This window comes from Nicotiana tabacum, chromosome 15, assembly GCF_000715075.1.
Source record: "Nicotiana tabacum cultivar K326 chromosome 15, ASM71507v2, whole genome shotgun sequence".
In the NCBI taxonomy this organism is placed as follows: Eukaryota; Viridiplantae; Streptophyta; class Magnoliopsida; order Solanales; family Solanaceae; genus Nicotiana; species Nicotiana tabacum.
Genome location: NC_134094.1, coordinates 41,578,634 through 41,650,722, shown reverse-complemented (window position 1 = coordinate 41,650,722; position 72,089 = coordinate 41,578,634).

Below are 72,089 nucleotides of genomic sequence, written 5' to 3'. Positions count from 1 at the left end.
TTATACAATATTCCCATGGAACATGCTCCCACGACCTTTCGCACCAGACAACGAGTCTACACATCCATGCCACCGGCCACACAAATGTTGTAAAGCAATCAAGAATCTGCAATTAGTACGCAAAGCCTCCCATACAAGATACCGATCTCAGATGATGCCAAAGACAATACCATCTGACTCTAACCATCTGAGTCCTTTCTCGCTCATCCGAGCTTGTGATATTCCTGCCAACACCAAATAGCAACCTTGATCCTCGACTTCCGATTCCCATGCTACCTTCTGCAACTAATCATGCCAATACACAAATGTACAAGAATTTCATAATAACTCCTGAACCACTAATAGGGTACACACTTCATCATATAGAACCATTCACTTAACTCATTTCAGGAGAACCATAGCAACACGCGATTGAATTCCCATAACCGTAGAAAATACAAACCTCAAGTAGTGGTCTAAACCACCATAACTCTACCGGAAATCCCTTTACACCACAAAGCCATACGAATCGAACACCTCTCAAATCAACCACGTTGTGGTGGCGCTCAAGTCCAAGTGTACAACCACAAACCACATGTATAACTTCACGTTGGAGAAACTGGTCACTGCCATAACCGTGCTGATTCAACCATTACCAATCGAGCCACTTCTTCTACTTTACTCGGAACTTGCCCTAGAAATAATAATAGCTCCATTCAAAACATCATGAACCCAAATCTGCACTTATTCAAAGTGACCTTGTTTCACGAAACCATGCTGTCTCAAAACCCACGAACTATCACATACTTTCCTTGTGCGCATACTCGCATCTTCAACGGGTACACTCATTCTGATAATTTCCCTATGATTCTGAAGTTATTCTCTCCCATTCTTCCACTGCTACACCGCATGCTAAACATAACATAGAACTCCATGCCCCTTTTTCATAATCCACTGCAAAAGCTCAATGCTTAACCATACTACGGACTCGAAATCCTTAGGCACCACACTTTAACTTTTGAATCCACTAGGACCATTGTTGAGAGTCACCCACTCTGACTTGGTCTCGAATATAATCAAACTCCAAGGCTCCACTAGCACATGAACGCCCTCTCAAGAAGCACCCGACTAAATCATTTTCCTTGTAAATCACCTCTACACGAGGCATAAATCCGGAATCTTCCCAAAGCCTGAACATGAGTTAATAAGGCCAACTATAGCACACATTCCTCAATCCTTTGCTCAAATTACCGCTGATGTTCTCTTTCTTTAGTCGTAATAACCCATCAATATGCTGATAACCAGAAACTTCACAAGTAGACAATCATGCAATCCCATCGTAGGTGGTGGGGGCTCTCCCACTTAGCTTGAAGCTACCATTGCCTAATTTTGGAATCCACCAAAACTCCTTATCCCCCATTGACATGATCTTGCACAATCAACCCGCCAATTTGCCTCAAAATCTTCCTGTTAACCATTTCAGGAACACTCTGAATAACTAGCCACGTTTTCATATTCAACCTCTCACCGGATAGCTAGTAGAATTCTTCGTAGAAGCTTCGTCAGCCACAAGATCGCTGACCTGCTCACAAGAGATAACCCGCCTGTGGAAATTACATGCCGACATCTTCCAACGTCGCTGCACTGGGTACACTTACTATATAGTCAGTAACCCATCCTCAGCCCGTGCTCATTTAGTTGTTGCACAAGTCCGTTCACTCCTTATGGACATCAACTAAAGGTGCAACAATACGTTCCAATCTAAAGTCATGTTGTATCCTTATTCGTATCAAGCAACTCCTTTTTGTCGTATCCCATCTCCCACCGCATAATAGCCAATATTCCACATTAAGTCCGTAAACCTAGTCACTGTCCACCATGAATCCCGAATCACTCTAAACTTTCCCAACGCGTGTAGTCATCCTTCCATAGAACCCATATGATACTCTACCACTCTTCCACTTTGGTCAAACTCACTCTTTTCAGCAACCATTCGACTCATGTTCCTTACTCTTGGCCTTCTAAAAGTTTAACCACCGCAAGATACCTCCCACACGTCCTTCCTCATCCTTCGCTTCCCAGTTGTTGCCTTAAGTCAAAATCCATCTTTGTAGCATTTGAACCAATAGATCGCTACTAACTTTAAATCTTTCCAAAGATCATCTTTCTCGAGCCGTCAACCTTAGAAATACCCATTTGATCCTGAAGTTGCTGCACTCCGCTAACTCTGGCGACTGTTTCCCTGGCACCATCTCACAATACTCTGCCCCGAAGGCAATTGGTGAAGACCATAACACTGACGAACTTAACACATTCACTCAAGGGCGACAATACCACATCACAGATGCAAATTCCACCACGCTTGAAAATACCAAGTCTCGTTACTCCGTCAACCCAAACTTGAACATTTATAGTCCCATTGTCTTTCCTTCACCGAAAATAAAATGTTGAATCTCTAAATCATGCACTGAGTAAAACCTCTTTCTAAGTCATTCCCTGCTTCGACGCATAGTCCAGCATCCTACCATTATATAACACGGTACGATAGCAATGCACGAACCACCATAACAATCAATGCCAAATCTCAAAACCTTAGGTAGTACTGATACTGAGCTGAAATGGTAGAATGACTTTCCGCAAAGCGACATCAATAGCCCAATCGAATACGCAGGGAGAAACATCCTGCACCACATCTGTAGTACCATTAAAATTCCTCGATTCCCGATAGATAACAAATGCTTCACGTCGCATAAGGTTGAATAGGAAGGAAATGAAGGCATAAACCTAAGAGGAACCAAATCGCACGATGAGGAATCAAGAAAGGGAGTGCTCCTAACAACCCTGTAGCCTCTCGGAGATAAGTACAGACGTCTCCGTACCGATCCGCAAGACTCTACTAGACTTGCTCATGACTCGTGAGACCTAAGTGAACCTAGTGCTCTGATACCATGTTGTCACGACCCAAAATCCATTAAGGTCGTGATGGCGCCGGACACCATTGTCAGGCAAGCCAACAAAAATTACTTAATTTAGTTCTCATCTTAATATTTTAGAAATCATATTTTTCTTCAATTAAACAGTAAAAGATGGAATCAACAGTGTAAATAATAATATTTTACAACAATTTCAATACAGTGCAACCCATAATCGCCCCAAAACCCGGTGTCACAAGTGCATGAGCCTCAACTAGGAATGTAAAATAAAATACAACATCTGTTCGGAATACAAATTCGGACAAGAGAAATATTAATACTTTGAAGAAGACTCTGCTGGCTGCGGACTCGTAACGTGGAATGCAGCTCACCTTAGTCCCCGCAGTAACCGCACCTCTGCGCCCACAAGGCCACTAGACATATATGCGCTTGCACAACAATGTGCAGCAAGTGTAGTATGAGTACGTAAATCAACACGTACCAAGTAAGTATCCCGCCTAACCTCGAAGAAGTTGTGACGAGGGGTCGACTTCGACACTTAATATGGGTTATAAATAAAATGTCAATGATATAATTAAGCATGGATTATATAATACGGTTTCAAGATCAATATTTTTAAGTAAGTAAGCAGTTCTTTTATAATTAAGAAATCTCCAAATTTATTTTCCATTATATAACAATTTATCTCAGGCCAAGGAGGAAATATCATTTATTGTAAATTCCAAAGCAATCAATTAAATCATGCGCAAATCAAGCCCAGGTCATACGGCCCGCTGCAACATAAATATTTAAACTGTGCACTGCCAAGAGTCGAACGACGCGAACCATAGATGCATCTATTTAATCTACCGAGGCGTTCGGCCCGCTCCACAAAAGACAAACACATTCAACAGTCAATCAAGAATTCTTTAAGGAGCAACTATCCAAGAAATTGTCAATTCTCATTTAACGGTCATGAAGAACGAAGTTTAACCTTTTAAAAATGCTTTTACAAAGTTCAATATGATTTAAGCAATTTAAATTAACAATAAGGTTGCAAACATCGCAATTATAGCATGATTTGGGTTCTAGACTACCCGGACTTAGCATAATAGTAGCTACGAATGGACTCTCATCACCTCGTGCATACGTAGCCCCCACAAATAGAAGCACATATCGTATTATTTCACCTATGGTGTTATTTCCCTCTTACAAGGTTAGAAAGGAAACTTACCTCGCTCAGAAGTTCCATCAACGACTCCCAAACCCTTTCAATAACTCAAATTGATGCCCAACGCTCCAAAACTAGTCAATAAATGAGCAAATCCATAAATATACACTCTAATACTTATTATAATCCAATTTATAACAATTCCTAACTCCGCTTGAAAAGTCGATAAAAATCACCCTCGGGCCCACGTTCCGGATTCCGAATATTTTTGAAGATAAACTTTACTTATGACACCACGAACTCAAATATATAATTTATTTTCCATTCTTTGCCCAAATTCGTGGTCAAATTCCAAAATACCAATTTCTAGGTTTTTCTTCAAAATCCCAAATTTCTACTAATTTTCATGTTTAAATCCTTATATAAACCATATATTTAACTCACAATATGTGGGAATCACTTACCTTGACATAGATGACGAAAATTCCCCTTCCAAGAGCTCCAAAAATCGCCCATCCAAAAGAAAAATGGAGGAAAAATGCCAAATCCTATCTTTTAAAAAAACTCATTGCCCAAGCGATTTTCTCACCTGCGGTGCCTTGGCCGCATCTGCGGTCCCGCTTCTGCGGACCTCCCATCGCTTCTGCGATCCAGGGCTTCCAGCCCATTTCCGCATTTGCGGTCTCCTATGCGTAGATGCGCATTCACATCTGCGGATATGCTTCCGCACCTGCGCCCCCAGGCTCTTCGCTCAATCTCGCACCTGCGACGCACCTTCGCATCTGCGACCTCGTAGGTGCGGACAATCTTTCGCATCTGCGGTCTCTGCCCAGCTTCACCCAAACCGCACCTGCGACCTTTTCCTCGCTTTTGCGGTCACGCACCTACGGTCAAACTTGCGCATGTTTGATTACACTAGAACTAGTGCACCTCAGCCATTCCTTAAGTCCAAAACTAGCTCCGTTAACCATCCGGGACCCACCTGAGGCCCCTGGAACCTTAACCAAATATACCAGCATGTCCTAAAAATACATTACGAACTTAGTCGAGGCCTCAAATCATGCCAAACAATATCAAAACTATGAATCACCCTCCAATTAACTTAATGAACTTTGAAATTCCAAACTTCTCCAATCGATGCCAAAACCTATCAAATCACGTCCGATTGACCTCAAATTTTGCACACAAGTCATAATTGACATTATGGACCTACTCCAACTTTTGGAATTGGAATCTGATCCCGATATCAAAAATTCCACTCCCGGTCAAACTTCTCAAAATTAACCAAATTTCCAACTTTCGCCAAATGACCTCAAAATGACCTACGGACCTCCAAATCCACTTCCGAACGTGCTCCCAATACCAGAATCACCATACGAAGCTATTCCCATACTCAGAATACCAAACGGACATCGATAACATTGAAATACACCTCAACCCAAACTTATGCAATTCTTCCAAATTGCCAACCTCCACAATAGGCGCTGAAATGCTCCCGGGTCATCCGAAACCCGATTCGGATATACGCCCAAATCCAAAATCATCATATGAACCTGTTAGAACCTTCAAATCCCGATTCCGAGGTCGTTTACTTAAAAATCACACTTTAGTCAATTCCTCCAACTTAAAACATCCGAAATTAGAATGTTCTTTCTAAATCAACTCCGAACTTCCTGAAATCCAATTCTGACTACGCGCACAAGTCATAATACCTAAAGTGAAGCTACTCAAGGCCTCAAACCGCCGAACGACGCGCTGGATCTCAAAACGACCGATTGGGTTATTACAACTGTAGTGTGTGTGTGTTAAAAAACTACACCTGAAGTGTGTGTGTGTTAAATAAAACTACACCTGAAGTGTGTGTGTGTTATATATAATAAAAAACATGCTGAAGTAATTTTATTATATATATGTCTGTTTTGTGAGTGTGTGTTAAAGATATGTATTTCACTTACAGTTTTTTCTCACTGAAGTGATTGCATACATTTTTAGAATGCAACCAAACCTGTAAGCCGCCAACAAAAATGAGTGGTTTATACTTCAAGCAATATATAAGCGAGTATTTTTCAATCCAAGAGCTTAATTTTTTTATTTCAATAAAAACAATTACATTTCACATGTATCAATCGATAATGAAAGTCTAAGTTCAGAATATCTATCTTCCTTTAGAATGAATTGTTTTTCCAAGGATTACTGAACGTTGGAGTATTTTTCAGCATGTTTCTTGGAATATGGATGAGATATTGGAGAAGAAAAGCAAGTTGTTCTAGTATGCCCAATTTGTTTACAGCGGCTGCATTTCGTAGACTTCAATCATACTGATTCATTCGCAGGGATATACCTCTTCTTTTGTCTTCTTCCTTGTAGAATCTCTACATCGGGAGGTTTTGTGAATTCAGATTCTATATTTTGTGGTACACCCATGAATTTTGATATCCCACAGTATTGACATGTCATTCATATGTTTTGAACCATGTTTCCCTTGAATACCATTTTGAGCAGTAATCAGATTTTTGCAAATATCTCTTATTGATAGCACCAATTGCGTGTGGACAGGGAAATTCATCAAGTTGGAATTCCAAGCAGTCACAAGTTCTATTCTTTAAGTCCACAATGAATTATATTCCTTCATTATTTATTCTAAACAATATTGAATCAAGGTTGAACACCTAAGAAGGAATAAAAAAGTAAAAAAAACTATATTAGTGTATTATTGCTTCAAAAGAAAAAGTATGAAGTTTTTTATTTGTAAAGCAGTAAATAACTGCAAACATAAAAAGCTGAAGTGATTATGCATTCGTTAGTTACTTCAGAGAAAACATGCTGAAGTAAATTCTGAAGCTAATAAATATACTTACAAACATTTTGCAAGCCAAGTCTATCTTCTTATTCATCTCTTCTTCCGCCCACATTGATACTTTGTGAAAAGTTTCATGTGTTTTTTTTCTCTGCTCTGTCGCGACCCAAAATCCACCTAGTCATGATGGCACCTAACCCAACCTGCCAGATAAGCCAATTAACAACTATCCAATTTAATTAATATTTAACTGACTCTAATACATACCCCAAGGACTGGTAGTACAAATCATGAGCTTCTAAGATTAGAATTTACAAAACTAGTGTGAAATAAAAAACAATACGTCATATGTCTGAAATATACATGAACATATTAAAAATTGTAAAGCTACCATGAACAAGAGGCAGCAATGGATGGAACGCAGGTACATCTTTAAATCCAGCTCCCTTCGATCACAGTAGCATCGGCATCTAATATCTGCACGCAAGGTGCAAAAGTGTAGTATGCGTACAACTGACCCCATGTACTCAATAAGTAACAAAACCTAACCTTAGGTTGAAAGTAGTGACGAGCTGGAACAAATGTCAAGGTCCAACACCAATAGTCAACAACAGTTCATAATAAAATAATAGAAGTAATAAAAGAAGTAGCTCAGAGATAAAATGCTCAGCGCGTTCACAGTTCCAGTAAAATGTCATGCTTTTCAAATATATCAGTGATAACCCAAATACTTTACCAAAATCACCAATTTATGAGTAAGTTTGAAAACTGTGATTTTTCCCAAAACGTTCGATAGGTGATTGTTTCATTTTTAAATAACATGAGGAAAATACATCTCTATACCTACATGTCAATATGTAGGAGAAGTCATGAATGATGCAATATCGTATAACATGAGGAAAAATGCATCTCTATGCCTGTATGTCAAGTGTGCATGTCAATGCGATGCAACTCAGTAATAAAACCATATGCATACTTTCAGAGTATCATTTTACTCAGTCCTCCCAGTCACTCAGTCCTCACAGTCACTCAATCCTCCCAATCGCTCGGCACTCACACTCAGCACTTGCACTCAGTAAGTACCTGCGCTCACTGGGGGTGTGTACAAATTTCGGAAGGGCTCCTTCAGCCCAAGCGCTATAATCCTCATGGACAACTCACGTGCTATAGTATCAATATCCGAATCCACACGGACAACTCACGTACTGCACGGACAACTCATGTGCTATAGTATCAATATCTGGATCCGCACTAGCAATTCACATGCTGCACAGACAACTCACGTGCTATAGTATCAATATCTCAAAATCAAGCCCTCGGCCACACTTAGTCATCAATCTCTCCAGTCTCTCCGGCTCACAACTTCATAATACTAGCCCAAAATGATGATATGAAGTATCAATAAATAACAACAGACTGAGATATGATATGCAATGAATGAACATGACTAAGTATGAAATTGCAACGTAAGCAAATAACTCAACATCAGTAATGACCTTAGTGGGTCCCAACAGGATAAGCATATAGTCTAGACATGGTTTCTAACATGAATCACAGCTCGATAACTCTAGTATGTAGAGATTTCATGATTACAGATAAGTTCAGGTAACTACACAGTACCACAGAAATAACCGAGTCACAGTTCACACGGTGCACGCCCACACGCCCGTCACCTAGCATGTGCGTCACCTCAACACCAAACCCATAACAGGTATAATCAGGGTTCATACCCTCAACTCCAAGTTTAGAAGAGTCACTTACCTCGAACAAGACGAATCTAATGTCGAGCAAGCTAAACAATACTCAACCAAGGTTCATGACCATAACCACGGAGAAGCAAGTGACACAATGCCACCCAAACCCGGAAGAACATAACCAATGCGCAATCAATCATGCAACACCCAAATACCCATCTCGCTCAAATTCTTCTATAAGGCCTCAATAGAACCACACCATGTGTGCATATAACTAACGAATCACAACCCCTCGTAGTAAAGAAGGGTAACTCATGGAACATATCAGAAAATGAATAAGATCAACACTAATCGAATGGCACATCCCTCTGACCCGGTGTAGAATACACATCCTCATTGGGCCTACCAATGGACCCCAAATCAACTCTGGTCACCCACAAAAAGATGCATACTCCTCCTAAGGACCACAATGACCTAACCGTAACATATACTATCATCTGTCTAGCTTTGGCCACATTTTCACAGTTCACATTCACGAAACAATATGCTTCTGAGAACTCCCAGTCTCCCAAATTCATAAAACACACGAATCACCATATCTACTCCCAACACTACCGCCCGAATGTCTAACACATCTCTCATACACGATCGTCTCGTGAGGAATACATCAATAATTCTTCCGTGCCACATAGCAATAATTTGAATATCGGCAGTCTATCAATCAGGCGAATACCACGATACCAACGAAACATCCGTAGGTCCAAAACACAATCTGCCCTTTTTGAATGTACACTCTTCTCGGGTAATACCACTAGTGCCAATATTTGAAATTGTTTGTTCTCCATAAACTCATTAGCTCCCTTTCGAAACTGAATCATATACTTGCACATGCAAATCCCAATCTCACTCCACTCACCGCCTCTATTAGACCATCCTATGAGAACACAAGATCCTTATTAACACTTTGAGTCACAAGCAAAAATACATACCCGGTTAGTTAGAAACCTTCCATTTGCTCCCATACATGAGGAAATCATAATACACAACATGTTCCCCACACCGGTAGAAAATATCAGGTTCAAACCATGGTAGAAACCATCAAGAACACTTTGAAATTTATTTGCACATAATCAAGCTATCAGACCTAAATTCCTCTAACTCGACCAAGCCATGCATGTCGTCAAACCCAAGAATATTGCTGCCAAATCATCTGTAGAATCTCACCACATCATAATTACCCAAAAGAGCCGAGCATGCCATTACCATGTTGGTCTAGCCTACTACCCAGTTGTCCTATTTTCTCCGAGTTTCTTCTGAATAACCCTCAAGTTGACACTTTTCCTTGTCAGAACACTATGATCCTTACCCAAAGCTCACTACAAGATATCCTAACATAAAACCACACCGCCCGAAGGTCCATAAGTCACTGTATTCTTCTTAAGCACCATAAAGTACCACAACCGAGACACCCACTCTGAAGGACCTTATGTGAATTTAAAATTGTTGTTCTTTCCTTTCTTATATAGAAATGTAGAATCCATAGTCATACAGAATTACCGCAATTCCCAACACCATCCAATGTAAATAACCAATTCTAGCGATATACGAATTCGAAAATTTTTCAATTGCCATATATACATTTTGAATCCATTAGAACCCTCTCGAGAGTCATCCACTCTACCCAAATCTAAATTGTACCGCCCAAACGGGATGAAAGACACGTGCCCATTAGCACAACAACGCTCAAAGAAGTAATCCTGCTTTAACACCACCAATCTAATTCATACACCGTGCGCACTACATCCTTCAAATAACAACTTAATCATTCCATGATTTTCATATTTTCATAAAGTGTAATGTAACCCGCATTCAGGAATTTCCTTGCTCGAGTCATTCCCGATCTCAACCTCTGCAGTTATAACTGATCCACAAGTATGTCTCAAACCAAAACTAAAATTTAACATATAACCATGAAATTAAATCGTCAGCAGCAGGCTCCCCCACTTGGCTCAAAGTCATAGAACAAAATGTTCCATAACTCATAATACCCATACTCTATTACTGCTATAATACCGCAGTCAGTTCAACGAAAATTATTCTTTAGATCATGCAACACACCCATGAAATACCTCAATCATCTGCTACTCTCGCGTTTAGTCTCTTGACAATCAAGTCAACTTTATCAACCGGATTCAAATTTGAATCTCAACACATACACCCCGCTGGTAGATAAGAAACTCTCCACTCAATATTATAAGGAACACACCTACGTAGATTACTTCGCAGGAGATAACTCACATTTTTAGCTTCAAATTGGCATCTTGCTATGCCCTTTCGCAGCCACAATTACTATGCAATCACTTAATCTTTCTGAGTTTGAACTCATCAACACAACATGAAAATCTAATTCGCTCCACAATTAAACTACAGGACACATCCTTCTACACACTCACAACTCGAGACTGTACGTCACATCACAAAAAAAAAATCAAGCACCTAATGGCCCTCTTTACATTCCAAGGAAACATTTCTCATCAGATCCAAACCATCTTAACACATCCCGCAGTCACATCATACTTATAGTATAGCCATTCGGTCGCTCATCAAGAAACAAGTCCCACTTGTGGGGAAATTATCGGACATATAAGTCCAAATGTACAAGTTCTCACAACCGAAACTGCCGAGTCTAAGTTGCGGTCTAAACATGGCCTCAGGTCCTCTAGTCTGGCCCATCACCATAAGATAGAATACACATCTCGCACCTCATCCCTGAAATCACAGGCCGACGATGTATGGCTGATACCGAGCGCTCACATGCGCATACAAATGCGTGGAAGGAATTCAAATAGTTACACTCCAAGCTGAACCAATGTCGCACGATAAAGAATAAAAGATGGGAAATTTATCCTAAATGCCTTGTAGCCTCTCGAAGATAGGTATATATGTCATCATACCGATCCGCAAGACTCTACTAGACACTTTCTCATGACTTGTAGAACCTATGAACCTAGAGCTCTAATACCAACTTGTCACGATCCAAAATCTACCTAGTCTTGATGGCACCTAACCCAACCCGTCAGGTAAGCTAATTAACAACTATCCAATTCAATTAATATTTAACTGACTCTAATACACTCCCCAAGGACTGGTAGTGCAAATCATGATCTTCTAAGATTAGAATTTACAAAACTAGTGTGAAATAAAAAAAAATACGTTATATGTCTGAAATATACAAGAACAGATTAAAAATTTTAAAGCTACCATGAATAAGAGGCATCAATGGCTGGAATGGAGGTACATCTTCAAATCCAGCTCTCGTCGATCACAACAGCATCAGCATCCAATATCTGCACTCAAGGTGCAGAAGTGTAGTATGAGTACAACTGACCCCATGTACTCAATAACTAACAAACCTAACCTTATGTTGAAAGTAGTGATGAGCTGGAACAAAGGTTAGGGTCCAACACCAAGAGCCAACAACAATTCATAATAACATAATAGAAGTAATAAAAGAAGTAGCTCAAAGATAAAATGCTCAGCTCGCTCACAGTTCAAGAAAAAAGTCCTACATTTCAAATATATCAGTGAAAACCGAAATCCTTTACCGAAATCACCAATTTATGAGTAAGTTTGAAAAATGTGATTTTTCCCAAAACATTCAACAGGTAATTGTTTCATTTTTAAATAACATGAGGAAAATACATCTCTATTCAAACATGTCAATATGTAGGAGAAGTCATAAATGACGCAATATCGTACAACATGAGGAAAAATGCATCTTTATGCCTGTATGTCAAGTGTGCATGTCAATGTGATGCAACTCAGTAATAAAACCATATGCATATTCTCAGAGTATCATTTCACTCAGTCCTCCCACTCACTCAGCCCTTACACTCACTCAATCCTCTAAATCGCTCGACACTCGCACTCAGTAAGTACCTGCACTCACTGGGGTGTATACAAACTCTGGAGGGGCTCCTTTAGCCCAAGTGCTATAATCCGCACGGACAACTCACGTGATGCACGGACAACTCACGTGCTATAGTATCAATATCTGGATCCGCACGGACAACTCATGTGCTGCACAGACAACTCATGTGCTATAGTATCAATATCTGGATCCGCACGGACAACTCAGGTGTTGCACGGACAACTCACGTGCTATAGTATCAATAACTCAAAATCAGGCCCTCGGCCTCACTCAGTCATCAATCTCTCCAGTCTCTCGGGCTCACAATGTGATGAAACTAGCCCAAAATGATGATATGAAGTATCAATAAATAATAACAATGACTGAGATATGATATGCAATGAATGAATATGACTGAGTATGAAATTGCAATGTAAGCAAATAGCTGAACAGCAGTAATGACCTCAGTGGGTCCCAACAGGATAATCATATAGCTTAGACATGGTTTCTAACATGAATCATAGCTCGATAACTCTAGTACGTAGAGATTTCATTATTAAAGATAAGTTCAGGTAACTACACAGTACCGCAGAAATAACCGAGTCACAGTTCACACGATGCACGCCCACACGCCTGTCACCTAGCATGTGTGTCACCTCAAAACCAAGCTCATAACACATATAATCAGGGTTCATACCCTCAACTCAAAGTTTAGAATAGTTACTTACCTCGAACAAGATGAATCCAATGCCGAGCAAGCTAAACAATACTCCGGAAATTCCATTCTGCACGTATCAACCTCCGAACGCCTTCATATCTCCTCCGTTCCACACCAAATGATTCGAAACTAGTCAAAAAATGTGCAAATTAATCAAAATATACTCCAATGCTTGCAATTTAACAATTTATAAAAATTCCTAACTCCGTTCGAAAAATTGACAGTGGGGCCCACGTCTCGAAATCCGACGAAACTCACAAAATTCGACAACCCATCCAATTACGAGCTCAACCATACTAATTTCACTCAAATTCGTCTCCGAATCGGTATTCAAAACTCCAAAATTCATTTTATTAAATTATAGAAATTTCCTTCGATTTCTCTTGAAGATTCGATAATCATACACCAAAAATGAAGATTAATTAATGAAATATAATCACAAGGGAGTCCGGAATACTTACCCCATGTTGTGTGGAAAAATTCCTCTCCAAAGTCGCCCAAACCGAGCTCCAAAATCCGAAAAATGGCTAAAAATAGCGAAACCCCGAACTTAAAGCTTCTGCCCATCATCTTCCGCATTTGCGGTCGCATAGTCACATTTGCGGCCTCCGCTTCTACGGAAGAAACTCGCATCTGCGAGTGAGCCTTGGCCAGTAGTGGTCGCTTTTGCGACTTTCCAACCACATTTGCGGTCGCTTCTATGACCAGCTTTACGCTTCTGCGAGCCACACCTGCGGTTCCTCATGAGCAAGTGCGAAGACACTAGCAACAGAAAAATTCCAGTATTTCCTTAAGTCCGAATTTGATCCGTTAATCATCTGAAACTCACCCGAGGCCCCCGGGACCTTAACCAAATATACCAACAAGTCCTAAAATATTATAGGAACTTAGTCGAGACCTAGAATCACATCAAACAATGCTAAAACCACGAATCATACCCCCATTTAAGCTTAATGAAACTAAGAAATTTCAACTTCTGCATTCGATGTCGAAACCTATCAAATCAAGTCCGATTGACCTCAAATTTTGCACGAAAGTCATAAATAACATGACGGACCTATAAAAATTTTCAGAACTGGATTCCGACTCTGATATCAAAAAGTCAACTCCCCGGTCAAACTTCCAAACTTAAATTTCCATTTTAGCCAAATCAAGCCTAATTTAACTACAGACATCCAAATAATTTTTCGGAGACGCTCCTAAGTCAAAAATCATCATACGGAGCTATTGGAATCATCAAAACTCTATTCCGGGGTCATTTACACATAGTCAACATCCGGTCAACTATTTCAACTTAAGCGTTAAATCTTGGAACTAAGTGTTCCAATTCATTCTGAACCCTCTCCGACGAGTCACATAATTATAATTGAACATAGGATAAGCAGTAAATGGGGGAACGAGGGTGTAATATTAAAAACGATCGGACGTTTTGTTACACGTTCGTAAAACCACTCTCCTAACTTTTCTTGGATGAAATCTAACATTCTTAAAACAGGCATCTCTCTTGCTTTTAGTAAACACGGAATTCATTGATTCTACCATGTTTGTTGTTAGCATATCATACTGTCGTCATGGGAAACATGATCGAACCCATCTCTCTGGCGGATCTTCCATTCTGTAATTGTATGTTTTCTTGTCAACACTTTTGATCTGGGACATTAACTGATTAAAATCTTCACGTTTGTATGACCTTGCACTGCTTTGGAAAATATTTATTACAGTTCTTTTTGCATGTATTTGCTTCAAATTCTTCTCAAAGTGATAGAGGCATATACCATTTGCAATCGATTGGTTTCAATCTGATAAAAAAACCAGTTCACGGCGGACTTCAATTGCTTTTCTCATTTCCCCGAAGAACAAAATGTATGCATCATTATTTTCTGAATCTGCTACACCAAAAGATAGAGGAAAGATTTGATTGTTTGCATCCTTTGATACAGTAACAAAAAGAATATCACGATATTTTGACTTTAAAAACGTTGCATTAACTACAATCACTAGTCTAGAGTAACGCCAACCAGCTATTGATACTGCAGGAACAAACAACATGTAAGCAAACCTATACAGGTGAAACACGAAAAAACAAATCATAAGGTGTGAAGTTTTCGAATAGGAACATTTAAAACTTTCAGAATGATGGTTACTATTTTTTTCTTACCGATTCTGCTCATCTCTTTATATGCTAGTGTACGTCCCTGGGTTTCTATGCACCATCATATATAGGTATGAAGGAAAAATATGGTAGTTCTCTTCTGGTGTTTCTCTTATACAAGCAATAGATTTTTGAATAGCGCACCATGCTTTGTGATTCTACAAAGACTGGTGTAACCTCAATCTTTTTATCACGAACATTTTCTAAAATTTTCTCACTTATAAAATTTGATGTAGCATGCTTCTGATCTGATTTTCTTGCATCAACCGAGCATTCATGGTTGTTATGAAATTTTATCACCCTAAAAAGTGTGGAATTGTTTTTTCTGGTAGCACGTACATTCCAACCACATTTTTCCACGATGCATTTTAGCTCGTTTCTCTTTGAACATGATCTAACAACAGTGAATTCAACTTTTTGGTTTATCTCTAAGCTGTAGAAAACTTTAGTCATGCTCTTCTTGTTCTCAAAAATTGATCCTACTTTTATTTCCTCAGGCAATGCATCATGCCTAAGTATTTTACATGGTGGAGATTCTTTCAGCTTTCTCCTCACTCTTTTTCTTGATTTCTTAGAAGCAGTAGAAGTTTCAGCAATTTCTTCAATTGTATATGATGCTATCAGTATAATTTCTATAATTTTTTCATCTTGGTTGTTGCTTATCATTGCAGGAGATAACAAAAAACTTTGTTGGATTGTGTGTTGGTTGTCTATTTGCATTATTAGTTGTCTTTCTTCTTGTTGGGCCTCACCAAACTGGTATGAATTTGTTGTAGCGGTAGATAATTCTTGCAGCGTTCCATATTCTGAGTCAACTGTAATGTTAGAAGGTTATCGCTCGTTGTCTTCTTCCATTATTGGTTGTTCTACTTCATGTTGATAATCAACAAGTTGTTCTGAATCTATTATATGTGCAAGAGATGGTTTGAATGTTGCAGATTCTGAAGCAGCTATACTGTTAGAAAGTAGTTGTATTTTTTCGACGACAAAATGGCAATTCTTGAATGTTGAATCAATTGTTAGCAAATGTATACAGGTTCTGAGTTCTTCATCTGAAGTTACAAGCATCCCCTTTCTTGTATTTAGTTTGATATCAAACCATATTTTTAGTGAATATTTGGTTGAATCAAAATCTGTAACTTGACTAATTATCTTCAAGAAAGTATTGATAAATAATTTTTTATTAACCAGAACAAGTTTTGTATCATGATTCAAGTATTTGTAATCAAAAGTCCATCTCCCATTGAAAGTAATAACAAGGCAAATCGAAATCATCCTGCAGAATGGAAACTTCAGCATGTTTAGTGTGAAGTGTTAGGAAAATGAACAAAAATATTTAGAAAAAATTCATTAGAAAATTACATACTGCAGGACAAAAACTTAAGCATGTTTAGGCTAAAGTTTTAGCAAACAAACTAAGAAACTGCAGCTTGTTTAGACTGAAGTTTCGGATAAAACTCATGACAAAACTGTAGACCGCAGGACAAAACTTCAGCATGTTTTAGTATGAAGTTTTAGCAAATGAACTAAATAACTTCAGCATGCATTAAAAAAAATTCTTTAGAAAATTACATACTACAGGACAAAAACTTAAGCATGTTTAGTCTGACGTTTTAACAAATGAACTAAAAAACTTCAGCTTGTGTGACTGAAGTTTCGAAAAACACTCATGACAAAACTGTTGACTGCGTGTAACGACACGATTTGTCACTTTGAGCATTTACATATCGTTCAGTAATTTGAAGTCTTGATAAGCTTCGTAATATGTATTATGACTTGTGTGAATTGCCGGCGTTGGTTTACGGATGATTCAAGATTAAATTGAAAGAACAATCCTTGTTTAGAAGCTTAAATGAAAAGAGTTGACCAAAGTTTTACTTTTGTGCAAACAACTCCGGAATGGAGTTTTAATGGTTCTAATAGCTTCGTATGGTGAATTTGGACTTAGGAGTGTGTCCGGATATTTATTTGGAAGTCCGTAGTTGATTTTGGCTTGAAATGATGAAAGTTGGAAATGAAAGGTTTGGAAGTTTGACCGGGAGTTGACATTATTGAAATCAGGGTCGGAAACAAGTTCTGGAAATTTTGATAGGTCCGTTATGTCATGTATGACTTGTGTGCAAAATTTGAGGTCAATCAGACTTGATTTGATAGGTTTCGGCATCGAATGTAGAATTTGGAATTCATTAGTTTTCATTAAGCTTGAATTGTGGTGCGATTTGTGTTTTAGTGTTGTTTAATGTAATTTTAGGTATCGACTAAGTTCGTGTCATGTTATGGGACTTGTTAGTATACTTGGTTGGGGTCCCATGGGGCTCGGATAACTTTTTGGAAGAGTTTGGTGTTTTGAGCACAAGCATGTAATGATCCAAAGGGCCATTTTTAGTTCTAGAGATCGAAATTTGATTTTGAGACTTCCAGGAGTTTGATAATGAATTATAGGAATGATCTGGAATGTTTGGTCTAATTTCATCAAGTCGCGATTGGGTTTTTAGCGTGAAACATGAGTAAATTATTTAACGAGCGAAATTAGTATCGCATTGAGCAAATGAGCTCCGAATTGAGTTTCGATTGAACGACTAGGTTCATATTATTATTTGTGACTTATTCTAACAGGAATCTTTTAATTCCGAGTTCGTATGACAGAGTTAAAGCCTTTTTAGTGAAATAATAAATTGCTGGTGCAAGCAGGTTATGGTGCGGACCTTTAGTGACAGAAAATGGACTTTTAGTGATGGAAAATTGACCTTTAGTGACGGGAAATGTGTTTTTATTGAGCAGTTTGGTTTTTAGCTCATTTCAACATTTTTGGGCTAAAGAACACGTCTCGGGGCTATTGTTCAGAGAAATTTAATGGAAAAGCTTGAGGTAAGTCACTTGTGATCATTGTTAGTCAATAATATTGAATTATCATTGAATATTCCGACTAGATTACGTGTTTTTGAGGTGTAATTCAAGAATTTTGGCCTAGGGATTTGAAAATAAGATTTGAGGATTTGAAGGTCGAGTTGATGTCGGAATTTGGTAAATTTGGTATGGTTGGACTCGTGGTTTAATGGGCGTTCATATTTAGTAACTTTTGTCGAGTTCCGAGACGTGGGCCCAACTGGCGATTCTTGAGTTTAATTTCGGATTTTGTTGAAAAATTAGTATTTTCATATGGAATTAATTCCTATAAATTATGTTGACTGTATCGAATTAATTGTAACTAGATTCGAGGCGTTCGGAGGCTGATTTGCAAGGCAAAGGCATATTGGAATAAAGAATTACACGGTTTGAGGTAAGTAACACTTCTAAATTTGGTTTTAAGGGCATAAATCCCCGAATTACGTATTATGTGAATTGTATGGAGGTGATGCACATGCTAGGTGACAGGCGTGTGGGCGCGCAACATAGAAATTGTGACTTAATTGATTCTATGGATTTGCATAATCAAATAATCATGTCATTATCCACATCTCCTCCACGTGTTAGAGGAAATTGAGCTGAGACTCATCTAAAAGATAATGTTTAGGCTACGTGCCGATATTTTGGGATCCACAGAGGTCTTATTGCTATTGAATTACTTGTTTGAATTGTAATTTTATACTCAGTCACATCTATCATTTGCATATCATATCTCAGTCTGTGTTTTCATTCATTGATACATCATACCATCATGTCGGGTAGATTTTCATGTCATTGAGAGCCCGAGAGACTAGACATTTTGAGTGATATTTATGAGATCAGGCTGCACGCCGCAACATGTTTTATTTATTTATGCCAGGATCTGGCTATTATAGCGCTTGGGCTGAAAGAGCCCCTCCGGAGTCTGCACCCCTGATGGTAGGCTATAATCTCATATTTTAGTCACTTATCACACTCTAATTTACTGTACTTTAATTGAGTTAGAGCTTTAATCGCTAGTGTTTTGCACTAATTATGTGTTTTATGCCTTGTAGGAGTGATTCCGATCTATGTAGATGTTATAGGATGAATTAAAGCTATTCTGGAGCTTTGAAGTCTGAGTAAAAGCCCAAGGAATGAGTTGGGATTGAGTTCGGGGATCAACGGATGATAGTGGAACGAAACAAAGAATCAAGCAGGCATGGTGCGCAATGTCCAGTAAAATGCACATACCTTTTTGCTCGGAACTCCGTTTGGGCTCCACAATTTAAAAGGGTTACAAATTTCATGTTTTATGTTTTCCCAAATTCCCAACAGAACGCCACCCGCGTGCGCGGCCATGCACTAGGCACACATTGGGCATGCATATGAGGCAGAACAGGGTGAAAAGTGCGCGGCCAAGTGCGCGAGCACACTTCCAGGTACGCGGCCGTGCACGTACTGTCCGGGAAAAGTGTCCTATTTCGCGTATGAGAAGGTGTATTTGTTTGAGCCCTACCCTACTTGGTATATATACAGGGAAAATGATATTTTGAGGACCTTTGACATAATTTAGACCTAAGGAAGCTAAGGAGAAGAGGGAGAAGCAAGCGCACAAGGATTTCACCATTCATCCTCACTCAAGACAAGGGTTTGGATGTTTTATATTTTCCTTTGACTTAAACTTAATTTTGATGAATTTCTCCATATCCATGGAATAATTCTTCCTTAGGGATTTATGTATTTGGTGTTTTGAGAATTGTTTGTGGATATTAACTCTAGATTTATGTATTGAATCGTTTTGGGTGTTTTTATTATTGCATATATATTCACTTGTTTATGTAATCCAAAGAGGCATAATTTGTGATGTTTTACATTATCTTATTGGTTGAATTCATTGATTCTTGTTAGTGATCTAAAGTGGCTAGTTGAATTTATGTTTAGACCTAGTTAGGAGGATAATCGAAAGAGGTTCTCCTAAAGACTAATCCACTACGAATTTTTACATATCTTTACTGAGCTTAACTTAGTTTATATTGTGAGGTTGAGACTTAATCGAGAGAGGAGTTTCTACTAAACGTTGAACGAATAACTGAGTGAATTCGAGAGACTCACTTGAACCTTAGAAGTGAATCTATTAGAGTTAATTCCCAAACAAGTATCTTACACCTATCCAATCAACCCCTATTTTCTCTCCTTGATATCTTCTTGCTTACTCTTGTTGCAGTTGTCATTAGCCAATAGTTAGGCTTTTGGTTAATGTTAGTTTTAATTCACATAAATCTAAATTGTTGATCATCTTGAATAGCAATAAAGCTGTAAACTACAAAAACATTATTTAACTCCAATCCATGTGGATACGATATTTTATATACTATATTCGACTAGCGAGCATAATTTTGTGTTGTGTTCTTAGTTCGTCAAATTTTGGCGTCGTTGCCGGGGATTTGAAATCTATAGTGTTTGAAATGGTTTGTAGTGCTAATTAAGAAATTTTATTTTTTATTTTTCCGTTTTTACGGTTGGTGTTCTTTGACTGTGCGAAGGTTACGTGTTATATTGGTGCATGACTCGATCTTCTGGGAAGGAATTGCTACCATACGAGCCGGAAGTTGAAAAACAACTACGACAGTTAAGGAAGGAAAGAAAGATCACCAAGATGTTAGAAAAGGTAGGGCAATCCTCAACCAAAGATATGGCTGGAAACGGTGAAGATAATGTTGATTTGGCTACGAGAGAGGCAGCCCAACTTAGAGAAAAAGATGCACGAGATGCTGAAGAAGCAACACATGGAGATGCATAAATTGCTTATGAGGAGGAGAGGGCTCGAAGAATAGCTCGAAATCAGCCCGTGGGTGCAGACCAATTCAGAAACATAGCTCCCGGCCTAGGGAGACCACTTGGTGATTATGCTAGACCAGTCTACAACCAAGGCTTATCAAGTGTGAGACCACCTCCAGTGGCAGCTAATAATTTTGAGCTGAAGCAAGGGTTGCTCCAAACGCTTCAAAATAGCTGCGTCTTCAGAGGAAAGATGAACGAAGATCCAAACAATCATCTGATGGACTTTGAGGAGATAATGAACACCTTTCAATACAATGGTGTGTCACAAGATGCAGTTTACCTAAGGGCATTCCCCTTCACACTTAAAGATGATGCAAAGCACTCACGGATCGATTAGAACATAGGAGGAGATGACCAAAATATTTCTTGCTAAATATTTCTCCTCAGCTAAAACGGGCAAGTTTAGAAGAGAAATACATAACTTTTGTCAAGATGGGACTGAAACGGTGTTTGAAGCTTGAGAGAGGTTTAAGGAGATAGTGCGAAAGTGTCAACATAGCGAAATTGAACTCAGGATGCAACTCTAGGACTTTTGGGATGGATTGACACCAGCTTCATGTAGAACATTGAGCAACGCAGCTGGAGGTCCGTTGATGAAGAAGACACCAGAGGAGATAGTCACTATTCTTGATGAATTGTCTAAAGATGCAAATCTGTGGCCCTCTGAAGTTGCTAACACATCAATACGGAAAGAAGAAGAATGACTGGTGTTCACCAAGTTGACGCAAACACATCTATGTAGGTACAGCTTGACGCCATGGAAAAGGAAATAAGGAAGCTAACTTTAGATTCAATACACAGTGAGCCCCATGCAGCATGTGACATATGTGGAAGAGGACACCCTACTCATGAGTGTCAAGCCTCGATCGAGGAAATTAATGTTGTTGGTAATTACAACTTCAATGCAATGGGTCAGAAGCACCACGGTTTTTCATGGAGTTCACCTGGGGGTACAGCAAATGCATGGCAACAAAATAACTCTAGATTTCAAGGAGCTCCTAGTTTTGTAAATCAGTCGAGGCCGCAATTTCAGCCTCAACAGCTAATTCAGTCTAGGTTATAAGATCTTATGAAGTCATTTATTCTCAAGACTAATGAAATATTAGATGCTCATTGGGCAGCTATCAAGGAACTTGGGACAGGTTTGCGTAACTTCGAGAGACAAGTATGACAAATTGCAACTATAATATCTGAGAGAATCCCAGTTACTTTGCCAGCTGATACTGAAAAGAATCCCAAAGAAACGGTAAATGTTGTGACCTTGAGAAGTGGACAAGTGTTGAAAGATCCCACTCCAATTCACAAAGAAGCTGTGCCTGAAAAGGAAAGTGGGAAGGAGCTAAAAATTGAAGATGATAAAAAGACTGAGCAAAATAAAAGCAAGAAGGGAGTAGAGAAAAAGAAGAAGGAGGAAACATCAAGAAGGGAGGAATCTGATGATGTGAGCAAGCACATGCCTGCTCTACCTTTTCCCCAAAAGCTTTATATAGAAAAGCTGGACAAGCAGTTTGAGAAATTTTTAGATATGCTGAGACAGGTTAATGTAAACCTTCCATTCACTGAAGTTCTCTCACAAATACCAGCTTATGCAAAGTTCTTGAAGAGAAAGATATAAGAGACCAAGGTGGTTAAGCTCACAAAGTATTGCAGTGCAATCTTGCAAAACAAACTCCCACAAAAGTGTGGAGATCCAGGGAGTTTTACAATACCTTGCTCTTTAGGCGCTCTTAACTTTGATAAATCTTTATGTGATTCTGGTGCCTCAATTAATCTAATGCCTTTGTCTATTTACAGGAAGTAGGAGAATGAAATTGAAGAGATAAGGTCAACACCAATATCCTTGCAGCTGGCCGACCAAACAATGATAATACCCAAGGGTATAGTAGAAGATGTCTTAGTGCGGGTATATAAGTTCGTGTTTCTTGTAGATTTCATAGTGGTGAATATGAAGGAGAATAAAGAGATACCCCTAATCCTAGAAAGACCATTTTTAGCAATGGGTAGAGCTATACTGGATATACATGATATAAAACTCATGCTTAGAGTGGGTGAGGAGACGGTGACGTTTGAGATGAATGTAGCATTTGGAGTGAAAAAGGAGAAGCCAGCTGCATGTGTTGAGTGGATGGTGAAGAGTTTGAAAGAGAAGGTTGTTGTTATTGACAAAGATAAGTGTGCGGTGTACCCCAAGAAGGCTGAGAAGACACTGTCTGCATAGATGTGTGCACTAGTTCGGGCGCGTGGAATGGAGCCCGACTTCGACTCAGACCCCAACTAGAGATTCAGGGAAGTGTTCTCTCCCTTATGCTTTTTAATTGTGTGTCATGGGGACATACCACAACTTAAAGTATGGTGTGGGGGATATGTTTGTATGTATGTCGTATGTATATTAAGTTGGTTAGTTTTTTTGGTTAGTAGTAATTTGATAGAGAAATATTGAAAACAAATCCATAAGAATCTTAAAATTTTTTATTTTTCCCGGCGATGGATATCATTCTACGGGTTTCTTGAGGGATTAAAGTTGAAAGGAAAATAACAAAAAGATTTTCTTTTGTAGGTAGTGTAATAATTCCCCCTTGGTTTTTCTTTGTGCCGCGGTTCTTTTCCAAGGGTTTTTGTTTAAACTAGGTGTAGTTAGTTTTTATTTTTGTTAGGAGTAGGAAACCCTGTGCTATGGTTTGAAATGGAAGCAATATCTCTTGACTTTGTTATGCCTTGAGAATAGTGAGTGCTTTAGTTGTGATGCTTAGGCTCAGTTTTTGACTCTTGTCTAAGTACCTTAAACAGTATAATCTTAACTTTGCTTAACTGCTTTGACTAGAGTGTCTTGATGAATCCAATCTTGAGTGAGTTATGTGCCATGTGTGTGAGAGGTTTGGTGTATTCTGTGCATTGCATTTGATGTCTAGAACTTGCCCCGTGTGTTTGCAAAGCGAAATAGTAGTTTTATTCAGTCTTGGAAGTGATATAGGCGTTTCTTTATTGAGCCAGCTATATAGTTTACCCACCAAATTGTTATGTATCGTAGTTAAACCTGTTGAGCTTGTAATCCTTCTTCTTTGGCAACCACTTTACAAGCCTTACCTATTTGTTTGAATTGACCATCTATTTCAACCTTTTACCTTTCATGAGCACTTGAAATTGTATGAAATTTGTAAAAGTTGAAGTGTGGGGTGGTTAGTTTAACTTTTGAGTGGAACTAATGATATAAGGAAAAAGGTGCACTGCTTTGAAAAAGTAAGAGCCACTTGAATTGAAAAAGAAAGAAAAACAATAGTTGTATTATTGTGAAAGTGGTAACTCTTGATGTAATTGTGCTTAAAGAAGTTAGGGAGTTAATGTGTATTTATGTGAAGGTGGAGTATGGTTTGACATAAGTGTGGGGTTTGAATGTTAAAGTGTATGTATTTAAGTAATTAGGGAGGTGTAGTCACTCTTATATCTAAATATATCCTACCCGTCCCGAAGCCTACACTACAACCAATTAAAGTCCTACTTGATCCTTGACTGAATGAGCTCCAATTAGTAGAGTAGTACACTACGGGCAAGCCTATGGTTCGTCTTTTGTGGCATATGAATGTTGTTTCTGAGAGTGAGTGAATTTCTTTTATCTTGAGTTCCTAATTGTTTTTAAGTTTATGGTGTGTGGAACTACTCTCGATGTTTGTGTGAGGGCACTTAATTCATGAAGGAAAGGTAATTCTTGACCTCTATGTTGGAGTAAGTGAGCGAGTTATAAATAATGCGTGGTCCTTGCTAGTCAAATGTTGAGGCTAAGATGTTACACTATTGTGCTTAGTCTATTTTAAATATTCTTGGTGTGATGAGTTAGGAGTGTTGTTTAAAAGGGTCGTGTCATTATGAAGTGTAGGTTGATTGCTCGAGGATGAGCAGTGAGTTAAGTGTGGGGTGTTGATGGTAGGCTATAAGTTCATATTTTAGTCTCTTATCGCACTCTAATTTACTGCACTTTAATTGAGTTGGAGCTTTAATCGCTAGTGTTTTGCACTAATTGTGTATTTTATGCCTTGTAGGAGTGATTCTGATCTATGTAGATGTTATGGAATGAATTAAAGCTATTCTAGAGCTTTGAAGTCTGAGAAAAAGCCCAAGGATTGATTTCGGGGATCAACGGATGATAGTGGAATGAAACAAAGAATCGAGCAGGTATATTGCATAGTGTCCAGTAAAATGCACATAACTCTTCGGTCGAAATTCCGTTTGGGCTCCACAATTTAAAAGGGCTAGAACTTTCATGTTTTACGTTTTTCCAAATTCACAACATAACGCCACCCGCGTGCGCGACCGCGCACTGGGCACACATTAGGCATACATATGAGGCAGAACAGGGTGAAAAGTGTGCGGCCAAGTGCGCGAGCACACTTCCAGGTGCGTGGCCGCGTACGTACTGTCCGGGAAAAGTGTCCTATTTTGCGTATGAGAAGGTGTATTTGTTTGGGCCCTACCCTACTTGGTATATATAAATGGAAAAACATTATTTTGAGGATTTTTGACATAATATAGACCTAAGGAAGCTAAGGAGAAGAGAGAGATGCAAGAGCACAAGGATTTCACCATTCATCCTCACTCAAGACAAGGGATTGGATGTTTTATGTTTTCCTTTGACTTAAACTTAATTGGGATGAATTTCTTCATATCCATGGAGTAATTCTTCCTTAGGGATTGATGGATTTGGTTTTTTGAGAATTGTTTGTGGATATTAACTCTAGATTTATGTATTGAAGTGGTTTGGGTGTTTTTATTCTTGCATATATATTCACCTGTTTATGTAATGGAAAGAGGCATAATTTGTGATGTTTTGCATTATCTTATTGGTTTATGTCACGCCCCAAAATCGAGGAGCGCGACCAGCGCTCAACCGAGTGAACTCAGCTGAGCAAGCCTGTTAGATTTCATTAACCGCTTCCATTTCATTTCCATTAACAGCATCATTCAATATTTCCAAAATAGTACGAGTTTATAGATTTAATGAAAAACATGTTGCCAAATACCAACAGTTCTATTCCAATGCCCAACATCAAATACCACCCACAACCTGTCTATGGAGCCTCTAAGTACAACTGAAGAGTGATATAGAAATGCCGGCAACAAGGCCCCGGCTATACCTCAACCACAAAGTACATGAGAAACAAAAGATACATGACCCCGAAATGAAGTGGGGCTCACCAAATCGGCTGAAAGGAGTGTACTGCTATCACTGATCAATGCCACCTGCTGTAGAACCACCTGCATCCATTAAAGATGCAGCGCCCCCGGTAAAAGGGACGTTAGTACTGTCGAATAGCACTAGTATGTATAACTAGAAATCCTCTTTCAAAATAGAATGCCCATATGATCTATACGTGGAACACATAATATAATGTAATTGAAACAACCTGTACAAACAAGGACAACAAAAGGGGCACCTATTGTCTGCATTAATAATGTGTCTCATTAGACCGTCCTTAGTGTTCATATATCATATTATACACTTATGTGTTTCATAGACCGTCCATAGTGTTTATTCATACCGTACATATATACCTCTTATACACAATGCACTTATGCGTTTCATAGACAGTCCACAGTATTTCATATCACAATGGATTTCATAACACAATGTACCTATGCATTCATAGACCGTCCACATGATTTCATATCGCAATGTACCTGAGCGTTCATAGACCATCCACAGGATTTCATAACACAATGTACCTATGCATTTCATAGACCGTCCACATGATTTCATAACACAATGTACTTCATAACACAATGTACCTATGCGTTTCATAACACAATATACCTATGTGTTTCATAGACCGTCCATAGGGTTTCATAACATAATATACCTATGCGTTTCATAACACAATATACCTATGCATTTCATAGACCGTCCATAGGGTTTCATAACACAATATACCTATGCATTTCATAACACAATATACCTATGTGTTTCATAGACCGTCCATAGGTTTTCATAACACAATATACATATGCGTTTCATAGACCGTCCATAGGGTTTCATAACACAATATACCTATGCGTTTCATAACACATTTTACCTATGCGTTTCATAGACCGTACAATATACCTATGCGTTTCATAGACCGTCCATAGGGTTTCATAACACAATATACCTATGTGTTTCATAGACCGTCCATAGGGTTTCATAACACATTGGAAACAAAAGTACAAATACGTACATCTCATAACCTTTCACACCACATATCACCTAATCCGTACTTTCAACCACTTACAACATTATTATTTCATTGGCTCTCTTGGCCATACATATGATTCTTTATTCATGGCGCAATGGCCATATTTCATATTCCACACTTTCATTTCTTCCCTTTCATAGATCATCATCATAATTATCAACAAGTAGAATATTCCAGAAATTCACAACTTTAAATTCATTAGTAATAAGGCTTTAAACACAATCGATTTCTTTCCAATGAATGGAGTAAAATGATTGGCAATCGAAGTACAAGTTAAAATCATACACAATTTCCACTCACGAATATGTAAGAACACAAAACACATTGAAAATTACTTACAAAGTATAGCATTAGCTAAAACAGCCACATATGGGCATCACTTGAGTTCATAAACTTTTAGCCGATTATATTGTCGAAGTCAATTTTGGAATAGTTGAGTCAAAGCTCATTTCATAATCTTTCTCACATTATTTCATTTTATTGGCACCATTGGTCACAAGTATAACTTTCACTATTGGCACGCTGGCCACACTTTATATTCCCAATTTACTGATTTCACTTCCAACCATCTTTATAGGTTATCAACAATAAGACATTCCCAATCAAGACTTTAGGTACACATATGAGCAATTAAGAGTCTTAAGAATATTGAGATTTTCTCACACAATTTGGCATACTAACTTTCATTTGAAATACTATTTAAGCCATCACATTTTAATACGCAACCCATACTTTGAAACTAACGGAAACATTATGGAATTCAATTCTAGGAGAGAAAGTTTAGCCAACATACCTCAATTGAGATTCCTTAAACTCTAAAATATTCCAAAATTCTTAGCAACTTCAATCTATTATAAAAATATAACAAATTGAACCACAATTAGGAAGATGATCATGTTTCTAGTTCATTTGTGCATTTTATCAAACACAGGGTGTGCATAAGGTTTCAAGGTCCCTTTTATGGAGGATTCCATTATCCCATAACCCAATCTTTACCATGCTTAGTTCAACAATCTTCCTACACCCCTTGATATCACATGCATGTAAAATAATCAACTCTCATGCCCAAACATTATCTTGCTAATTACCCATGTTCAGATGATTTCGAAACTAGGGTTTAGGGTGTAGAATCTTACCTCTAGGATGAAGACCTAGTGAGCTTGCTTTCTTAATCTTCCAAAACTTGAGCAAGAATTGAAGAACAAATATTGGAGAACACCTTCTCACTCTAGGGCACCCTCTCTCACTCTAAAATGTCAGATAATAGCTCAAAAATGACCCAAAGAGTATATTTAACGAAATAGGGTCGGGTTTTAAAAACCCAAAAATGGAGCTACGGAACAAGGTATGCGATCGCATAACCGATATGCGGACCACATATCGGTCGCATAGTTGGTTACAAAATAGCCAAAAGAACTGTCTTTGTATATGGTCACTATGCGGTCCGCATAACCATTATGTGGTCGCATAATGCACCGCATAATTGTTATGCGGTCGCATAGTCGACCGCATAATTGCTTCCAATTGGACCAATTAACTGCCTCACTCTGCGGCCATTATGCGGTCCGCAGAGTGATTCCGCGGTCGCATAATGGACCGCAGAAATGCACTTTTTCGCCAAAAATTCTTCTTTACTTTCCGGTACATTGTTCAACCCAAAAAGTCCGAGCCACGGCAAATTTTCTACAATACTCAAACACGTAAACATAGTCCGACACCACGAAATATTATTTTCTTTACAAAATTTACCGGGCTTACCACTTAAGTACTTCGAAATTTTCTGGGGTGTTACAGTTGAATTCATTGATTCTTGTTAGTAATCGAAAGAGGCTAGTTGAATTAATGTTTAGACCTGGTTAGGAGGATAATCGAAAGAGGTTCTCCTAAAGACTAATCCACTACGAATTCTTGCATATCTTCACTGAGCTTAACTTAGTTTATATTGTGAGGTTGAGACTTAATCGAGAGAGGATTTTCTACTAAACGTTGAACTAATAACTGAGTAAATTCGAGAGACTCACTTGAACCTTAGAAGTGAATCAACTAGAGTTAATTCCCAAACAAGTATCTTTCGCCTATCCAATCAGCCCCTATTTTCTCCACTTGATATCTTCTTGCTTACTCTTGTTGCAATTGTCATTAGCCAATAGTTAGACTTTTACTTAATGTTAGTTTTAATTCACATAAATCTAAATCGGGAGACTGAAGATTTTGAGTGATATTTATGGGACCGGGCTTCACGCCGCAACATATTTTATTTATTTATTCCTGGATCTGGCTATTATAGCGCTTGGGCTGAAGGAGCCCCTACGGAGTCTGTACCCCCACAGTGAGCGTAGATGATTTTATATAGAGGTATGGATCTTCCCTGGACATGGATCTTATCTTAATCATTTATATTTGGGGATGGATCTTCCCCTGGGCATGGATCTTGCCCGAATCATTTATATTGAGGGATATATCTTCCCTGGACATGGATCTTGTCCGAATTATTTATATTTGGGGATGGATCTTCCCCTGGGCATGGATCTTTCCCGAATAATTTATATTGAGGGATGGATCTTGTCTGAATCATTTATATTTGGGGACGGATCTTCCCCTGGGTTGGATTAGCCTTATATAGTACTGAGTGACTAGCTGTCAGTTGATGTATATATATGGGATGGATCTTCCCTGGGCTGGATTGGCCGTATATAGTACTGAGTGATTGAGTATTTTGAGATTTTGAGTACACGAGGTTTCCACTGAAGTGCATCACATACAACATGTATATTGGCATGTAGATATAGAGATGTCATATTCCTCATATCATTCAGAATCGATCTATTTTACTTGTACTGAGTTTAACTATTGAACTTGAAAGCATGCCTACATTTCTGTATTGTTATTTTTATACTGGACTGTACCTGTTGAGCTCGTCACTACTTTTAGCCCAAAGGCTAATCTTGTTACTTAGTGAGTACATGGGGTCGGTTGTACTCATACTACACTTCTGCACCTTGCGTGCAGATTTTTGTTGCTGATGTAGCTGCGTACGGTGAGGGCTGGATCTGAAGATGTACCTGCATTCCAGTCATTGCTGCCTCTTGTTCATGGTAGTATTAGAAAGTTTAATCTGTTCATGTATATTTCAGACAGATGACGTATTTTTATTTCACACCAGCTTTGTCAATTCTAATCTTAGAAGCTCATGATTTGTACTACCAGTATTTGGGGAGTGTATTAAAGTCAGTTAAATATTAATTGAATCGGATTGTTGTTATTTGGCTTACCTAGTGTTGATACCCAGTTTTGCCCTCATATTTTCTCAAATAGTATATATACTTTCAAAATACCATTTCGCATCATTATTTAGTTTACAAAATCTATATAAGCATCTTCTATAATTTTTCGTAATTTTTAGAGCTTTAAAATTGATATTTATACATTTAAATTACTTGAATATTTATTAATTACTCCTTCAAATCATTTTGTGATGACTTAATCATCTAAAATTATTATTTGTATCCATAATACATTGTTTCAAATATTTTTACTTCATTTTTTACACTAGTATTTTACGCTATTTGCACAACCATGCAATAATAGCCTATATTTTACAACTTTATTGCATTTTTCATTTTATTCAAGGTCAAAATAAGTTTCTACATTTTTTTATAATCTTCTACTATCGTTTTAAAGTATTAAGTTGCATAGATAGCATTTTTGCTAACTATTTTTATTAAATTATTTCCCCTTAATTTCTTATTTAAAAACTGGCCCAATTTTAGGCTAATTTTCGGACCAATTTTTGGCCCAAACACTTAGCCCTCACTCTCCTCTTCAGCATCCCAATCCAAACGACCCCTTAACCTCAACCCAGGCGGAACCCGTTTGAAATAACCTGCCCCATCTCCCTTGCGATCATGGTCGTTTATCTCAAATGATCAACGGCCCATAACACACCAACCCGTTGCTTTATATTCCCCCTTAACCAAAACCCTAGCCCATTTCTTACCAACCCGCCGCCCTGAAATCCCTAGAATCCCCCCTCTTCTCTGAAGTACCCTAATCGCCGCCTTTTCCAAACCCTCTCCTAATCCCGTTAACAATGGGATTCACCCATTATTTGCTTACCATATTGGTGTTCCTTCGCTACTAGTTGTTTCTTCATGGTATTACATAGTACTTGCTCTATTTTGGCAAGTACAAATCTTCGAATCAAGGGAATCATTGGTAATCATAAGGATCCAGATGATATTTCGTTATATACATTTATAGCAAGGCTATATGGGTCCGATTCACCAAGATCCTCGGCCAACCTTTGATTTCTGTCAACTAGGGTTTGCTGGGTTTTCTACTAATCCGATTCAAAATTGTTTTCGCATGTTACGCTTTCCTTATTTATGTGATTTGATTGATGTTAACCTTTTCTGAATTTGGTTAACTTTACTACTATATAAATCCCTCCCCTTTCCCCTTTGAAAAAGACTTTTAATCACGAGATTCACTAAAAACTAAATGTTGTCACTCTATTATTCTCTCATTCTCTTGTTCTATACTTTGGCTCTTGGCCGGCTAAAAGCCAAGGCCACCAGAATACCATTTTTCAACTTTTCTTGGTGCAAGCACTGCCCGGGGTTCATTTGAAGGCTTTGGGAACTATGACGCACTAAGATTCTGGGTTCTACTGCTCTTTGCTGACGCTCAGAGTATTGTGGAGTTTGTTCTTTCTTGTTTGTCTATTTGTCAAGTGATAACTGGTAAGTTCTTTAGCTTTTTGCAATTTTATTCTCCTGTGTTCATGATTTGCATATTCATACCTCTAAAATTTCATGACCTACTGTGTTTCTAGACCATCTCTATGTGCAACCTTGTTGGCATTGAACTTGTTTTGTGATCTGAACTTCTTTAGCATTTGATTTTACTTAAATGTGCCAGTTCTGAGATATGTCTATGCTTAACTTGAATAATTTGGACTCTCTTAAGTTCGTTTAGCCTAATGTGTTGATACCTGAATGTTTACATTTGCTGCTTGGCATGAGTTTGCTTCCCTGCTTTGTTCTGGGTTCTTGTAATGACTGACTCGTATCTATAATGTGTCCTAATCTATGTTAAGACCTTCACTCTAGCTATGACCTGCTCCCATGCTATTTTGTCACTCATTATATCTTTGATTTGCCTAATCTTGTATCCTCTGGTAATTATTGGGACCTTTAGAGTAGCCATCTTAACGTGTGTTTCCTTATAATGTTTGATATTGTTTTGTCTTAGTGATATAACTTGGCATGTCTACTTTCTAGTGTTGTGATGGATATTCAATATAATTTGGACCCCTAGGCTTTAAATACTTTAAGTTAGTGCTCTACTTTAGACTCGTTTGGCATTGTGCACCTTTGTATGTTAATCTTGCAGTCTCAGAAAACCTGATTCCCCTGCTTCTTACAAAATATTTTCCGCCCAATATGCTAAGTGTTTGAACTTGTGATATCAACATGTCCTTTGAGTTTTTGTTGATTCTCTTTGCCTGTATGTTCTTTGGTTAACCACCCCTGCTATGTATGCTTCTAAAATATAAGTGCACCTCTTCAAATTCTATCACTTCATCACTGTTCTCTCACTCTCATTTGTTACCTACACTATTCTGAATCTATCACTCTTGGTCGGCTAAAAGCCAAGGCCCCCAAAATTCTCTCTATTGACCTCCCTAGTGTGAGCACTGCTCGGGGTCCATTAGAGACCATTGTGAACTTTGACACACTAGGATTTGGGGTTCTTTGATCACTCTCTTTGCTGCTGGAGCTTGAGCTGTCTCTGGCATTTTGCTTTTCTTCCTCACATTATTTGTATAATCTACAAACTGGGTTGTGTAAGTGATTTCTGTGTAATTCAATATTTGGGTCATATGGTCAATTTGTGTCTTTTTGGTTTGGCTTGAGTTCCTCTATGACTTTTGGGTTGTGCTGATGGGCATAATCCGGTATTTGGATCTGGGCATGCTATTTGCGAAGAAGGAGTTTTTTGAAGGCCCAGGCAATACTGGGTATCTCCTTTGGTCCTGCTGTAGGCCTACTATAATTTCTTGTGTAATATTTGTACTTATATTCCTCATCTGGTCTGTAATAATTTTGTAATAAACAATTGGGGTGTTAGTGGAATTGGGGAAACGGTATATTCCAATGTTTGCATGAAAGGGTAGAAAACATGCCTATAGGATTCGTATCATTTACTTGTTATTTTATCCAACCTGCCATATATGCTATTTGAATTTCCATGTACACTAGTAGAAATCATGCCTTTAGGGGAATCACACACTCACACAACTTGTTTACTATCAAAGCATGAGCTTAAGTACTCTATTTATTCCTATGTCTACTGCTATGTGTCACTAGACAGCATGCCTATAAGAAACAAATGCTAATAACCATCCTTCAATTTGCATAACGGCAGCATGTTCATTAGATACCATGCCTATAGGATTATACTAGCTTATGCTCTACTGGTCCTCATCTAGATATCATGTCCATAGGTTCTTAATTGATTCATCAGCTACTATTATATCTATTGCTCGCCTACAAAACATGCCTATAGGACGAAGTGTTACAAAATAAGTTTTCAACTGCCAACTATTAGAACCTAGCTATAAAATACTGCTACTTGCTTAGAAAGCATGCCAATAGGATCAAACACGAGTAATTGTGAGTATTCCCAGTGGTTTTCATTCCCCCTATTGCGTAAATCACTTAGAGACCATGTCTATAGGTTTTAATAACTTATAATATGTAATCTCAATAAACAACATAACAGTACCAGATACTCTTAAACTGAGTAGTTGTTTAGAAACCATGTCTATAGATCATAATGACTTCAATTTGCCTCAATTTTGAAACTATCCAGTGCCTAACGTAAAATTCTATTTGCGTGCATTTGTTGTCTAAATGTGGAGGCTAACTTGAGCCGTTAACTGTCCTTAAGTGAAGTCCTATTTATTTTTAATGTCGCTTAGTTTTATCATTTTGAGCAGCCTAAGTAAAGTCTAGAACCACCCAAATAGAGGTTCAATGCCTCCTGGACCATAGGCATGGGACGGGTAGTGCACGCATAGGACGCGACCTGGAAATTAATTAGAATGCTCTAAGTAAACAACTTCAACATAGTAATCGGGTACCAGGAGATGATAGTATGTGCCCGCTGAATAATATGAGCAACTTCTATCTAAAATGAGTTGCGAAGTATTATTTATGTTGCACGGAGTGATCCTTTAGGCTAAAAAACTTAGGACCCCCCTTTTCTCTTTATACACTTAGTCATCTAATATAGACCGTTATAGTTGTATGTTGTAGTCCTTAAGATTTGTACCAATTCTCATTGTGTTATAATGAAACTCTTTGACCTTTTATTCTCTTTGTTTATTTAATCATCTTGCCTAATTATAATCCATATAGTCTTAAGTTTGGCTGGGACCCACAGTTGTGGACCTCGAAGAGTGCTTAACACCTTCTCTTTGAGGTAATGCCCCTTACCCGATCTTTGGTGTTGCGGACTAGTCAAACAGAGTTATCTGTATAATAGGTGCCCTACCACACCTTAAAAATTATTTGGTGGCGACTCTTCTATTTTAACACCCATTTAAAAGAGTTGTCACACGTCGAAGCCTGCTTTCGCGAGAAAATGGGGCGCGACAGCATGGCGACTCTGCTGGGGATTTACACTTAGGCTCTTACCATAATGAACTTGGCTTATGTGGATAACTTTCTTTGTTACATGCACATCATTTCCCCTACTCACCCTTATTTGTTTAAATCCGCTACGACATGCACATCCCTTCCCCTACTCACCTTTATTGGTTTAAATCTGCTATGACTGGCACATCCCTTCCCCCTATTCACCTTTACTTGCTATGACCGCTCTTTTATCTTGTCAAAATTGCTTTATCATGCCTACTTCCTTACCTGCTTTAATACATTCCCGCATATATTTTTATGAACTAAACTAACTCCTTCCTTTATATTCTTTCCATGTTTACCTTTGCTATATTATTTACTGCTTTTACATATCATGCAAATACTTGACAACGTGTTATTATTTCTGCATAAAGCATGCTCCACATCATACTCCACTCGTGCCAACTATCATCATAGCGGCACTTGATGAGTGTCCTCACTCTTTCGAAAATTACACTTTTAAATCGGAAAGGCTTACTTGCGGTAGACAAGCCGATCAGCGGTGCAGTCGATGGTCCCGTGCCTTTCCCTCTCAAGTTGTCCACTTGGGAGTACCAGTCTAGACCATTCTAGAAACCCTACTCCAACTTGAAATGTACATGCATCATGCTAAACCTAGTACGGGTTGAAGTGTTATTAACGTAACAACCTGCTAAGATGAACCTCGCCCAAAGTTCGGCGGGATTTCCATAATCCCAATGGACGCTATCATACTATGTGCATTACTTGGAGAAAATATGCCAACTTGTTGATCATTATTGCGTAAACATTTTTGGCATTAATGAAATGACACAAATGTTAGCATCAATTTTCTCCAAGTCTACGTGTCACTTAGGCCTACCTCGGGCACAATGAGGTCCCCAAATTAGGACGCGAATTATTGCATGACTTTGTGAAACATGTTTTAATATCGCAAAAACTCTTTTAATAATCCTTACTAACTTGGTTACCTTTTGCTTTTTCTTTCTTTTGATTATTCCCGTTCCCAAAGGTTGGTTCGTGAATACTGGCATCTTCTCAAGAACTGGACCGCTGCACCATCCCAGGTCCGTCGAGTTCCGGGGTAGCCTGGCAAATTAGCATGAATTACTTTAAAAAATAGTTTTGTGCATTTGAAACATTTTTCAGTATTCTATTTTGAAATAATTGCTCGAGCCATCGAGCCACACTTGTTGACGTTTTAAAGACTTTTTAATGCATTACTGCTTTTCGTATTTATTATTATATTTACATTTTTCTTTTCAGCATTATTATTACATATCCCGATGAACCTACGACTGTGACATGTAATGAGACAACGCAATATGAGGATAGTGATTCAGTCAATCATTACTGAAAACGTTGCCAATTTAAACAGCAATTTGATGAAAGCCATGTTTGAAACGTTCAAGATCAAGCATAGGAACTCCACGGCATACAGACCGCAAATGAACGGAGCCATAGAAGCCGCCAACAAGAACATCAAGAAGATATTGAGGAAAAAGGTAAATAATTACACGAGAAGTTGTTGTTTGCTCTGCTCGGGTATCGTACCATGATTCACACATCAACTGGGGCAACTCCTTACCTATTAGTTTATGGTACTAAAGCGGTTATTCCTGCCAAGGTAGAAATCCCTTCTTTAAGAATTATATAAGAAGCTGAGCTCAGCGATGAAGAATGGGTACAGAACCGATATGAGCAACTAGCTCTCATTGATGGAAAGAGAATGAATGTGGTATGTCACGGTCCACTCTACTAGAACAGAATGGCAAGAGCTTTCAACAAAAAGGTCAGACCAAGACAAATCACACCGGGGAAATTGGCGCTAAAGCAAATCTTCCCGCATCAGGATGAAGCCAATGGTAAGTTCTCACCCAACTTGCAAGGTCCATACATGGTTCATCGAGTACTAATAGGAGGAGCACTTATACTTGCAGAAATGTACGGAGAGATTTGGCCAAAACCTATCAACTCAGACGTAGTCAAGAGATACTATGTTTAGGATTGTTTACATTTCTACATTTGATGTAACTGAGCTACATTTGACCTGATTCCCGTTTAAGAGAGGATACGTAGGCAGTCCTGTGGGTTTGGTCACATCCTAATAAAATCTATATTTCCCCCATGATCAGAAACTGGGGCAAGATCGCGAGTTCGTCCGACTTCATCACATACAGAACAACCAAGGAACATGTTGTCAGGAGTATGCACTTAAACTGGGGCAGAATTTTGAGGAGGACACTCAAAATTCTAAAGCAAGGAGGTTGCAATGTCTCTAAAATGCGTCATAGTCACCGGTTCATCTAAATTATTTGATCTCATGCACTACCATATATTTTAAACAACTACATTTCTACAAATAATTTGTCAAATGCATATATATTTTTCGAAAAAACTTTATTTCTACGACAGCCAGATGCTACCCAGGGTCTCAAGGCAAAAGGCAAAGTAAGGAGATCGAGAGCACGAACCAACCGCCCCCCGCAAAACTCACATTTTTTCTTTGAATGCAGGCACAATGAACATAACAGGAATATTCGCAAATATATACACACAGCAAAATCACTATCTTTATAACAACAAGGTTGCCAAACGCAACACATCAAGCTAAGAAGTACTTCACTCTCTCACAGCTATCCTTTGCTTTTCTCGCATAAGGCTAAGCACGGCCTTTCCTTGCATGAGACTAAGCATTGTCTCCATTCCCTGCATAAGGCTAAGCATTGCCTCCGTAATTGCATAAGGCTAAGCATTGCATTTCCTTGCATGAGACTAAGCATTGTCTCCCTCTCTTGCATGAGGCTAAGCATTGCTTCCGTAAATGCATAAGGCTAAGCATTGTCTTCCCTTGCATGAGACTAAGCATTGTATCCATTCCCTGCATGAGGCTAAGCATTGCCTCCGTAATTGCATAAGGCTAAGCATTGCATTTCCTTGCATGAGACTAAGCATTGTCTCCATTCCCGGCATGAGGCTAAGCATTGCCTCCGTAATTGCCTAAGGCTAAGCATTGCCTTTCCTTGCATGAGACAAAGCATTGTCTCCATTCCCTGCATAAGGCTAAGCATTGCCTCTGTAATTGCATAAAGCTAAGCATTGCCCTTCCTTGCACGAGACTAAGCATTGTCTCCCTCTCTTGCATGAGGCTAAGCATTTCCTCCGTAATTGCATAAAGCTAAGAACTGCCTTTTCTTGCATGAGGATAAGTATTGCCTCCGTAATTGCATGAGACTAAGCATTGTCTCCATTTCTTGCATGAGGCTAAGCATTGCTTCCGTAATTGCATAAGGCTAAGCACTGCCTTTCCCTGCATGAGACTAAGCATTGTCTCCATTTTTTGCATGTGGCTATGCATTGCCTCCATAATTGCATAAGACTAAGCACTGCCTTTCCCTGCATGAGACTAAGCATTATCTCCGTTTCTTGCATGAGGCTAAGCATTGCCTCCGTAATTGCATAAGGCTAAGCACTACCTTTCTTTGAATGAGACTAAGCATTGTTTCTATTTCTTGCATGAGGTTAAGCATTGCCTCCGTAATTGCATAAGGCTAAGCACTGCCTTTCTCTGCATGAGACTAAGCATTGTCTCCATTTCTTGCATGAGGCTAAGCATTGCCTCTTTAATTGCATAAGGCTAAGCACTGCCTTTCTCTGCATGAGACTAAGCATTGTCTCCTCTTCTTGCATGAGGCTAAGCACTGCCTCCCTAATTGCATAAGGCTAAGCATTGCCTTTCCTTGTATGAGACTAAGCATTGTCTTCCCTCTTTGCATGAGACTAAGCATTGTCTCCTCTTCTTGCATGAGGCTAAGCACTGCCTCCCTAATTGTATAAGGCTAAGCACTTCCTTTCCCTGTATAAGACTAAGCATTGTCTCCTCTTCTTGAATGAGGCTAAGCATTGCCTCCCTAATTGCATAAGGCTAAGCACTGCCTTTCCATGCATGAGACTAAGCATTTGTCTCCTCTTCTTGCATGAGGCTAAGCATTACCTCCCTAATTGCATAAGGCTAAGCACTGCCTTTCCCTGCATGAGACTAGGCGTTGTCTCCTTTTCTTGCATGCGGCTAAGCACTGCCTCCCTAATTGCATAAGTCTAAGCATTGCCTTTCCTTTTGTGAGACTAAATACTATCTCCACTACGCTACCTAAGACCTAGCACTATCTCTTTGGTCACCTAGAGCTAAGCGTTGCCCTCATCTCACACAAGACTAAGCCTTGTCTTGTCTCATCCTCGCATATGACCAGGTATCATATCTTTGCATTTTATGAGCTGAAACATCGCCATTTTGTCCAAAGGCGTCATAGTCCGAAGGCATCATCCCCATAGCCGGGATACACCATTTCATGGCCTGAGGATCTCTCAAAATTGCACATCATTATTCAAAGGCGTCATAGTCCAGAGGCACTATCCTCATGGCCCGAGGACACCACTTCATGGCCTGCAAATCCCTTATCATATGCTTCATGACCCAGGACGTCATGGTCTAAGGACATCATCATCATCGTCCGAAAGACAACTCTCATGGTCCGAAGGGAATCTGCATCATGTTTAAGCTCTCTCTCTCTCTCTATATATATATATATATATATATATATATAATTTGCATCACGTTTAAACTTTCGCAATAACCCATATATATATTCACACGCACCGTGTTTTAAGTTTTGCAGGTAATCCAGGAGGTAACCGTTCTACAAACGGGAGCAATCTTCGCTCCGGTTTTTGTTCATAACATTCAAATACTTCAATTGTTTCAAACATAACCAACTACCAGTAATTTCCTACCTTTTACTCTGTGACCGTTCAGATTTCTGCCTTTTGACACATCCGTAATGTTTCAAATTCACATTCACAACTCCGCATAAATTCATCCGATACTATCACACCCAAAAGAACCCTCTCCGAAACATGCAAACATTCCTATAACAACTCCATCAGTTTCGTACACCGTTGGATCCAAAACTACACACGGCCTGATTCCTGTAACACCAGGGATATGTAGACAACTCAGGAACCGGGGTTCGGTCCCCATTTTTTCAAATCACATCATTCCTCACTCAATACGGCCAAATTGGTCATCATTTTCTTTACCCGACAACTCTTTCATCATTCCCGGGTAAAGAGGGGCAATTGTTGATACACAATTTTGCCCTCAAATTTTCTCAAATAGTATATATGCTTTCAAAATATTATTTCGCATCATTATTTAGTTTACAAAATCTATACAAGCATTTTCTGTAATTTTCCATAATTGTTAGAGCTTTAAAATTGATTTTCTTACATTTAAATTACTTGAATATTTATTAATTACTCCTTCAAATCATTTTGTGATGACTTAATCATCTAAAATTATTATTTGTATCCATAATACATTGTTTCAAATATTTTTACTTCATTATTTTACACTAGTATTTTAGGCTATTTGCACAACCTTGCAATAATAGCCTATATTTTACAACTTTATTGCATTTGTCATTTTATTCAAGGTAAAAATAAGTTTCTACATTTTTTTATAATCTTTTACTGTCGTTTTAAAGTATTAATTATCATAGATAGCATTTTTTTTAACTATGTTTATTAAATTATTTCCCCTTAATCTCTAATTTAAAAACTGGCCCAATTTTAAGCTAATTTTGGGACCAATTTTGGCCCAAACACTTAGCCCACTCACTCTCCTCTTCAGCAGCCCAATCCAAACGACCCCTTAACCTCAACCCAGGCAGAACCCGTTTGAAATAACCCGCCACGTCTCCCTTCCGATCCTGGCCATTGATCTCAAATGATCAATGGCCCATAACAGACCAACCTATTTCTTTATATTCCCCCTTACCCAAAATCCTAGCCCATATCTTACCAACCCGCCGCCCTGAAATCCCTAGAATCCCTTATCTTCTCTGAAGAACCCTAATCGCCGCCTTTTCCAAACCCTCTCCTAATCCCGTTAACAATGGGATTCACCCATTATTTGCTTACCATATTGGTGTTCCTTCGCTACTGGTTGTTTCTTTATGGTATTACATAGTACTTGCTCTATTTTGGCAAATACAAATCTTCAAATCGAGGGAATCGGTGGTAATCGTAAGGAGACGATATTTCATCTATATACATTTATAGCAAGACTATATGGGTCCTATTCACCAAGATCTTCGGCCAATCTTTGATTTCTGTCAACTAGGGTTTGTTGGGTTTTCTCCTAATCTGATTCAAAATCGTTTCTGCATGTTACTCTTTCCTTATTTTTGTGATTCGATTGATGTTTTCCTTTTCTGATTTTGGTTAACTTTACTACTATATAAATCCCTCCCCATTCCCCTTTGAAAAAGACTTGTATTCACGAGATTCACTAAAAACTAATGGTTGTCACTCTATTATTCTCTTATTATCTTGTTCTATACTTTGGATCTTGGCCGGCTGAAAGCCAAGGCCACCGGAATTCGATATTTCAACTTTCTTGGTGCGAGCACTGCCCGGGGTTCGTTTGAAGACTTTGGTAACTCTGACGCACTAAGATTCTGGGTTCTATTGCTCTTTGCAGATGTTCATAGTATTGTTGAGTTTGATCTTTCTTGTTTGTCTATTTGTCAAGTGATAACTAGTAAGTTCCTTAGCTTTTTGCAATTTTATTCTCCTGTGTTCATGATTTGCATATTCATACCTCTGAAATTTCATGACCTAATGTGTTTCTAGACTATCTCTATGTGCACCCTTGTTGGCATTGAACATATTTTGTGATATGAACTTCTTTAGCATTTGATTTTACCTAAAACTGCCAGTTCTGAGATATGTTTATGCTTAACTTGAATAATTTGGACTCTCTTAAGTTCATTTAGCCTAGTCTATTGATACCTGAATGTTTACATTTGCTGCTTGGCATGAGTTTTCTTCCCTGCTTTGTTCTGGGTTCCTGTAATGACTGACTCGTATCTATAATGTGTCCTAATCTATGTTAAGAGCTTCACTCTAGCTATGACCTGCTCCCATGCTATTTAGTCACTCATTATGTCTTCGGTTTGCCTAATCTAGTATCCCCTGGTGATTAGTTGGGACCCTTAGAGTAGCTATTTTAAAGTGTGTTTCCTTATAATGTTTGATATTGTTTTGTCTTAGTTATATAAGTTGGCATGTCTACTTTCTGGTGTTATGATGGATATTCAACATAATTTGGACCCCTAGGCTTTAAATCCTTTAAGTTAGTGCTCTACTTTAGACTCGTTTGGCATTGTGCACCTTTGTATGTTAATCTTGTAGTCTCAGAAAACTTGATTTCCCTGCTTCTTACAAAATGTCTTCCGCCCAATATGCTAAGTGTTTGAACTTGTGATATCAACTTGTCCTTGGAGTTTTTGTTGATTCTCTTTGCTTGTATGTTCTTTGTTTAATCACCCCTGATATGTCTGCTTCTTAAATATAAGTGCACTTCTTCAAACTCTATCATTTGATCACTGTTCTCTCACTCTCATTTGTTATTTACACTATTCTGAATCTATCACTCTTGGTCGGCTGAAAGCCAAGGCCCCCAAACTCTCGCTATTGACCTCCCTAGTGTGAGCACTGCTCGGGGTCCATTTGAGACCCTTGTGAACTCTGACACACTAGGATTTGGGGTTCTTTGATCACTCTCTTTGCTGCTGGAGCTTGAGTTGTCTCTGGCATTTAGCTTTTCTTCCTCACATTATTTGTATAATCAGCAAACTAGGTTGTGTAAATGATTTCTGCCTAACGTAAAAATCTGTTTGCGTACATTTGTTGTTTAAGTGTGGAGGCTAACTTGAGCCTTTAACTGTCCTTAAGTGAAGTCCTATTTATTTTGAATGTCGCTTAGTTTTATCATTTTGACCAGCCTAAGTAAAGTCTAGAACCACCCAAATAGAGGTCCAATACCTCCTGGACCATAGGCATGGGACGGGTAGTGCACGCACAAGACGCGACCTGGAAATTAATTAGAACGCTCTAAGTAAACAACTTCAACATAGTAATCGGGTAGCAGGAGATGATAGTCTATGCCCGCTGAATAATATGAGCAACTCCTATCTAAAAGGAGTTGCGAAGTATTATTTATGTTGCACGGGGTGATCCTTTAGGCTAAAAAACTTAGGACCCCCCTTTTCTCTTTATACACTTAGTCATCTACTATAGACAGTTATAGTTGTATCCTTGTAGTCCTTAAGATTTGTACCAATTCTCATTGTGTTATAATGAACTCTTTGACCTTTTATTCTCTTTGTTTATTTAATCATCTTGCCTAATTATAATCCACATAGTCTTAAGTTCGGCCCTGACCCACAGTTGTGGACCTCGAAGAGTACTTAACACCTTTTCTTTGAGGTAATTCTTTACCCAATCTTTGGTGGCGCTGACTAGTGAAATAGAGTTATCTGCATAATAGGTTCCCTAATGCACCTTAAAAATTGTTAGGTGGTGACTATTCTATTTTAACACCCATTTAAAAGAGTTGTCACACATCGAAGCCCGCTTTTGTAAGAAAACGGGGCACGACACCTAGCGGGTGAGGTTCGGTGCCATCACGGCTAGTTGGATTTTGGGTTGTGATAAGTTGGTATCAGAGCTCTAGGTTCATAGGTTCTACAAGTTATGAGCAAGTGTCTAGTAGAGTCTTGTGGATCGGTATGATGACGTCCATACTTATCTTCAAGAGGCTACAGGGCATTTAGGATAATTCCCCATCTTTCTTTCCTTATCATGTGGAATTGATTCAGTTTGAAACATAACTTTTTAAATTCCTTCCGCACATTCGTGTGTGCATGTGAGCGCTCGGTATTAGCTGTGCATCGTTGGCTTGTGATTCCATAAACGAGGTTCGAGGTAAATATTCAGTGTTTTGGTGATGGGCCAGTCTGGAGGACTTTAGGCCAGGGTTAGACTGCAGCTTAAGCTCGGTAGTTTTGGTTGTAAGAACTTGTGCATTTGGACTTATCCGTCCTGTAGTGTCCCTATGAGTGAAATTTGTGGCTCGATGAGTGATTGATTGACTATGTGATGGTTTGAATGTGACGAGAAGAGTTTATCGAGATGTAAAAAGGGCCATTGGGTGCTTTATGTCTGTCTTGATTTGACGTATAGTCTCGAGTATGAATGTGTTGAAGGATATTTCACGTTGTTAAATTGTGGGACAAATTAAATTCTCATGTCTTATTAATGAGTTTTGACTCAGGAAGATTAAGTGATTACGTGGTAGTTGTGGCTGTAAAAGGGTATGGAAAGATGCCAGTTTGAGGCCAAGCAGGCGGGTTATCACCTGCGGGGTAATTTACGAATGTGTGATCCTTATAATGTTGAGTGGAGAGTTTCTTTTCTACCAGTGGAGTGTATGTGTTGAGATTTGAATTTGAATCTGGGTGAGAAAGTTGACTTGACTGTCAAGAGAATAAATACGAGCTTAGCAGGTGATTGAGGTATTTTATGGTTGGTGTTGCATGAGCTTGAGAAGAATTTTCATTGAACTGACTGCAGTATCATGGCAGTAATACATTATGGCTATTGTGAGTTATCAGATATTTTATTCTACGGCTTTGAGCCAAGTGGGGGAGCCTGCTATTGACGATTTGATTTCATGGTTATATGTTAAATTTTAGTTTTAGTCTGAGGCATACATGTGGGTTAGTTATGACTTGCAGAGGTTGAGATCGAGGATGACTCGAGTAAGGAACATTCCTGGATACGGGTTATATTGCATGTTATGAGTATATAAAAAAATTATGGGACGATTGAGTTGTTATTTGTGAAGGATGTAGTGTGCATGGAGTATGAATTTGCTCGATTGCGATAAGGTGGGAGTCACTTCTTTGAGTGTTGTTGTGCTAATGGGGCACGTGTCTTTCGACCTATTTGGGCAGTGCAATTTAGATTTGAGCAGAGTGGATGACTCTCAATAAGGTTCTAAAGGGTTAAAGATTCATATGTAGCAATTGAGAATTGTTTGATTTATATATCACTAGAATCGGTTATTTACATTGGATGGTGCCGGGACTTCCGGTAATTCTGTATGACTAGGGATTCTACATTCTAGTATAAGAAAGGTAAAGGAACAATTTTAAATTCACATAAGGTATTTTTTAGAGTAATGTCTCGGTTGTGGTATTTTTGAGGGGTAATTATGATGTGGTGAGGCTTTATGGGTGTTTTGTGGCAATACTCTCGGATTTGGCAACCAATGTGGCTTGGTCGAGTTAGATTTATTAAGTTCTGATAGCTTGGTTATGTGCAAATGGGTTTCGAAGAGTTCTTGATGGTTTCTACCATGGTTTGAGCCGGATATTTTCTACCGGTGTGAGGAACATGATGTGTATTGTGACTTCCTCCTGGATGGGAGAAAATGGAAGGTTTCTAACTAACCGGGTATGAAATTTGCTGGTGACTCAGAGTTGATAATGGGATTCTCATGCTTTTCACATGATGGCATGATAGATTTGGTGTGTTGTGCGGGATTAAAATTTACACGTATAAGGTGACAGTTCAGTCTTCAAGGGAAGGTCACGAATTTTGAACACCATGGTCAGTTTCAGATATTTAGATGAATGTTATAACTTCTCGGTAATTCCTGAGAAGGGTGCACATTTCAGAAGGCGCATTGTGTTTTGACTTATGGATGTTCATTGGTATTGTGGTACTCACCTGGTTAATAGACTGCTGATATTCAAATTATTGATATATGGCACGGAAGAATTATGGAAGTATTCCTAGTGGGATGATCGTGCATGAAGGATGTGATAGTCATTCGAGTGCTGGAGTTGTGATCAGTTACGGTGGTTCATGTGTTCTATGAATTTGGGGGACTAGGAGTTCTCAGAAGCAAATTGTTTCGGGGCCGCGGCCTGTGAAGATGTGTCCATGTTAACTAGATAATAGTATGTGTTATGGTTCAGTACTTGAGGACTTTTTAGAGGGCTATTTATCCATGCTCGGATTGCATTTAGGCTATAATAATCCTAGAATGGACTGTTAATCTTTAAGCTATGATGTTTCTCATATCTGTAACATTGCGTGAGTTATTTGAGTCGTGTTTGAGTCTACATAGGGGTTAAAATCCCTGAACGAACTTGATAAATGCCTCAGTGATGAAAGATTTCCGATTTGAGCTACAATAGCACACTTTGTACATACCTACACTTTAGCATGTCATTTATACCAGTCCAGGAATATGAGATCTTATCTCTCTCATCATATACATGTTTAAATACTCCCATGTAATATGTTTGGATAGGAGGCATGGGAGGATACCGGGCAGATTATGTTATTGACACGTGAGTTGTCCGTGCGGATCCATATATTGATATTATTGGCATGTGAGTTGTCCGTGCGGGTTCTATTGCTAGCACATGAGTTGTTCGTGCAGAGTGTGGAAATCGCATTTGATTAATCGTTTATCTGATTAATTGTTGTTTCCTTCCTCTACATGCTATTATATTGCCTGATCAGGGCAATTCGAAAAAAATGTGCACATGCACACACAGATGTTCTTCTCACGGAATTTGATGAGTTTGTTTTAAATATTGTTCTGTGTCGGTTTTGTTTTTTTTTTAAGAAAAAAAGAAGGCAGAATTACACCGGAATAGCTAGAATAGTTGTGTTTGGTGATATAAGGTCATTGGACCTAGAATGGATATTATCAGGTTTGATTACAGCGTGTTGGAAGAATAATTTAGAATTCGGCTTAAATAATTGGCTATGGTACTTGTTAAACGAGGGAAAGCTCCATGACATATTGATTTGATGAGTGGTTGTGAGTTCCTGTATGTTTCTTTCATTATCGACAGTGTACGAAAGTTTTGGAATGAGGTTATATGGAATGTAGAGTTTAATACTAGTGCTTGGTTGGTTTTGAGTAGTTACTGTGATCGGAAATGGTGTTGCGAGTATGCGAGTTGTGTAGTATGTTATGTGATTATATCTCGGCTTATGGTTAAGGCTTAATATAGCTTGTTCAGACTTATAAAGTGTGTAGATGTGAGATTCGGGTCTTAAAAATACTTTCGGATGTTAGAAATTGGGTTCCAAGGTTTATGGGCCACGGTTAAAGTAATGATTTTCAATTATGTTGTTCTGTCAGGCCTATATGGAATAGGGTGACGTGGTATCACCCCAGGTATATGCGTGGTAAGGTGGAATAGTGGATTGTCGGCTTTGATTTTTGGATGATTCGGGATTAAATTAAAAGAATAATCCTTGTTTAGAAGCTTAAATGAAAAGAGTTGACCGAAGTTTCACTTTTGTGCAAACGACTTAGGAATGGAGTTTTGATGGTTCCAATAGCTCTGTATGGTAATTTTGGACTTAGGAGTGTATGCGGATATTTATTTGGAAGTCCGTAGTTGATTTTGGCTTGAAATGGCAAAAGTCAGAAATGGAAGGTTTGGAAGTTTGACCAGGGAGTTGACTTTATTGATATCGGGGTCGAAATCTAGTTCTGGACATTTTGATAGGTCTGTTATGTCATGTATGACTTGTGTGCAAAAATTGAGGTTAATCGGACTTGATTTGGTAGGTTTCAGCATCGAATGTAGAATTTGGAATTCGTTAGTTTTCGTTAAGCTTGAATTGGGGCGTGATTCGTGTTTAATTGTTGTTTAATGTAATGTGAGGCATCGACTAAGTTCGTGTCATGTTATGGGACTTGTTAGTATACTTGGTTGGGGTCCCATGGGGCTCGGATGACTTTTTGGAAGACTTTTTGGAAGAGTTTGGTGTTTTGAGCATAAGCATGTAATGATACAACGGTCCATTTTTAGTTCTAGAGATCGAAATTTGATTTCGAGACTTCCGGGAGTTTGATAATGAATTATAGGAATGATATGGAATGTTTGGTCTAATTTGATCAAGTTGCAATTGGGTTTTTAGCATGAAACATGAGTTAATTGTTTAACGAGCGAAATTGGTATCGCATTGAGCAAATGAACTCTGAATTGAGTTTCGATTGAACGACCAGGTTCGTATTATTATTTGTGACTCATAGGAACAAGATTTGTCGAATTCCGAGTTCGTATGACGGAGTTAGAGCCTTTTTAGTGAAAATATAAATTGCTAGTGCAAGCAGGTTCTGGTGCGGACCTTTAGTGACGGGAAATGGACTTTTAGAGATGGGAAATAGACTTTTAGTGACGGGAAATGTGTTTTTATTGAGCAGTTTTGTGTTTTTTTAGCTCATTTCAACATTTTTGGGCGAAAGAACACGGCTTGGGGCGATTTTTCAGAGAAATTTCATGGGAAATCTTGAGGTAATTCACTTGTGGTCATTGTTAGACAATAATATTGAATTATCATCGAATATTCCGACTAGATTACGTATTTTTGAGGTGTAATTCGAGAATTTTCGCCTAGGGATTTGAAAATAAGATTTGAGGATTTGAAGGTCGAGTTGATGTCGGAATTTGGTAAATTTGGTATGGTTGGACTTGTGGTTGAATGAGCGTTCATATTTTATAACTTTTGTCGAGTTCCGAGACGTGGGCCCTACTGGCTATTTTTGAGTGTAATTTTGGATTTTGTTGAAAAATTAGTATTTTTATATGGAATTAATTCCTATAAATTATGTTGACTGTATCGAATTAATTGTGACTATATTCGAGGCGTTCGGAGGCTGATTCGTTAGGCAAAGGCATATTGGAATAAAGAATTATACGGTTTGAGGTAAGTAACACTTCTAGACTTGGTTATCAGGGTATAAATCCCCGAATTACGTATTATGTGAATTGTATGGAGGTGACGCACAAGCTAGGTGATAGGCGTGTGGGAGCGCACCATAGAAATTGTGACTTAATTGATTCTGTGGAGTTGCATAATCAAATAATCATGTCATTATCCACATATCCTCCACGTGTTAGAGGAAATTGAGCTGAGACTCATGTTAATGATCATGTTTAGGCTACGTGTCGATATTTTGGGATCCACAGAGGTCTTATTGCTATTGAATTACTTGTTTGAATTGTAATTTTGTACTCAGTCACATCTATCATTTGCATATCATATCTCAGTCTCTGTTGTCATTCATTGACACATCATATCATCATGTCAGATTGATTTTCATGTCATTGAGAGTCCGAGAGACTGGAGATTTTGAGTGATATTTATGGGATCGGGTTGCACGCCACAGCATGTTTTATTTATTTATGCCTGGATTTGGCTATTATAGCGCTTGGGCTGAAGGAGCCCCTCCAGAGTCTGCACCCCCCACAGTGAGCGCAGTTGATTTTTATATTGAGGGATGGATCTTCCCTGGACATGGATCTTGTCCGAATCATTTATATTTTGGGATGGATCTTCCCCTGGGCATGGATCTTGCCTGAATCATTTATATTGAGGCATGGATCTTCCCTGGACATGGATCTTGTCCGAATCATTTATATTTGGGGATGGATCTTTGATCTCGTCCAATTTCACTCCTCAATTCGAGGTTATGAAAACGGTCGATGCAATAACAATATATCCAACAAGAGTCGGGGTCGAATTCCGCAGGGAGCTATAAGAGTGGGAGTTAGTAGTATATATCATAGCGTTACGCAAAATTGGGTTCTTTTAAAGTCTAGTTTAAACTACAAATGCAATTTAAGAAATAGAACTAGGAAATTGTTTTTGTTGTTTTTTAAAAAAAATTGTAAAAAGCCTAGGTCTATGACCTTTGCCTAGGTGTTAGCCTAATGGGTTATAAACTTTAAAGCTTGTTTTATTGGTCAGGGTGTATTATAGATATCAACACTTGGTTACCCACTCAATACCTCTCGGTCAGCAAGTGATTTTGCCCAATTTGGCTTTCTCAAGTCCAAATGGGTATTAAACAAAATGGTTGATAAAACCTCAAGTCGAGTTTTACTATATCTAGGTTTAACCCTTTAACTGGGCTTATCAATCTCTTGATTGACCTAATTTCTTATTAGCTAGGTTTTCCTAGACTAAGTCTCTCTTTCTCAAGTAGAGACCAAGTCAAATAGGCATGAACTAATGTTTGCAACCATTAATGTAACGATCCGGCCGGTCATTTTGAGTGTATTAGCCCCGATCCCCTATTAACTACTTCCCCCGTATCTTTTTCTGCTTATGTGATTTGCCGGGAGGTTTTGTTTTTGATTTTGGAGTATTTTGGGACACTTAGTCCCTAAACGGAAGCTTAAGCCTTAGGATTTTGACTGTAGTCTGAACTATGTGAAAATGACTTTGGAATGGAGTTACGTCGGTTCTGTTAGCTCCGTTGGGTGATTTTGGACTTAGGAGCGTGTCCGGACTATGAATTTGAGGTCTGTGGCTGATTTAGGCTTGAAATGGCGAAAGTCGAATTTTTTGGAGATTTTGACCGGAAGTGAACTTTTTGATATCGGGGTTGGATTCTGATTCCGGAAGTTGGAGTAGGTCCGTAATGTCAATTATGACTTGTGTGCAAAATTTGAGGTCAATCGGACGTGGTTTGGTAGGTTTCGGCATCGTTTGTAGAAATTTGAAGTTTCAAGTTCATTAAGTTTGAATGGGAGGGTGATTCATGTTTTTAGCGTTGTTTGATGTGATTTGAGAGCTCGACTAAGTTCATATGGTGTTTTAGGACTTGTTGGTATATTTGGTTGAGTTCCCGGGGCCTCGGGTGTGTTTTGGATGCTTAACGGGTTGAATTTGGACTTAGGCAAATGGATGAAGCTTCTGGTTTCTGGTATTTTCACACTTGCGGTGGGGAAACCGCAGGTGCGGGATCGCATATACGCAAGGTTTATCGCATAAGCGGAGTTGGGAGGTTTGGTCAGGGGTCGCAGGTGCGAGGTAATTTTTCCGCATCTGCGATGCCCGCAGATGCGCCAAAGGAGCGCAGGTGCAAAGTGAGACCGCAGAAGCGGACCAGGTCCCGCATGCATGCATGCGCAAGTGCGGCCCCTTCATCGCAGATGCAGACCCAACCCCATTAAGTCAATTCCGCACATGCAAGGGAAATTTCGCATGTGCAGCGTCGCAGGTGCGACAATAGGTCCGCAGATACGGAATCGCTGGGCAGAAAAGGGCCAAGTTCGAGGGTTTTATCCCATTTTCATTTTTGGGTCTTTGAGAGCTCGGATTGAGGCGATAATTCAAGGATTTTGCAGAGAGAACTTTGGGGTAATGATTCTTAACTCGTTTATGGTTATATTTGGTTGAGATATTTGGGGAAAAAGGTTGGAAGTTCTTCAACTAAGCTTTGAGTTTTGATTCGGATTTTTGATATAGGATTTGGATAATTTTGGTACGAGTGAATGTGTGTTTATATTTTGTGACTTTTACCCAATTCCGAGACGTGGGCCCGTGGAGGCTTTTTAGGGCAATTTTCGAAATTCTTGCTTTAGCTTTGATTTCATTAATTAAATTAATTTCTTATAGTTGTATTTATGGTATGTAATTGATTTTGGATAGATTTGGGCCATTCGGAGTTGGATATTCATGGAAAAGGCATTGTTACCGATTGATTGAGCTTGGCTCGAGGTAAGTGGCTTGCCTAACCTTGTGTGGAGGAAATCCCTTTAGGATTTGGTACTGTTGTGATATGTGAGCGTAGTATGCGTGAGGTGACAAGTACGTACACAGGCTATTTGTTGTAAAACCAGATTTATTTTACTAAGTAGTAATCTGTTTTTCCTTTAATTTGAGTTATACCGTTTAAATGAGTATTAGTCTATTTTCATTCTTAATTGAGCTATTCCAATATGTGTAGCTATCCTATTTAGTCTAATATCGCATGTCTACGTGCTTTAATTGCTTATTTGAACTCTGTGAAGTATGCCTAGTTGAATTCCTGCTTTTTCCTTGTTCTTTATCAGTATAACTGTAGAAAACTTGTTGCTAACTGTTGTATTTATCGGTTTGAGCTGTGTGTTTACTTTTGAGACTACGAGGAGGTTCCTCGGGAGTTCTCCCTGTATATTTACTTTTGAGACTACGAGGCAGTTCCTCGGGAGTTCTCCCTCCATATTTACTTTTGAGACTACGAGATGGTTCCTCGGGAGATCTCCTCGCACATTTACTTTTGGGACTACGTGACGGTATCTCGGGAGATCCCCTGTTGAGTATTTACTTTTGGGACTAAGAGACGGTATCTCGAGAGTGCCCCTGTTGTTATCACATTGTCTGTGTGTTGTTATTTCTCTGTGAATTCCTTCTGTTAAAATCTCTGTTTTACTTTATTTTATTATATCATATGTCTTATTTATTATTTACCAGTAGGTCTGACCTGACCTCGTCACTACTCAACCGAGGTTAGGCTTGGCACTTACTGGGTACCATTGTGGCGTACTCATGCTACTCTTCTGCACATGTTTTGTCTGCAGATCCAGGTGCTTCTTATCAGCCCCGCTACTAACCGAGAGTGCTTGTTGTTGTACGGAGACTTCAAGGTATAACTGCTATGTCCGCAGACCTCGGAGTCCCCCTCTATTCTCTCCTATGTCATTTACCTTCCGTACTTCTTTTGCTAGACTCTGGTGTATAGAGATACTAGTGTAACGACCCGACCGGTCATTTTTCTTTCTAGAACCTCGTTACCCTAAATAAGACTTCCCGTACATGCTTTTACTGCTTTATGACTTGCGGGGATGGTTAGTTCGGGTTTTGGAAGGGTTCGGGTTGAAATTGGAACACTTGGTTCCTTAAGGTTGGCTTAAGAGGCCAAGTTTGACTTCGGTCAACATTTTTGAGTAAATGACCTCAGAATCAGGATTTGACAGTTCCAATAGGTTCGCATTATGATTTTGGACTTGGGTGTATGTTCGGATCGGGTTTTGGATGACCCGAGAGCGTTTTAACACCTAATAGTGAAAGTTGGTTCTTGAAGGTTTTAAAAGTTCTTTAAATATGGTTTGGAGCGGGTTTTGGTGATATCGAGGTCCAAATGGAATTCCGAGATCAAAAATAGTTCTGTAATGTCATTTAAGACTTGCACGTAAAATTTGGTATCATTCCGAGTAGTTTAAGTACGTTTTGGCACATTGGAAGTATATTGAAGAACTTGAAGTTCTTAAGTTTGATTCAATTGGTTTTTGTGTGCGATTCTTAGTTTTAGTGTTGTTTCGGGCGTTCCGAGAGTTCGAGTGAGTCCGTTTTATGATTCCAAACTTGTTGGTATGTTCGGGCAGGGCCCCGGGGGCCCCGAGTGTCAATCGGATGAGGTTCTGACCAAGATGAGAATTTGGAGCAACAGCTGATGCACCAAATCTGTCAAAACCACACCTGCGCTTGGTCAGCCGCAGGTGCGAGCTCGTAGGTGCGGGCCAAGCATCGCAGAAGTGGCCAAAGGAGGGCAGCCCAAGTTCCGCAGATGCGGCTCATCCTCCGTAGAAGCGGGACCGCAGAAGCAGGTACTCATCTGTAGAAGCGATCCATGCCGGCCTAGTGAATTCCGCAGAAGAGGACCCTTGTCCGCAAGAAGCGAGGGCGCAGGTGCGGCCCTATGACCGCAGGTGCGGAAACCGCTGGAGGCAGTGAGCCTCATTTATTACGGGTTAGGACCATTTTTATCACATATTCTTCCACTCTTGGGCGATTTGAGAGCTTCTAAGGAGGGGATTTCGAGATTTCGACCTAGCTTTGTAAGGTAAGTAATTTCTTTTGAATATGAGTTTAGTACATATATTATAGGTAGATTTCCACATGAAAATTTGGTAGAAATCATGGGGTGAGATGAAAAACCTAGGGTTTAATAAAAATGAGATTTTACCACGAAAGTGATTATGAAACTTAGTGAAAATCATATATTACGTTCCTAAGATTATGGGTAACAACTTTCTTCAAAAATTTTTGGAATCCGGGCGTGTGGGCCCGGGTGAATTTTAGGAATCTTGCAATTTTGGATTGGTAATCACTTTAATAGTGGAGATATGAACTTTTGAGCATAGATTGATCGATTTATATAATGTTTGTCTAGTTCCGAGTCGTTTGGCATCAAATTTGGAGGTTTGAGCGCATTCTTGAATTGGGAAGTAAGCTTTGAGACGAGGTAAGTCTCTTTTCTCACCTTGTAAGAGGGAACTTACCCCATAGGTGAACTTAATTAATATGTGTTGTTATTTGTGGGGGCTACATATGCACGAAGTGATGAGAGTCTGTACGTAGCTTGTTAACTGTATCAAATGGAACTGAGTTGAGGATTTTTAAGGATTTAAAAGCTTCAAGTCGAATTGTCTTTATTTTGAAAAGAATCAAGAAAGAGTTATGATTTATTGATAAATTTACATTTGACCGCGTCGCATGTATGATCCGCTAGCTGGGTAATAGATGCATCTATGGTTCGCGACGTTCGACCCTCGGCAATGCACAGTTTACATTTTTGTTGGATCGGGCCGAACGTCCTCGGTGGTATTCGTGTGTGATAATAGAACTGGAAGTTCCTTTCATAATCGGTATTAATTCATTATTTGTGTGATCATATGTTTTGAAGAAAGGAAGTGATTCAAGCTCTTAAATATTTCTGTCAGTTATTTCTTGTTCTGAGTCTTATTATTATATATCATGCTTAATTAGAATTTCATATTATCATATTATTGGCCCTAGTAAGTGTCGGAGTCGACCCCTCATCACTACTTCTTCGAGGTTAGGCTAGATACTTACTGGGTACATATTATTATGTATGTACTCACGCTACACTTCTGTACTTAATTGTACAGGATCTGAGGCAGGTGCATCTAGTTACCAGTCTGGTGCGTTGATTTGATCCCAATCTCGAGACTTCACGGTGAGCTGTCTTCCGAGCCGTTCTGCAGTAGCTGGAGTCTCCCTTATGTCTTATATTTTTCTGTCTATTTCATTCCAGACAGTAGGCTAGTGTTCTTTTGTATATTCTACTAGATTTCCCACATACTTGTGATACCAGGTCTTGGAACACACACTAGTAGACTTATGATTTTGTTTTTTTTACATGATTACGATTTGTACTCGTTTGCTTCCGTGAATTATGTCACCTTTGCAAATTTCTAAATCTTTTAAGCAAATGAGGAAATGTTATCCACTTAGTAATTTATTTAAATGGGAAACCATTAGTTTGATCAGTGTTGGTTTGCCTAACAATGGTGTTAGGTGCCATCACGGCCTAAGATGGAATTGGGTTGTGACAACTAGTTTCCTTCTGTAGCTTGTGACTTATGATGTTCCGGGTTTTGGGAAGACTGTGTATTTATAGGGTATCGGTTATTGTACATGCCGAGCGGCATTGTTACTAGTTATTTAGTTATCCACTGCTGTTAGTTGCCAAGTTTTACTTTCGTTTTGTTATTTTCCGCAATTTGTTAGGCTTACCTAGTAGTAGAGACTAGGTGTCGTCACGACGTTATACGGAGGGAGTTTGGGTCGTGACAAGTTGGTATCAGAGCTCTAGGTTCATAGGTGTCGTGAGTCACAAGCCGATTTATTAGAGTCTCGTGGATCGGTACAGAGACGTCTGTACTTATCTTCGAGAGGCTATGGAACTTTTAGGAAAAATTATAATTCTTTGATTCCTTGTCATGCGAAATTTGTTGACATAAAAAATTCTAAACTTCTATATTCTATTCTTTCTCACAGATGGTGAGGACCCGTACCGGAGGATCTAATGAAAAGGCACCCGCACCCCCTGCTATAGCCGCGAGAGGCCGGAGCCGGGGTAGAGGCCGAGGAAGTCCACGCGGTGCATCCAGAGCACCCGCACGAGCTGCTATAGAGGAGACCCCAGTGGCTCCAACTAGAGGGCAGGCACCTGAGACACCTGTTGCTGCACCAGCTCTCCAGGAGACCCTAGCACAGTTTCTGAGCATGTTCAGCACCTTAGCTCAGGCTGGATTGATTCCACTTGCTCCTGCCACATCTCAGGCCAGGGGAGGAGCACAGACTCCCGTCGTCGATACTCCAGAGTAGCGGGTTCAGGCTGACCAGGTTCCAGAGATTATACCGATATAGCTGGTAGCTCCGGTTCAGCACGAGACTAGGACAACCGCTTATGAGGTGGAGCAGCTCAGAATTGAGAGGTACAAGGAGTACCACCCACCTACCTTCATCGGATTAGATATAGATGATGCTCAGGGTTTTCTGGAGGAGTGTCATCGTATTCTCCATACTATGGGTGTAGCGGAGACGAGTGGGGTTTCATTTACCACCTTCCAGCTTAGAGGAGCAGCCTATCAGTGGTGGCGTGCTTATCGTAAGAGGCAGCTTCACTTACATAGACTCAGTTCTCGGACATGTTTTTGAGAGAGTATATCCCCCAAAGCCTCAGGGACACATGGCGTACAGAGTTTAAGCAGTTGCGCCAGGGTGCTATGACTGTATAAGAGTATGCAGTTCGCTTCAGTGATTTGGCTCGACATGCACCAGCCTTGGTTGCCACAGTTCGAGAGAGGGTTCGTCGGTTTATTGAGGGATTCCACCCCAGTATCAGGATTATTATGGTCAGGGAGCTGGAGATGGATATTTCTTACCAGCAGGTTGTGAGTATTGCCAAGAGATTGGAGGGCATGCTTGCCCGGGATACAGAGAAGAGGGAGGCCAAGAGGTCACGAGAGTTTGGCACTTATAGTGGTACTCGTGCCCCAACTGTAGTTTTCCATGGTAGGGGCTGTGGGAGTTGCCCGTCCATTCAGCACTTCCAGCCGCCAGTGGTATTCCGGCCCCATCTAAGCCCCAGGAGCCTTATTATGCACCGCCAGTATCTAGTGCACCTCCTACACGGGGTACTTTTAGCGGTCAATCCAGCAGACCTAGCCCGAGCCAGTCACAGCAGCCACGCTCTTCGAGATCTTGTATTGAGTGTGGCGACACTCGCCATGTGGTAAGGAATTGTCCCAGACTTAGGAGAGGTGCACCTCCATAGACTTCTCAGCCACTGCGTGCTCCACCGGGTCCTCAGGCTATGATTCCAGCACCAGCTACCGCCCCACCTGCTCAGCCAGCTCGAGGTGGAGGTCGGGGAGGTCGAGGTTGCCCTAGAGGGGGAGGCCAGGCCAGATATTATGCTCTTCCTGATCGTACAGAGGCAGTTGCTTCTGACTCTATCATTACAGGTATTGTTCCGATCTGTCATAGAGATGCGTCGGTATTATTTGACTCAGGCTCTACATATTCCTATGTGTCCTCTTATTTTTCCCCGTATTTGGGCATATCTCGGGATTCTTTGAGTTCCCCTATTTATGTATGTAGTCCTATGGGATATTCTCTTGCTATGGACCGCATGTATCGGTCGTGTTTGACTACTCTTAGTGGTTTTGAGACCATAGCCAATTTATTATTACTCAGCATGGTAGACTTTGATGTTATCTTGGGCATAGACTGGTTGTCGCCCCATTATGCTATTCTTGATTATCACGCTAAAACCATGATGCTGGCTATGCTAGGATTACCGCTATTAGAGTGGAGAGTTACCTTAGAATATACTCCCAGTAGAGTTATTTCATTTCTTAAAGCTCAACGAATGGTTGAGAAGGGGTGTGACGCGTATCTAGCTTATGTAAGAGATGTCAGTATTGATGCCCCTACAGTTGAGTCAGTCCCAGTAGTGAGTGACTTTCCAGATGTGTTTCCAGCTGATCTTCTGTTCATGCCGCCTGATAGAGATATTGATTTCGGCATTGATTTGTTGTTGGGCACTCAGGCCATCTCTATTTCTCCAAATCGTATGGCTCCTCCTGAGTTGAACGAGTTGAAGGAGCAGTTACATGAGTTTCTTGATAAGGGCTTCATTCGGCACAGTGTGTCACCTTGGGGTGCTCCTATCTTGTTTGTGAAGAAAAAATGGTTCTATGCATATGTGCATTGATTATCGCCAGTTGAACAAAGTTACACTGAAGAACATATATCATTTTCCTCGTATTGATGACCTATTTGATCAGTTACAGGGTGCCAGAGTGTATTCCAAGATTGACTTACGTTCAGGCTATCATTAGTTGAAGATTCGGGAGCCAGACATCCCGAAGACTGCCTTCAGGACTCGGTATGGTCTGTACGAGTTCCTTGTGATGTCTTTTGGGCTGACCAATGCCCCAACATCTTTTATGCACTTGATGCACAGTGTGTTCCAACCTTATCTTTACTCGTTCGTCATTGTGTTTATTGATGACATTCTGGTGTGCTCCCGAAATCGGGAGGATCATGAGCAGCACCTGAGGACTGTGCTTCAGACCTTGAGAGAAAAGAAGTTATATGCAAAATTTTTAAAGTGTGAGTTTTGGCTAGACTTAGTGGCATTCTTGGGTCATGTAGTATCGAGTGATGGGATCAAGGTGGATCCGAAGAAGGTGGAAGCAGTGCAGAGTTGTCCTAGACTGTGATCAGTTACGGAGATCTGGAGTTTTCTTGGTTTGGCGGGGTATTACTATCATTTTATAGAAGGATTCGCATCTATTACAGCACCTATGACCAGGCTGACCCAGAAGGGTACTCCATTCAGGTGGACAGAGGAATGTGAGGAGAGCTTTAAGAAGCTCAAGACAGCTTTGACTACAGCCCCAGTATTGGTATTGCCTACAGGTTCGGGGTCTTATACTGTATATTATGATGCATCGAGGATTGATCTCGGTGCGGTGTTTATGCAAGATGGTAGGGTGATTGCCTACGCGTCCAGACAGCTGAAGGTGCATGAAAAGAACTATCATGTCCATGACCTTAAGTTAGCAGCTATTGTTCATGCCTTGGAGATTTGGCGGCACAATTTGTATGGTGTTCCTTATGAGATTTACACCGATCATCAGAGTTTGCAGCATCTATTCAAACAGAAGGATCTTAACTTGTGTCAGCGGAGGTGGTTGGAGTTGCTTAAGGATTATGATATCACCATTGTGTACCATCTCGGAAAGGCCAATGTGGTGGCCGATGCTTTGAGTCACCGGGCAAAGAGTTTGGGGAGCTTAGTATATATATCAGTAGCAGAGAGGCCATTGGCGTTGGATGTTCAGGCCTTAGCCAGCCAGTTTGTTAGATTGGATATTTCTGAGCCGAGTTGAGTATTAGCTTGCGTGGTCTCTCGGTCTTCTCTTTATGATCGTATCTGGGAGCGTCAGTATGATGACCCCCACCTGCTTGTCCTTAAAGACACGGTCCAGCACGGTGATGCTAAGGAGGTCACTATTGGGGATGATGGTGCATTAAGGATGTAGGGCAGGTTATATGTGCCCAATATAGATGGTTTGTAAGAGTTGATTCTTCAAGAGGCTCACAGTTTGCGGTACTCCATTCATCCGAGTGACGCAAAGATGTATCAGGACTTGAGGCAGCATTACTAGTGGTGGAGAATGAAGAGAGACATTGTGAAGTATATGGCTCGCTGTCTAAATTGCCAGCAGGTGAAGTATGAGCATCAGCGGCCAGGTGGGTAGCTTCAGAAGTTAGAGATTCCGGAGTGGAAATGGGAGCGGATCATTATGGATTTCGTTGTTGGACTCCCACGGACTCAACGGAAGTTTGATGCAGTTTGGGTGATTGTGGATAGGCTGACCAAGTCAGTTCATTTGATTCCTGTGATGACTACCTATTCTTCTGATCAGTTGGCTCGAATTTATATCCGCGAGATTGTCAAGCTTCATGGCGTACCGGTATCTATCATCTCTGGCCGGGGTACGCAGTTTACATCACAGTTCTGGAGGGATGTACAGCAGGAGTTGGGTACTCGGGTTGAGCTGAGCACATCATTTCACCCTCGGACGGACGGACAGTTCGAGCGCACTATTCAGATATTGGAGGATATGCTATGTGCTTGTGTGATAGATTTTGGGGGTGCTCGGGATCAGCGCTTTCCACTTGCAGAGTTTGCCTACAATAATAGTTATTAGTCGAGCATTCAGATGGCATCGTATGAGGCTCTGTATGGTAGGCGGTATTGGTCTCTACTGGGTTGGTTCGAGCTAAGCGAGGCTAGATTATTGGGTACAGACTTGGTTCAGGATGCCCTGGATAACGTGAAGGTGATTCAGGATCGACTTCGCACAGCCCAGTCTAGACAGAAGAGTTATGCGGATCGGAAGGTTTGCGATGTTGCATTCATGGTTGGAGAGCGGGTCTTGCTCCGGGTTTCGCCTATGAAGGGCATTATGAGGTTTGGGAAGAAGGGCAAGCTAAGCCCAAGGTTCATTGGTCCATTTGAGGTGTTGCGGCATATTGGGGAGGTTGCTTATGAGCTTGCCTTACCTCCCAGTCTAGCAGGAGTTCATCCGGTATTCCATGTTTCTATGCTCCAGAAGTATCACAGTAATCCGTCTCATGTGTTGGATTTCGGCTCAGTCCAGTTAGACAAAGATCTATCTTATGTTGAGGAGCCAGTGGCTATTTTGGACAGGCAAGCTCAAAAGCTGAGGTCAAAGGACATAACTTCCGTGAAAGTTCAGTGGAGGGGTCAGCCGATCGAGGAGGCGACTTGGGAAACCGAGCATGATATTCGCAGCCGCTATCCTCATCTTTTCACCACTTCAAGTATGTCTCTATGCTAGTTCGAGGACGAATAATTATTTTAAGAGGGGAAGGATGTAACGACCCGGCCGGTCATTTCGAGTGTATTAGCCCTGATCCACTATCTTTTTCTGCTTATGTGACTTGCCGGGAGGTTTTGTTTTTGGTTTCGGAGTATTTTGGGACATAGTCCCTAAATGGAAGCTTAAGCCTTAGTATTTTGACCGTAGTCGAAAATGTGTGAAGACGACTCCAGAATGGAGTTCCATCAGTTCCGTTAGCTCTGTTGGGTGATTTTGGACTTAGAAGCGTGTCCGAACTGTGAATTTGAGGTCTGTAGCTGATTTAGGCTTGAAATGGCAAAAGTCGATTTTTTTGGAGATTTTGACCAGAAGTGGACTTTTATATATTGGGGTCGGATTCCGATTCCAGAAGTTGGAGTAGGTCCGTAATGTCAATTATGACTTGTGTACAAAATTTGAGGTCAATCGGACGTGGTTTGGTAGGTTTCGACATCAGTTGTAGAAATGTAAAGTTTCAAGTTCATTAAGTTTGAATTAGAAAGTGATTCATGTTTTTAGCTTTGTTTGATGTGATTTGAGGGCTTGACTAAGTTCGTATGGTATTTTAGGACTTTTTTGGTATATTTTTTTGAGGTCCCGGTGTCCTCGGGTGTGTTTCGGATGCTTAACGGATTGAATTTGGACTTAGGCAAATGGCTGAAGCTTCTGGTTTCTGGCATTTTCGCACCTGCGGTAGGGAAACCGCAGGTGCGGAATCGCACGTGCGCAAGGTTTATCGCAGAAGAGGAGTTGGGAGGTTTGGTCAGGGGTCGCAGGTGCGAGGTAATTTTCCGCATCTGTGATGCCCGCAGATGCGCCAAAGGAGTGCAGGTGCGAAGTGAGACCACAGAAGCGGACCAGGTCTCGCAGGCGCGCACACGCAAGTGCGGCCCCTTCATCGTAGATGCGGACCCAGCCCCCTTAAGTTATTTTCACACCTGTGAGGGAAATTCCGCAGGTGCGGCGTCGCAGGTGCGATAGTAGGTCCGCATATACGGAATCGCTGGGCAGAAAAGGGCCAAGTTCGAGGGTTTTATCCCATTTTCATTTTTGGGTGTTTGAAAGCTCGGATTGAGGCGATAATTCAAGGATTTTTCATAGAGAACTTTGGGTTAATGATTCTTAACTCATTTAGGGTTATTATTCCACTAATCTATAGTTATTTTCATCATCTAATTAAGGAATTGGATTGAGAAATTTGGGGGGAAAGGTTGGAAGTTCTTCAACTAAGCTTTGAGTTTTGATTCAGATTTTTGATATCGGATTTGGATAATTTTGGTACGAGTGAACTCTTGAGTAAATGGGTGTTCATATTTTGTGACTATTACCCGATTCCGAGACGTGGGCCCGGGGAGGCTTTTTAGGGTGATTTTCGAAATTCTTGCTTTAAATTTGATTTCATTAATTAGATTAATTTCTTATAGTTGTATTTATGGTATGTAATTGATTTTGGCTAGATTTGGGCCATTCGAAGTCGGATATACGTGAAAAACGCATTGTTACCGATTGATTGAGCTTGGTTCGAGGTAAGTGGCTTGCCTAACCTTGTGTGGGGGAAATCCCCTTAGGATTTGGTACTGTTGTGATATGTGAGCGTCGTGTACGTGAGGTGATGAGTACGTACACGGGCTATTTGTTGTAAAACCCGATTTATTTTACTAAGTAGTAATCTATTTTTCCTTTAATTTGAGTTATACCGTTTAAATGAGTATTAGTCTCTTTTCATTCTTAATTGAGCTATTCCAATATGTGTAGCTATCCTGTTTAGTCTAATATCGCATGTCTACGTGCTTTAATTGCTTATTTGAACTCTGTGAAGCATGCCTAGTTGAATTCCTGCCTTTTCTTGTTCTTTATCAGTATAACTGTAGAAAACTTGCTGTTAACTGTTCAATTTATTGGTTTGAGCTGTGTGTTTACTTTTGAGACTACGAGGCAGTCCATCGGGAGTTCTCCCTGCATATTTACTTTTTAGACTATGAGGCGGTTCCTCAGGAGTTCTCCCTGCATATTTACTTTTGAGACTACGAGGCGGTTCCTCGGGAGTTCTCCTTGCATATTTACTTTTGAGACTACGAGACGGTTCCTCGGGAGATCTCCTCGCACATTTACTTTTAGGACTACGAGACTGTATCTCGGAAGATCATCTGTTGAGTATTTACTTTTGGGACTACGAGACAGTATCTCAGGAGCGCCCCTATTATTATCACATTGTCTGTGTGTTGTTATTTCTCTGTGAATTCCTTCTGTTAAAATCTCCATTTTACTTCATTTTATTATATCATCTGTCCTATTTATTATTTACCAGTGGGCCTGACCTGACCTCGTCACTACTCGACCGAGGTTAGGCTTGGCACTTACTGGGTACCATTGTGGGGTACTCATGCTACTCTCCTACACATATTTTGTGTCCAGATCCAGGTGCTTCTTATCAGCCTCGCTACTAGCTGAGAGTGCTTGTTGTTGTATGGAGACTTCAAGGTACATCTCTTGCGTCCGCAGACCTCGGAGTCCCCCTCTATTCTCTCCTATGTCATTTATCTTCCGTACTTCTTTTGTTAGATTTTGGTGTATAGAGATACTAGTTTCCTTCTGTAGCTTGTGAATTATGATGTTCCGGGTTTTGGGAACACTATGTATTTATAGAGTATTGGTTATTGTACATGCCGAGTGGCATTGTTACTAGTTATTTAGTTATCCACTGCTGTTAGTTGCCAAGTTTTACTTTCGTTTTGTTATTTTTCACAATTTATTAGGCTTACCTAGTAGTAGAGACTAGGTGTCGTCACGACGTTATACGGAGGGAGTTTGGGTCCTGACAATTAATTCTACAAATAAAAGCAAGAACAAGGCTAAATAATAAACACCAAACCATAAACAAGCAATAAATCAAATACCCATTAAGTTTACACACTAGGGTTGGGTCACAACCCTAGTGAAAATCTAGCTACTCATGCTTAAATTGGAAGAAAAAGAAGAAGAAATGATAATTAAACCCATATTTCTAATTAAAATGATGGAATCAATGTTCAATTCGCTCAAAATAGCAAAAATTACTAAAAAGAGTAAAAGAAACCGTCTACTGTAGCAGTTGATGTCAAAAGTTGACCTAAAAATGTGAAACTCTTCTATTTATACAAGGCTGGAAATTTCGGAAAACAATGCCCTTTCGGATATTCTGCGACCGCACAATTCCTTGTGTGGTCCGCACTTTTCTTCAGCTTGATAGGATTGGAAATCTACGGTCGCATAATTCTGAACTGCGGCCGCACTGCACTCTTTCTGAGGTCTGCACAATTGTAAGTGCGGCCGCATCTTGCTCTTCTGCGGTTCGCACTTTTGGTAGACCTGAAATGCAGGTTCTCTGAACTTTTTCTCTGACCCAGCTTCTGCGGCCGCACAATTCATGTGCGGACCGCACTTTGCACCAATCTATGATAGATTTTTCTTCACAACCTGCAGCCGCAGATGATATTCTGCGGTTCGCACTTCTGAGATTTTGTGCCTGTTTTTCTCCTTGAGTTCAGATTACTCCTTCTTGAATTGGATTTCATCTTGGGAGCTCATCTTTCAATATTCCTGCACTTAAGCACACCACAAGTTAAGAGCAATTCAGCTAATCAAAGGTGAGTCGTTCACACATCAATTGGGACCAACAATTACCCACACCACTTATGAATTATCAACATGGCACAAGTTAAACTTTTAAGCACAGATAGTTCTAATGTGGCACTTGAGCATCAAAAGTTGACTTTATTCATCAAGAAAGCTCGCTCTTTCAAGTAGGTCATTGTGGATCCCAAACTCCTCCTCCTCTACTCTCTGTTTGCCTATGTCACTTCAGAATATAGCACTCAATCCAAAGATTTGCAAAAGGTTCACTCATCTCTCTCAAAAGAATGTCAGAAGTACGGCTTTAAGTACCATAGGCTTGCCCCTCATGTAAATCACCACTGATGTAAGCTCACTCAGCTTGAAATCACGTAGAGCTTTTTCAGAATGCAATGAATGCTTTTGGACTAAGGTTGAATATGCTATGATACAATGGGTTCATCTTTCCTTAAGCACTCCATTTTATTTTCTCGGCTCATGCTTTGCCAACTCTTTGAGGCATTTTCTTTTCCTTAGGGGGACTAGAGAGACTTAACATAACTCTTTCTTGGTCATGATATTCATTTTCTCCTTCTTTGAATTCTCCATGCTTTGCATCATTACTTTTCTTTGTACCGCTTCAACTCTTCAACTTATTCACTTTCTTTTTGCATTTTTCTTTTTGTTCTTTCTTTTTCTTCCCTTTCCTTCTCTTCATTTCTTTTCTCTATTTGTGCCTTGATACCTCTTTCAAGTTCCTCATCTCTCTCCCAAACTTACTTTTTTAGCCAATTGTTTCACAAGAGTGTTAAGGAAAGCTCGGGTGCCAAGAGAGGGTCACGACACAACGGGTAAAGGCTTGTAACATGGTTATCAAATGAGAACGGTTTTAGGCTCGAATGGGTTGACTAGGGATAACAACATTGGTGGGCAATGAAAAATTTCAAGCGGGTCAAGGAGAGCCTACAATCACTTCTCAAGCCAAGCAAAACTTAAAATTTCACCTAGAAAAACATTCGGGGCAAGTTCTAGACCATTAGCATGGGTACTTGGACTTGCAACAATAACATCTCACCTCTCACGCAGCTGGATTGTTAAAAAGGATAGAGTCGAGGGCCCACAAAGACCATATTCAAGATTTAAAATCACCATGGTTCGATTAAACCACTCGATGATAGCCTAAGTCAACACAAGAGTCACAAGGCTTATTGGGAAGAGCCTAAACATCCATCGTTGGGAAGAGCCACCCCGTTCACACAGAAACCACCTTTGGAAAGAACCGTGGTATTAAGAAAACCAAAGGCTTATTATCCACTAAGATATAAAAAGAAGCTATTATATAAAAAAGAAGCTACTAATTCAAAAATAAGACAAACATAAAGATAAAGAAGCTTTAAAACAAAAGAACTATTGAAAGTTAAATGAATATACATAATGCGAGATAAGAGGGAATATATACATAATTAGAAAGGGAAAGAAAATAGTAATAAGTTAATTATAGGCAAAATGTCTCATAGTTATCAAAATACAGAATCATCAGAATGTGTCAAAGAAACTCCACACCCCCCCCTCCGAATAAAAATAAGCATTGTCCCCAATGATTAACAAGATAAGAGTAAGAGAAGGGTGAGAGTGAATAAAACTCCCTATCGCTCTGTGACCATGTCTGTGTCCCCAGCAGTGGCACCGACCTTAGTGTCATCCAATCGGATCTCATCATCCTCAAGTCCGGGAGTGGCTGGGTTGGTGAACATCTGATGGACTGCCTCAGCAGTGTCTGGCTCCTCTGACTGGCCAGTTGGTGCTGTAGGTGTTGTAAGAGCTAGGCCTGGGTAGTGCGGGTCTATCAACATGTCAAATGGAATGTCTCCGGCTACTGCAAGCTTTGTAACCTGGCTTCGAAGCTCGTCCACTAACTTCTTAGATGCCTGCCGCTTTCTCATTTTCTTTAACTCTTTGCCCAACTCTTCGATCACTGCCCCATGCTGCACTAAAGTGGCCATGATCGTGTTTTGAATTTTCAGCAGCTTCTTCAAAGGTTCATCAACTATGGGGGGAATCTGGGGTGCCGGAGAGGATGACTGTGCTGCAACATGACTGGATATGTCAGTCAGCTTTGTAGTAGCTGTATGCATCCGGTTATTGAGGCTCGCCAATGTCTGGGAGACTCGCAATGCAGAGAATAGAGTATATGGCATAGGTACTAGCTTCAAAGCCGGGGTGGAAGGTATTGAGGTTGAAGGTGGAGGCATGGCAGCTGCACTGGTAGAAGGCTCTGCTAAAGTGGATGGCATATCAGTTGTCTCTATACCCACCACCAATGGCTCATCAGACTGGCCCACGGTTGTAGTCGGCTGACCCTTTCTCTTTGGTTTGTCTGCATCCATCAGATAATACCAAGAGAAGGGCTTCTTCGCCTGAACCTTCGTGTCATAATCTCTGGGCTCTACCCGTGCATCCGTAAGGTACTCAGTAATGGTGTTGGGATACTGGTTGGAAGTATCAGCTTGCCTGGCGACCCCTGGCATGTTGGCCAATATCACGGCACCCATATTGATCGGGTACCCGACCATAATAGAGGCGACTAGAACTGCCCGTGGAATAGGTAAGTTTGTCTCGTTCTACGACGGATCTAGTCTGTTGCGTACAAAGGTCTGCCATCCCTTCGCCTCAAAATTTAGGGTGTTCCGCAGAATAGGAACCCCTGCAGTGATCCATGGTGGTGGTGGCCCCGAAGCTGCAAGAAGCTCAGCTAGCCATGGGCGAGCTGCATCACCCATCGCCAGCTTCTCCAAATAATGTGTCGGCTCAACGTCTTCAAACCCCAAGTAGGAGTTTAGTGTGTGCTAGTCGAACCGAACCTTCAAATTTCTCACTTTTGTAACTTTGGTCCCTTTATTTATGTGTGCCACATTGGCATAGAACTCCCGGACCAAATACTCCTTGGCATCCACAACTGACTGGATGAACCACATCCACCCCTTCATCTCTCGGAACTGCCTCAACACTTCTGGATTGTACTTGTCAAGATCTTTTAGCTGGAATTGTTGCTCAAGAGTGAGCGATCTCACCGGCCACCACCCACGGAAGCTGGTGAAGGCAGCTAGACTCCCAAAATGGTCCTCCCATACCTCTTTCTTCTTCGACCTCTCAAGGCCGGCAACTGTAGCATCACCCCCTCGGCCATTGTCCAGAATATCGTCAATAGTAGTTGTTTGTGCCTCAGGAACAGGTGTAGAAGAGGGCTCTGAAGCCTGGCTTGCACTCTCCGAACCCTTGAAAGTGATATGTGAGGAGGAAGTCTCCTCCCAGAGTTGATACCTTTCATGTGGCTGTTGTGGCTGTGATTGGACTACGGGCTGCTCTTCCACTGAGTCGCCCTCCGATGCTTCCCGAGATGGGGCATATGAACTAGATTCGGAGGGCTCGGGCTATCTTTCTCAGCCTACTATAGCTTTCTTGGTGATTATCTTCTCGAGGGCGAGGGGTAAAGTGCTTTTGGTTCGGCCTCTGGAAGGTTCACCCCTCCCCTTTGAAGTGTCACCGCGGCCACGAGATCTAACCATTTTCTGTAACAAGCAACAGCAGAAGTCAGTTGTAATTCAATTGCACACAAACATCATATCACAGTGTAGAACATGAGTGCAGGATGGGGAAGTGCGTTCCGCACAATTACAAGTGCGGCCACAGACTGGCTTGTGCAGACCGCACAATTTGAACTTGCGGCCGTAGAAATGGAACTGCGGTCCGCATAATTTTGAGTGTGACCGCAGAATTGAATTGCGGTCCGCACAATCATGTTTGCGGTCGCATATTAGATTTCCCAAAAGTGCCAACTCTCTGATGATGGAGATTGGTCTGTTCTGCGTCCGCACATAGTTTTCTACGGCCGTGGTGGAATTTTTGCGGTCCGCACAATTTCAAGTGCGGCCGAAGATTTAGCCTCTCATACAGTACCCTATTCTTGACTTCTGCGGACATCACAATTTCTTGTGCGGCCGCAGGTTTCAAACCAAAGTCGATTAGACTCCTGGGGTTTATAAGTTTTTTCATAAATTGACATGGTATTAACAATTAAGCATGCAAATCAAATTACCCAGTTTCCATAAAGCAATTAGTAGTTTACCCAACATAGATTAAACCCCACATGGTAGTAAAATTGAAATCTATTGAAAAATGGCCTAAAACAACCTAACAAATTATAAATTTAACTAAAAGTTGAAACATTCTATGAGAAATTAAGCATACCATATATGAAGGAGTGCAACTAAGTGATCACAGATGTGGATGGAATGTGGCAGATGATTGAACAGATGATTTCAAAGTGTTAGAGTTTAGAGAGTTCATAGAGGGAAAAAATTCATATAGTAGCCCAAGGCTACTATTTATACTTAGACGGGTTGATTTGAGGAACAAAGGAGGAGTACAGCTGCAGAATTCCTTCTGCGGTCCACACTCTGTTACCTGAAGGCTCAAAAGCCTTTGCTGATTTGCGGTCCGCACAATTTGGGGTGCGACCGTAGATTTTGACTGCGGACCGCATAATTTGATGTGCGGCCACAGATTGGTCATTTCTCTGACATACCAAACTTCAGAGAGTTTGCAATTTCCCATCTCAATTTGTGCGGTCTGCACAAGAACTGTGCGACCGTAGTTCCCTTCTGCTATAGCATTCAAAATTGTGCGGTCCGCACTCTTTCCACACTTAGCGAATTTTCTGAGCACAGTTCCTGTAAAGCACACTCTTTCCTTCAACACACTTCAAATCTAGTTAGCACAAAAATAACACCTATCTATGAAAGAAGAAAATAAAAAGAAAACATGGGTTGCCTCCCAAGAAGCGCCTGATTTAACGTTGCGGCACGACGCAGATTACCATCACTGCAAATGAATAACTGCCACCACGTGGCCATCATCAGCGTGTCCCAAATAATGCTTCACCTAGTGACCATTGTCACCACGATGCCTGATTTGTTCTTCAAGTCGAATGCACCAAAAGGTGTCACACCCACAATTTTAAATGGACGACTCCATTTGGATTTCAGCTTTCCGGGAAACATCTTCAATCGTGAGTTGAACAACAAAACAAGATCTCCCACCTTGAACTCCTTGTTTCGGATGTAGTTGTCATGAAGGTATTTCATTCTCTCTTTGTACAAGGACGAACTTGCATATGCATGGTACCAAAACTCATCCAATTCATTCAAATGTGCAACCCGCAAGTTAGCGGTTGCATCCCAATCAAGCTTCAACTTCTTTAAATCCTATATGGCTTTGTGTTCAAGTTCCACCGGAAGATGATAAGCTTTGCCAAATACCAACCGGTATGGAGACATCCCGATAGGAGTTTTGAAAGTTCTCCGATAAGCCCATAGTGCATCATCAAGCTTTTTGACCAATCTGTCCGGTTAGCATTCACTGTTTTGGACAAGATACTCTTTATCTCCCGGTTGGAGACCTCCACTTGACCGCTAGCTTGAGGATGATAGGGAGTCATAACTTTATGAGTGAGACCATACTTGCTAAGCAAAGTGTCAAAAGCCTTGTTGCAAAAGTGTGACCCCCCATCGCTTATGATAGCACGCGGAGTACCAAATCTTGTGAAAATATTCTTCTTCAAGAATCCCACCACACTCCTCGCTTCATTGTTGGGTATAGCAACTGCCTCAACCCATTTAGACACATAATCAACCGCGACCAAGATGTAGGTGTTTCCACAAGAACTCACAAAAGGACCCATCAAGTCAATACCCCACACATCAAATATATCAATCTCCAAAATGGTAGTGAGAGGCATTTCATTCTTCTTTGAGATTCCATCGGCCCGTTAAGATTCATCAAATCTTTTCACCATATCACTTGCATCTTTGTAAAGAGTGGGCTAATAGAAATCATAACTTAGCACTTTAGCCGACGTTTTTGCCCTGCCATGGTGACCACTATAAGGCGAAGAATGGCAAGCCTCAAGAATAACATTTTTCTCTTCATCCGGTACACATCTTTTAATTAACCCATCCGTGCAAATCCGAAAGAGGTAAGGCTCGTCCAATAATAATCTTGACAATCCCGTTTGAGCTTCTTCCTTTGATTTGAAGAGAACTCATCCGGGATGATTCCACATACAAGGAAGTTTGCTAGATCGGTGAACCATGGCACCTCCTTCATTGAAATGGCCAAGAGTTGCTCATCGGGGAAGGAGTTATTGATTTCAAGGCCATCATGCGGACTCCCCTCCTCCTACAAACGAGACAAGTGGTCCGCCACTATATTTTCACTCCCTTTCCGATCTTGAATGTCAATATCAAACTCTTGCAACAATAACACCCATCTCATCAACCTAGCTTTTGAATCTTTCTTGCTCATAAGATAACAAAGTGTCGCATGATCCGTATGAACAATAACCTTTGCACCCATCAAGTATGGGCGAAACTTCTTAATAGCAAACACAATGGCAAGGAGATATTTTCGGTAATGGTGTAATTGACTTGGGCATCATTCATGGTCTTACTAGAATAGTAGACCGGATGAAATATCTTGTTGATACGTTGCCCCAAAACTGCTCCAACCGCTACATCACTAGCATCACACATGAGCTCAAAAGGAATACTCCAATTAGGAGCGGTGATAATGGGAGTAGTTGTCAACTTGAAATTTAGCAATTCAAAGGCTCTCATGCAATCATCATTGAAGTGAAATTTATCATCTTTCTCCAAAAGCTTGCACATGGGGTTCACCACTTTGGAAAAATCCTTTATGAAGCGCCAGTAGAACCCCTCGTGACCCAAGAAACTTCTCACGCCTTTCACAGATGTTGGAGGTGGAAGTTTAGAAATCACCTCTATCTTCACCTTGTCGACCTCAATGCCCTTCTTTGAAATTTTGTGGCCAAGGACAATGCCCTCCTCGACCATGAAATGGCATTTCTCCAAATTCAACACCAAGTTAGTTTCTTCACACATTGCCAATACTTTATCCAAATTTGCCAAGCAATCATCAAAGGAATCCCCGACTACCGAAAAGTCATCCATGAATACTTCAAGGTTGTCTTCTACCATATCCATAAATATCGCTATCATACACCGTTGAAAAGTTATCGGTGCATTGCATAAGCCAAATGGCATCCGCTTGAAAGAAAAAGTGCCATAGGGACAAGTGAAAGTTATTTTCTCTTGATCTTCCGGGGCAATAAGGATTTGAATATCCATCTAGAAAGCAGTAGAAAGCACGGCCGACCAACCTATCAAGCATTTAGTCAAGAAAGGGGAGTGGGAAATGGTCTTTCCTTGTGACTTTGTTTAGCTTCTAATAGTCCATACACACTCTCCACCCGATCACCGTTCTTGTGGGAATCAACTCGTTCTTGTCATTGGTGACCACAATTATGCCCCCTTCTTCGGAACACATTGCACCGTAGAAGTCCACGAACTGTCGAAAATGGGGTAGACAACCTCGGCATCTAACCACTTGATGATCTCCTTTTTGACCACGTCTTGCATGGTTTCATTGAGTCTCCTTTGATATTCAATGGATGGCTTGGCCTCTTCCTCCAAGTTAATCTTGTGCATTTAAAATGCGGGGCTTATTCCCTAAATATCTGCCAAAGTCCACCCAATATCTTTCTTCCTCTTGTGGAGCACCGGCAATGTAAAGTCAACCTGCACGTTACTCAAACAAGAGGAAAGAATAACCGGGAAGTAGAACAAGGGGCAAGGAATTCATACCTAAGATGTGGAGGAAATGGCTTCAACTCCAAGATAGGAGGCTCTTCAATTGAAGGCTTTGTAGGAGGAGTTTTCCTATTCTCAAGATCTAAGGAAAGTTTTCGGGGTGCATAGTTGTACGACCCCATTCCTTGCAAAGAATTAACACATTCCGCGAAGCCATCCATCTCGTCATCATCAAAATTGAACAAGACGGCCTCCAACATATCACCCACATTAATCGTGGCACTTGTATCATCAATAACCACATCGTTTACCAAGTCCACGAAAGAACAAACTTCATTGCTATTCGGTTGCCTCATAGATTTGCACACATAGAACACCACCTTTTCATCACCCACCCGAAAAGTGAGTTCTCCTTCTTCCACATCAACAATATCCTTCCAGGTAGCAAGGAAATGTCTACCA